General features: G+C 46.8%; 2 protein-coding genes and 1 long non-coding RNA gene across 3 annotated transcripts; 2 read left to right on the top strand and 1 right to left on the bottom strand.

The window, feature by feature from the left end:
• Positions 1 to 258: 258 nt before the first annotated feature.
• On the top strand, positions 259 to 1,176 carry LOC136488189 (putative aldehyde oxidase Art an 7). The gene is made up of 2 exons (XM_066485200.1): positions 259 to 555; positions 616 to 1,176. Exons 1-2 carry the CDS (start codon positions 259 to 261, stop codon positions 1,174 to 1,176), a joined length of 858 nt encoding a protein of 285 aa, XP_066341297.1.
• A 39,107-nt stretch (positions 1,177 to 40,283) lies between these two features.
• LOC136486352 (disease resistance protein RGA2-like) lies at positions 40,284 to 62,975 on the top strand. The gene is made up of 7 exons (XM_066483215.1): positions 40,284 to 40,545; positions 40,722 to 40,891; positions 41,053 to 41,139; positions 57,852 to 58,900; positions 60,587 to 62,513; positions 62,612 to 62,705; positions 62,798 to 62,975. The coding sequence occupies exons 4-7, from the start codon at positions 57,866 to 57,868 to the stop codon at positions 62,856 to 62,858; spliced, it is 3,117 nt and encodes a 1,038-aa protein (XP_066339312.1). The 5' UTR covers positions 40,284 to 40,545; positions 40,722 to 40,891; positions 41,053 to 41,139; positions 57,852 to 57,865; the 3' UTR covers positions 62,859 to 62,975.
• An 8,347-nt stretch (positions 62,976 to 71,322) lies between these two features.
• Positions 71,323 to 72,000, bottom strand: LOC136489686 (uncharacterized). The gene is made up of 2 exons (XR_010767427.1): positions 71,708 to 72,000; positions 71,323 to 71,592 (listed from the first exon to the last, which is right to left on the bottom strand). It is a non-coding gene; the product is annotated as an uncharacterized lncRNA (long non-coding RNA).
• Between the last annotated feature and the right edge of the window lie 89 nt (positions 72,001 to 72,089).

Here is a 72,089-nt window from a genome sequence, read left to right as displayed (position 1 = left end):
TTCTGACTCTTTGAATCGTGTAACCCTGTTCGAAGCATCAAATGCGTATTCCCCATTTCCCTCGTCCCTCCAACCTTCCCTGAACCAACCCTCCACCCAACACAATGCAATGCAACCTTCCCTGTACCATCACAATGCAACGCAACACACTCTGTACACAAGCTAGCTACAAACCTACACCTACACCTAGCTTATCAGCATCGCAAGGATGCATGAAAAGGCTTAAAGATCGCATGCATGGATGCATGCTCAACAGCCATGCCCAAGCCAAGATCCTTGCTTCTCCACCTCCTCCTAATCGCCAGCTGCATTGCCAATGCCGCCGGCGCCGATGATGCCCCGTCGCAGGAGCCCACCACACCGTCCTCGTCGTTCCAGGGAGAATGGCAGCTCCTCCATGCGAGCATCGGCGTCTCGGCGATGCACATGCAGCTGCTGCCGGGGGACTTCATCCTGATGTTCGACCGCACCGACACGGGGCCCTCCAACATCTCGCTGGCCGCGCTGGCGCCGTGCGCGGCCACCGCCGACGGCGCCGACCGCACGGCCCAGTCGGTGCTCCTGGACCTCCGCTCCAACGTGCTGCACCCGTACCCGCTGGCCACCAACCCGTAGTGCTCCTCGGGGGCGCTGCTCCCCAACGGCACGCTCCTCCAGACCGGCGGCTTCTCCAACGGCGACCGCATCGCGCGGCTCATCTCCCCGGCCACGGGATGGGTCGAGCTCCCGTCGTTCCTCGCCGCGCGGCGGTGGTACGCCACCGACATGATCCTCCCCGACGGCCACGTGCTCATCCTCGGCGGGCGGCGGCAGTCCAACCTCGAGTACTTCCCGCACGCCGATGACGTGGCGCCGGCGCAGGCGCTGACGTTCTTTCCGTTTATGGACGAGACGACGGAGCCCGACGCCGAGAACATCCTGTACCCTTTCGGCCGTTCCTCCACCTCCTACCTGACGGCACTGTCTGTCTTTGCCAATGACCGTGCCGTCGACTTCGACCCATATAACCGTGTGCTCCGCTCCGATGGCTCCCAGCCGTCCCATGCGGCGTGCCGAGGAACTACCCGTCATGTGGCTCATATCCGGCTTTGCCCAGACGCGCATATGAGTTTCCTAGTTTGGCCGTACGATTTCTTAGAACAAATGGACGAAAACCTAAAAAGTATTACCTTCTGAATCAAAGGCCTGAACAGAAACGGTGCTCCACGTTCACATGTGAGGCATCACGCATCAAAAGGTAGAGATGCACGCCTTCCAGTTCCTCCCAGCTGGCAAAACTGGCTCTAATTACCTTCTTAGTTTAGTTTGTGCAACGCCCTATCAACCTGAAGGGAATCGGATCCTTCAGATGGCAATAGGGCATCTCTAGTTAGTTGTACTCCTACAGCATTTAGCTCTGCATTGCGCGGGCATTGGAGTCTCTCGACCACTCTGAGACGAGATGAAAGTGATAAGCTGACGTGCCGATGGTGACAGGAGTGAGAACATCGCATGGCCCAGGCGGCTACGGATCGGAGTACTGCTTGACGGTGTGCATGTCAAGCCTCGCCTCCTTGTCCTCGGTGTCCCTACCGGGGGCCCAGGCTCGACCAGAATCCGGCGTCGGCTTCGGTTTCGGTTTCGGTTTCGGGGTCACCTTCGGAGTCGTCGCCTCGTCGGACGCCAAAGGTTTCCTCAAGCAGGGCCTTGTTTAGATGCCATCCAAATTCCAAGTTTTTTCACTCTCTCTCTATCACATCAGTTTTTAGTCGCTTGCATGGAGTATTAAATGTAGGTAAAAAAAATAACTAATTACACAGTTTAGTTGAAAATTACGAGATGAATCTTTTGAGCCTAGTTGGTTCACGATTGGACAATATTTACCAAATAAGACGAAAGTGGTACTATTCATCGGGTTCAAAAAATTTACAAAGTGAACAAGCCCCAGATTGAAACCGAGTGGGGCAATCATTCAAATACTCTAGTGTTTTTCTGTGACGACTGAGACGCTAGAAAGGACATTTGCAGCAATGGCGATGTGCGGTGGACGTGGACGCGGTGTGGCCCTTGTCGTTTTTGATGTGTGCTGGTATCAACGCGTCCCCGTGACGTGGCGCGGTCGGCACACAGTTCAAATTCATGCGGACTTTTATTTTCACCTGCTAAAGTTTCGTACGTTTACATACAGTATTAAATATAGACTAAAAATAATTAATTTTATAGATTGATACTAATTTACGAGATAAATTTATTAAACCTAATTAGTCTATGATTTGATAATGTTGTGTTATAATAAACATGTGCTAATGATGGACTAATTAGGCTTAATAAATTCATTCCAGGGGCTTTTTTTTGGCGAGGCACATTTTTAGGCGAGGCACATGCTTACTGAGGATTAATCTCCTACAACTTACAACTAAAAAGAACAAAAGTAAAACTATTTTTTCGTGCGATTTTTTTTTTGTCGCTCCTCGCTCCCGTCCACGCGATACCGCGTCACGCTCTCCACTCCATCCTCCCCGCCGCCAGCCCCGCACGCCCGTAGCCTCCCTCCACGCTCGTGACCCCCTCCGTGCCGATCCATCTCCCTTTCTGATCGGCATCGGATGGCGGCGAGGTGACACGGCGCTGCGGCCCCCCATGGGAGACGCCCACCCAGAACACGCTCACCACCCGTGGCTTTGTAAAAAGGAAGGGGGCATTCTCCACTCGCAATCCCATGGTGCGCCACCCTCGCTCCTCCGTCCCTCTCCATAGCCCATCGCACACGCCCTCGCCACCGTCGCTGCCGATGCCGCGCCACCCCCGCTCGACCCTCGTTGCGGACTCCGACGCCGCCCACCCCACGCCCAACCATCGCTGGATCTGAGGATGCCCCCACGCCCGATGTCGGCCGGATCCCAACGGGAACGTGACGACGCCTCCAAGACTGCGCAGCCATTCGGTGTCCACCGATTGGCGCCCTACGACTCCAATAAATTGCTCAACATGGCCACGATTTTTCAGCACCGGCAACCACGTCAATGCACCTCCGGCGCTAGTATGTCTCCCACTCGGTCTCTCATCTGCAGTGCGTAGCTCCAGGATCTGATCAGGTTTGTGTTTCTCGCGCCCAATTCCGCAGAATTTTGTAGCTTCAATACAAGTGTTCATGGTGCACCGCCACCGCCCCCTTCGGCTGCCGCTCTAATTCGCCCGGCACCTGCTCCCCCCCCCCCTTGGGTCGGCTGGCTAGGACCATGCGCCGCTCTCACCCAACAAGTTGCAGGACGTCGCGATCACGGCCTCGCCCGGTTGGCTGGTTCCTAGCTGATGGCGGCGGCGCTCTCTTGGCTCCTGCTCGGTTGCGTCTACGTGCTGGGGTACCCTGACCTAGACCTAGTACGGGGAGGGGGGTACCGGGGCAGTTGTCTGTGGCTTTCCTGCAGTTCGCTGACTATGTGGACGAGGACGAGGGCACTAGGAGGAGTACCTCACCGAAGCTGAGGATGCTGCCAAGTCCAAGCCATCCCTGCTCAACGGAGGTTCGATCCATTATTACTCACCTGAGTCACCCCTCTTGATGAATATTTAAAAAAATGTGATATCATACTCTTCTTGTTTGTTACTCAGTGCTAGCAGGATAGTAGTAGTTGTGGTCAGAGGCTGTCACCTGTTATTGATGTTAATTTCCGTATTGTTTGCTTTCCATTTCACTGCATGCTAGAACAGAGGAATTTCGCTGGAGGTTTTCGTTAGTTACTGAAAGAAATTCATTTATTAAAAACGTTTCACATTACAATTCATTTTGTAACAGATGGTAGTACTGTCATAGTTTCGGTTCACTCACTAATCTTCTTGAAAATTTTCTGTATTGCATTTGGTATTGTGTAGAGAACTTTCACAGCCATGCTATCTACTTCAGTGCTTCTTGTTTAATTCGGATAGCTATCATCCCTAATGCCCATATTGGTGGAAGCAGCATAAGTTTCCTCATACATTTTTCTTTTGCTACTCTGAGAAGTCCCAATTTTTTTCCATCTTTTCATTTTGCATGGAGTATATATTTCAACATGGCAAATAATGTGCACCCCAAACCTTACTTGTGGATAATGTTGTGTAGTATATTACCAACCAATGCCTGTGATTGGGCAAAAACCTTAAATTTTCAACAAATAATTGAAGAATACAGTAGCATCTATCCTCAGAGACTCTGTTACGGCTGACCATATGCATGCCTAACTATGGCGAGATGCTTTATCCATGATACTACTACATTTGCGCTCCATAGACCGTGTTTTAGACACAGCTTTTTTGAATTATGCTGTATAATTTGGCTGAAATTTGTTTGTTATATAATATATACCCCTTTTTTCCCTAGCGCCTTGAACATTGCCTCTTGACGTTGAGCGGTTGAGGTAGATCTTCCTAGCTAGCTCAGTTGTGCTGCTGCGTGATGTCATTAACATTGATATGGATAATCAGTTGGCTGGCAAATATAAGCATTTTCTATTCATCCGTGGCCATTTGTGCTTCCATCAGAAGCGTTGAATTTTCTGATTGCATACAAGGATTGATTTTTTGGTTTCAGAATGCACATATATATCCCTAATAGCCATCGTTCTTGTGTAGTTTGGTTTAGCAGTGTCTGATGCAATTAGATCATGGATGGATACAGTTTTGCACTGTCCATCTCTAATTGAATGGACTCTGCATGCGGTCGATTTTTGTCATTGCTCTATTAGAGTTGATTACCTCGCATCCAAGAAAATGAGCTACATTCTCATATTAGTAATTCATGGGAGTTACAACATATGCAATTTTATTTTCCTTGCTTTTGTTTGTTATCTCACAGGGATCAACCTAATATGATCAATACTTTTTGTTAATGCTCTAACCAATTATTTTATAAAGGAGATGTGTATTGCCCCAGTTCCATATATCTAAAAAAGAAATATGCAGTTTTTTTTTAACCGAGCTGAGGAATATTCATATGGTGATATGATTTGGCCCTCTGGTGGAGGCAATACACTTGTGTGGCCATTCCTGCCAAGTTCACTTTTGCATGCTGCGGCTATCAGTAAGAGGAGCAGATCAGCCCTTGTTTCCCCCTTCTTTTCTGCACTAACGCTCTCTTCATTTTATGTTTCTTAATATTTTTATTGTATTATACTGCAGGGCACATCATTTTCAGTAAGACAAACATATATTGAGCACAGGCAGATGTCAAAATCTTTAAGTTTGTAGAAAGATGAGTTAATATTTTAGGAAACTTTGTATTATGAGATATGTTGTATCATTAATTATCGACAACTGTTTGGATTGGTAAATGCTTTGGCATCCCATTGTGAAGTATCTTTCCTTTTGATCAATCCAGTATGCAAGAGAAGTGAAATCGGTGTGTTTTCAAGTGAATGTTATCAATTATCAATAACTGAGTGAGACTCGATGGAGGAGCAAAGTGGCTGAGGCTGGCGCTTGTTATATTTGGCGAGGCAAAGTAATGCATTAGTTTCAGTGGGACAATTGTTCTTTCTGGCAGGATGGACTTACTATATATTGATCAATGTTTGGTCCTATTCCTGGCGTGTTATTTATTTGATCAAAGCCGGTGGTGTTTTCAACCTCGACACAGATTGTCGGTAGGATTTCTTTGATCGCGCTAATCTGTTGAAACGGAAGTACGAAACCAATGTATGATGTTATTTTACATTAGCTTAACCCAGCCAAATATATAATTTCATAAATATTTTTGGTTCCCGTCGTATCACGGAAAGGTCTATATAGTAGAGTTTGTGAGCCTGCGATGCCGTGCTCTTAGTAACTGTTAATTTCATAAACTTTACTTTTTTGGATTAAATGTCAGTCACTACCGGAGACTGTGTAGTTACCGAGTGCCCCGACAATTACCGAGTGTCAGAAGTCGGGGCACTCGGAAAACAGTATTTACCGAGTGTCAACACTCGGAAAACAAAAACACCCGGTAGTAGACCGCTTTACCGAGTCCACACACTCGGTAACTTAAGACAATCGGTAAAACTACAAGTTTACCGAAGGGGCGCACTCGGTAAAAACAGACACTCGGTATTGAGGTGCCACGTCACCTAGGATAGCAACCGTGCGCCGAACGGCGTCACGGCATGACATGTTTACCGAGTGTTATGAGCGTACACTCGGCAAAAATCACGGTAACAGCTCCGCCCGTAAAGCGCCCATAGCAAATAAAAAAGACCGAAAATGTTTACCGAGTGTCACTGCACAACACTCGGTAAACACTATCTTTTACCGAGTGTATTGGCGCAACACTCGGTAAAATTCAACCAAATTTCTAGTTTTTCCCTTCATTCTTTTTCCTCTATCCACATATGATATTTAGTACTCCATTCCGAAATATGGTGTTTATTTCGATTTATTTACTATATTTCACAAAATTTTCATTCTTTATGAAAATTAGGTACATATCGTGTAAATTTAATTGTAATAATTAAAATCGAACTCGATAAATCACGAGATTGGAAGAATTAACATTGAAGCATACATCTATGTTATAGAAAAAATTTCATAACGTTTTGGAAGTATTTTTACATTCGTCGCTGCCGAACCGGTACATCTCCCAAAGAGACGCTAAACATTCACAATGACGAGTAGGATTTCTATTAAGAGTGAAATTCAACAATATGATTTGAACTTGGAATTTTTTAGATAGTAAATAGATGACATGAAATAGTTCATGTGAAAGTTTGGTGAATTTTAGGATTAAATTGGCATTTTTTCTTTTTTGTTTTGCATGAAATAATGGATACTTTTACCGAGTGTGACCTGAAACACTCGGTAAAGGTTAGCCACGGCCCACCTGTCTGCCACAGTGGGCTGCCATGCTTCTGTTTACCGAGTGCCGTAGATCTGGGCACTCGGTAAACATGTACCAGGCTTATATTTACCGAGTGCCGTAGATATGGGCACTCGGTAAACATGAGTTTACCGAGTGCCGTACATCTAGGCACTCGGTAAATAGAAGCATTCAACACAGCCGTTTCTCCCTCAAATCGTGCACAGACGCACACACACACACCGCACACGCCTCCCCACCGCCGCGGCCGCCTCCTCCCCTCCACCACCGCCGCCACCGGGCGGTCCCCCACAGCCGCCGCCACCGGAGAGACGGAGAGAGAGACAGCGGCACCGGCGCACCGGACGACGATCCCCTCCACCGACGCCGCCCCGTGCTCCCTCCTTCGCTCCCGTTCCCGCGAGGTGGGGTGGGGTGGGCCCCAGCAGCAACGGCGGCGGCGAGCACTCTCTCCCCTCCACCACCGCTGCCACCGGGCGGTCCCCCACAGCCGCCGCCACCGGGGGAGGGCGGTCACCCGCCGCCACCGCGGGACTGCCGCCGCCGCGGCCGCCTCCTCCCCTCCAAGCTCCGGACCTGCTCATCTGCTGACTGAAGCATTGCTCTCAAATGCTCGGTAATTTCCTTGCAATCGTACAATAGATCCCTTGCTTTTGATAAAACTTGGCCCATTGCTTTGATTCTATCCGAAGCACTGCAAATTAGAGAAGAGATAAATCAGTAGAGAAAGAGAAAATATTCAGTGGTTGATGGATGCTATTATCTTGTTCAGTGCTGTTGCCCAATTGAATAGTCGCTTCACAAAACAAACTTCATGTTCAGATCCTCTCAACTGTAGGATTTCTATTTCTTGAAGGTTAATCAATGAAAGTTTCTCGATTTTCCAGTTTGATTGTTGAGCACAAACACAACCCGGTGGGCATGAAGTTTTACCCTGACAAGCAACATATTAGCATCATAAGTTTAACATATAACACCGTATGGAATAAAAGGAGAGGAACCTTAAAATTACCAGAATCCCTAAATACTTAGGCCCCATTTGAACCATTTGGATTCTGAGAATCCACATAGAAAAATTCCCAAAATCCTAGTATCTCATCAAACAGTCTTGATTTTAGAGGGATTTTCACTCATAGATATTTAAAATACTCAAATCCAATAAAACTGTTGTGATTCTTTTTATCTGGATTCTCAGAATCCGATGGGATTCAAACAACACCTTAGAGATGTGTCATCAAGACATCAACATCTGTGAAAAAATTCTTCTACTGAACACTCATCTTTTCTTGACATACATGGAGTGTGATCATGTTGTCAATAAGTTAACCGAAAAGCCTTGCGACCAAATCTTGCTAGGCATTTTGCTCCCATTTCTGAATTGAGGATCTCCAGCATGGAGTAGAGTTGTTGGAGCATGTGCTACAGCTGTGCTGTGCAATGTGCATCTGCATCCGAGCCGAGACTGCTTTGCGCCTTTGACTCCAAAGTCCAATGTCCAATGTCCAAAGGGGGCCAACTGGCCATAGTAGTATTAGTATTTAGGAGTACTCCATTTATAGTATATATAGTAATATAAATTCGGCATGCATCAGCAAAAGGAATTGGAGCAGCAAAGAGCCTGCGTTTTTTTTTGACATCCATCACTATACACAGTAAGTACATGCATACGTACTCCTCCGACTGGCAGTAACCAAAAGGTTGACCACTGTTAGTCTGTTACAGTAACCATCCGTGTTTACCTTGTCCAACCGAAATCATGAGACAGATAGGCACTCACGGATTGAGAAATGAGATAGGCAAGCAGCAGCAGCTTCCGGGCGGTACTGTCGGAGATCCCCTCCCCTACCCGGATGTTGACGTGACGGGTCCAGGGTCCTGGGTCCGTCCGGTCAAATGCGTGTTGGTCCGTGAACATGGCTCCAAATGCAAGTGCAATTCAGATTTCAGGGACGTCCATAGTCAGCGAGGCTAAAGTTTACCTCAGGGCATAAGGTTATCAAATGAAAGTGAGGAAAGCTTTGACAGAAGACATACCAAAATCTTACCTTTTCCTAACTTTTATTGTGATATCATGATTGAGCCTGCCCTGCTAAAATTCAATGAACTTGCAGTACAATATACCATATATTTCAAACAGACCGACTAACTAAAAAAGACGCTTATTTCCAGCACAGGTGCTAGAAAAGAAGTGCTTTGATAATGAGATACATATACCATATGTTTACCACGGTTAAACTTTGAAACTAACAGTATGAAACCAGCACCTAGAGCAAATAACAACTCATCAGTCTATGGCATGGCAGGAAACGCAAGAGCATATTTCTTTACATTATTTATTTCCATGGCAGCTTCGTACTACCTGTAGTACCAAAAAAGTAGCATATCTTTACAGCTAAAAAGACGCAAAGGGGATTGTCAACCTGCTGATGCTCTACCTCAATCTTCGATAAATCTTGCTAGTGATGTTTGTGGCTACAAAAAAATTGGTTCCATGTATTCCTCCATCTACAAGTGACATAGCGGCCTTTCAACCTTAGGTAAAATCTCATCATCCAATCTAGCAAACATCTTCTATGTGAATCGACCAAGAACATGAATGTCTCTTTATCATCTCATATGGTTTTTCTCTAGCACTACTACTCTATTGCTCTAAACTGCAATATCGTCTATATGTTAGGATGGATGACCGTCAGTGGATGTACACGGGCTATCAGAAGAGGGGTCAATACACAAATGAATGGATTGAGAAGGCCAATGATTTCATGATGAAGGCATTTGCAAACGGACGGCGACATGCCTGGTGTCCCTGTAGGAAGTGTAAGAACAAGGCAATGAAAACATATGAGGAGATGACTAAAGATCTTGTCAACAATGGATTTGTAGAGAACTATACCCGGTGGACCATGCATGGTGAACGCCATCGTGCGAGAGAAGAGGTCGTGAGACAACGGATCGAGGAGTTTGATTCTGAAGCCGGGGTGGCAGAAATGTTAAATGACCATGACATGGCTTTCGATGAAGGAAGTGTAGAGCAGGAGCCAGAGCAAACTGCAAAGGCGTTTTACGCCATGTTGGATGCGGCACAACAACCCCTTCACGGGCGCACCAATGTTTCTAAACTGGATGCCATTGCACGTCTAATGGCTGTGAAGTCCCAGTTTAGCTGGAGTAGAGAATCCTTCGATCAACTGTTGACAGTAGTTGGCACCCTACTTCTGGATGATCACGTTCTGCCAAAGAACACGTATGAGTCAAATAAAATCCTTCGTGCACTCAAGATGTCGTACGAGCAGATACATGCTTGTCCGAACGGATGCATCTTATTCAGGGGAGAACATGCTGACGATAAGTACTGTCCGAAGTGTAAGGCATCTAGGTACATTGAGTTAGAATCTGGTGATGGTCGGAAGACACAAACAAAAGTCGGCGCAAAGATCCTGAGGTACCTTCCTTTCATACCGAGGATCCAACGGCTTTTCATGAGCGAGGAATCCGCAAAACAGATGACGTGGCACAAAACTGGACGCCGATACACTGACAAGATGATACATCCGTCCGATGGTGAATCATGGAAAAGCTTCGATCGGAAGCATACCGACAAAGCTGACGAGGCTCGTAATGTACGCATTGCACTGGCAACTGATGGGTTCAATCCTTATGGAATGGGTTCTTCACCATACACATGTTGGCCCGTATTCGTCATCCCTCTCAACCTCCCACCTGGCGTCGCCTTTCAACGGCAAAATATTTTCTTGTCACTTATAATTCCAGGACACCCGGGGGCTAATATGAGTGTGTACATGGAGCCTCTGATAGACGATTTGGTCCGTGCATGGGACGAAGGGGTAGTGACATACGACCGATTCACTGTTGAGATTGTCTTAGATGTAGATCTCGCAATGGAAGTAGACAATGATACGGTCATTGTTGACGGGGATGATGGAGAGGAGGTTCACAACACGAAGGACTTGTTATTACTTGAGCAACACCATTCAGGCAGTGTCGCTAGTGATGAGACTTTGAGAGACGATCATAATTACGTCGACAATAGCGATGATGAGATTTTTGGCCCACCTATCGATGATCTTGATGATTATTTCAAGTACATGTAAGATCTGTAGTACTTATGGCAATTTTATACATGTATGATACATTTACTTATTTTGCATCTCTTTTATACATGTATGATACATTTACTTTTGTATATGCGTACTGATAGTTTATTCCTTTTGTTGCAGGTGATTGATGGTGGGCGGTGGAATCAGGAAGATTAGGTCGGTTATGACCTTACTGGCTGGTGGCGAGGGGTCCAGCCAGGGTGGAGGAGGAGGGCGTGCACAGACTGAGGGTGGAGGGCGTGCCCTGGGAGGAGGAGGACGACGACGACGAGGGCGTGCCCAGGAAGGTGGAGCCCAGGGTGGAGGAGCCCAGGGTGGAGGAGGAGGACGGCGACGACGAGGGCGTTGAGAGCCGACACCTCCTCCACAGGACGACGACGACGAGTTCGTAGCAGCCACGGAGGAGGATGAGGAGGAGGAGACTAGGGAGGAGATAGCGGAGGCGGTGGAGGAGGCACGGAGGGAGGATGAGGCCGAGCGGGCTGAGCGCGAGGAGGATGCCGACTTGCTGGCAGAGGAAAATGGGGTGCCTACGGTTTGGCTGCGAGGGTCGTCGCGCCTCCCAGACTTACCCATACAGAGACGGCCAGTGATTCGACCCTCCGGAACTAAGTAAGTAATTTTTGCATGTTAACACTACTTCACAGGTTTTTAAGTTATAACAGAAACTAATATTCAATCTCAATAACTTTGTGCAGGGATTGGGAAATGGTGATACCAGGGAGTCACTCTCGCCGAGTAAACGGGATCCTGGGTCTTCTGTGCAGGGCAAACTACCCCGGGATGGTGAGGATCGATGGTGTTGTGCAGCCCACCATGAAGTGGTCCCACTGGCACGCCGCCAGCGATCAGACTGATCGAGCTGGCAGGTGTTATAACAGCAAGGCCGACCGGGTGATGAAAGAGCTGTGGGTACGTGTTCATCGCACTATGCTGATAATAACATCACATTAATTGTATATTACTGACTGTATTTGCTTGTAGGATTACTACACCTTGGCGGAGGGAGTACGTAGGGAGGACGCGGATGACGTGGTGAACAGAGTCTGTGTTCACCGAGTGCAGGACCTCTTCTACGAGACAAAGCTCATGTGCAGAAGAATTTACCATGCCCGCAGAGGACACAGAGTCACCAGAGCACAGGCAGTGCACCTGCCCCTGACTAAGGAGCAATACTTGACGGTAAACATGAGATTACATCGTCTACGATTAATTGCACTGAAATTGATTTATGATTTGTCATGTGCTCGTGTACGTGCAGGTGCCTCCTGCTTGGTGTGTGGGGATGGACAACTGCTGGGAGGCCATTGTGGACAAGTGGTTGAGTGAGGAGTACGAGCAATATCACGCCGTACGCTCACGTTGCCGTGCGATGATGCAGGGTTCCTCGCACAAACAAGGCCCCACTACCCTCAAGGAATATGCAGCCAGATATGTACGCGGATTTCATTTCGTTGTTGCTATGCTAACTCCTGAATGCATAATATCTTATTGTTGTGCTTCTTCCTGCAGACGCGGTTCCACCCCGGCCAGGAGTGCGCCTCGTTCAAGGCATATGCCTTGGCACACAAGGGCAAGGCAAAGGACCCCGACCTCGTCTACAACACGGAGGACCCGCCCGAGGCATACAGCAACCCGAGCGTGCACAGGCGCCTCGGCGAGTACACGGCGATGGCGAGAGAGATCCATGGGTCAGAATTTGATCCGAGCACCGCTGACCTCGAGGGTGACATCGTCATGAGGTTGGGACCAGGTAAGCCACACGGGCGGTACTATATGGGCAACAGCACCATAGACACGGCCAACACTCAGACACTCGCCCAGATTAGAGCCCGGAGCACGAGTTCGAGTCTGGCCATACGCCCACGCTCACAGCCCCAGGTGGTAGCACTCCAGGTTAGTTCTGTTGCATTCGTTGTCCATTCATTTTCTACTCGTTCTTTAGTTGCATTCTAACTATGTGATAAATAATTGTAGGCCTAGATTGAAGCCCTGCAGGAGTCACAGCAGGCCTCACAGAGCCAGCTTCAGACCCTCGAGCTGTCGCACCAGGCCGAGTTGGCACAGGAGAGGGCGCGAGTGCAGGCCCAGCTTGAGGCCTTCCAGCAGGCGCACAAGAACTGGTATGAGTACATGGCCCGTTTTTCTCAGAGCATGGGCCAGCCTCCACCGCCTCCGCCGCCGCCGATGATACCATTGGTGCCTCCACCGCCGCGCGACGGCACTCCTGTGAGTCACTTAGATGCACTTTCCACTTTCGTGTCATATAGAGCTACCTTCGACTTATACCTTAGTTTGACCTACCATAGCTTAGACCTTAGAATTTGCTTTGATCCAGATAACTCACATGTGCAATCTCATTCTAGGGACCTTCTACAGCTGGATCGAACAACGATATGCAGGGTGATCAAGACCTGGACTTGACTCCGTTTCTCCGTAGGCCTCCGACCATGTGACAGGCCATCCGACCTTGTTTGATGGGTTTGTATGTTGAACTGTGGACTTGGTTGAACTTTGGACACATGTTGATGGTGTTTGTGGACTTTGCATGGTGCTTATCGACATATGTTGGTTATTGTGAGTGGATGTGACATTTGTGGACATATATGTGATATATATTGGCTATCTGTCATGTTATTATAATTTCCTGTGATTTTGTTGCTTATTGTGACTGGATATGCACTGAAACAAACAAAAAAAAATTCTGTGGACATATTTTACCGAGTGTAGCACTCGGTAAAACAGAGATTCTGTCAGTTTTACCGAGTGTAGCACTCGGTAAAACAGAGAACAGAACCAAATTGGTTCTGATTCTGTGAATTTTGCCGAGTGTGCCATTTTTACCGAGTGCCGAAACCCCACTCGGAAATATTTGACTACTTTTTACCGAGTGGGAACACTCGGTAAACATTATTTCCCGAAGTTTATTTGCGGAATTGTTTTAATCACGAAAATGGTTATTATTTTACCGAGTGTTAGGAGGTACACTCGGTAAACATTATTCAAAAAATTTATTTGCGGAATTGTTTTAATCACGAAATGGTAATTTATTTACCGAGTGCTGGTGGTGACACTCGGTAAAAGTCGCCGTTAACGGTCAGTTTGGAGGCTGACGACCGTCAAGTCATAATTGTTTACCGAGTGTCATTGAGGCACTCGGTAAATCCATGCTCCGAGTGCGCCGATATTAGACACTCGGTAAAATAACTTCACCGAGTCGTTGTTTGCCGAGTCCACTTTACCGAGTGTGACACTTGGTAAAGAATTTGCCGAGTGTGTAGCACTATTTGACGAGTGTTACTCACACTCGGTAACTACACAGTATCCCGTAGTGAGTTTAATGTCTTACTGTATTGTTATCTTAACGTGCGATCCATGTGTTTTTAGTATAAAAGTTTAGTTGTCCCGTAACCACGCACGGACACGCTACCTAGTTAGGCTTAATAATTTCGTTCCAGTACCGTTTGGACACATCCTTACTGAGGATTAATTAGGCGAGGAACATTTTTAATCACCTCAACTTCTTTTGCGTTTGCCTTTTTTTGAATCGTTCAGAGGGAGTAGTAGACCAGGTAGGTTAATTATTTCTAGCACAACGATTAGTTCCAGTGCCCCCTTTTTTTTCATTTTTGATTCTATTATTGATTGGTAAATTCACCTGTTTGGTACGTCTCCTGCTACAGTTTTACTGACTCAGAGAGTCATAGGAGCTTCTGAAGTTACAAAAAAATTGCTTTCCAGGCTTCCAGATTATTTTAGCAAGAAAGAGTTAGATTTATAAAATGGAGACAGAGCCATCAAGAGCTGTGGGAAACAAAGCTTTAAATTGTTTGCAATATGGCATCACACTATAAAAAACGATTTATGACAATGTCTCCCTTTTTTTTTTAAGGACGGCTCTATATTAAGCCGTCTCTACAAATAATTGTCAAATGAGTCATCCTTACAAATAGATTTATAAAGACGGTGTGTGTCTGACCGCCCCTATGAATCGTTCAATGTTGAACCGCCCCTTATTAAAAATCGGAAAAGCTATATAGGTCGCTGGTGCCGGTACTGGCGCTGTGTGTCTGACCCGTGCAGCCGTGTAGGCGGCAGGTGCATGGTGCAGGTGCATGCACCCCTCTCACATCAGCTAGCCCTGTAGCGGCAGGTGCATGGTGCAGGTGCACTTTGGTTGTCACGCCCTCCTAAAATAATCAAGTACAAAGCAGACAGATCCATTAAAAATTAAGCACTAAAATTTAAATTTTATAAACGAGTTTGGATAGAGAAACAACCAAAATGAAACTTATAGATCTCGAAAAGTTATGAAACTTTGTAGTTGACTACTTTTTAATTTGAAATCATCTTGTAAAGAAAAACTATATTTGAATTTTTAAAAATTTGAAATTTTAATTTCTTAAACGATCTCAGATGGATAAACATTAAAAATAAAAGTTGTAGATCTTAGAAGACAATGAGAAGGAGTCGCATTTTCTTGTGAAAGTGAAGGCAATTACTTGGTACATTTCTTGGAATGACATTTTGGTGATATCGACTGGCAATGGCAGCTACGAGGTGGACACGGAACAACCCGGTGTCCGGTGTGTGGATGGAAAGCGTTTCGTCGTGTCGTCGCCATTTTGTCAATTGAGAAAGTTGCTTTCAGAAAGAGGGAACAAAAGACTCTGGCTGCATGCCGAACCAATGTCCATGTTCGTCGACAAAATCAAGCACTGGAAGTTGGAAAAGTCAGGCAAAGACAATGGAAGTTAGATGGAAAGCGAGTGAAGAAACTTGATGTGCGATGTACGTATTTATAATAATAACAAAAAAGTATGTAAAACTGAGCTTAAACCTAGGATCTAGAACTACTGGAACACATATCTGCAATAAGCATATGTCCTAGTATTTCTGAAACTTCAGTTTCATTTTGCTCGCCATAACTGCAATGGAAATATCTGTATTTGATTCCAAAGTTTCCATTTTTCCTTTGACTTCCCATAGGACATGGAAACAGTGGTTTGTTGTTGGGTATAATGTACCAGAAACTACATTTGTAGCATCATAGAAGGGTTTGAACACATTGCAAAGTAGGTATGCCATGTTCCAATCTGTATTAGAAGCCTTGTCCATGTAATTAGGATCTTGTGACTCCATAACATCAAAGACTGCCCTATACTCTATTGCAGACTTCAGGATTAAATAAGTTGAGTTCCACCGAGTTGGAACATCAAGAGACGGTCTCTTCTCACGGGATATACCTAATTGTACAATGATTTCCTCGAAACACTGTTTACGGGCTTGTGAGCTTCTAATGTACTTGACACTATCTCGAATGCGGTTAGTAGCACCATCTATCACCTTAAATCCCTCCTTGACAATAAGGTTCAACACATGCGCTACACAACGCATATGTAGCATATCACCATTTCCAAGCATAAGGTGTCTTTCTAAAAGATTTTTCCTTAAGGAACCAACCATGTTGTTGTTGTTCTTTGCATTATCTAATGTGATGCTAAATACCTTGTGCTCTAACTTCCATTCTTGCAAACACTTCAACAATGCATTAAACAAAGTAAAACCATCATGGGGCGAAGCTACAAGACCAAAACCTATTATTCTCTTCTGCAACATCCAGTCATTATCAATGAAGTGGCAAGTAATGCACAAGTAACCTAGGTTCTGATTTGAAGTCCACAGATCTGCAGTTAGACAGACCCTTGAATTTGAATTTTTGATAGTTTCCCGAAGGGCTAACCTTCGGTCCTCATATGAGCTCATAATATCCTCAGCAACTGTAGTTCTAGACACTATTGTAAACCAAGGATTTAAGGTATCAATAAATTTCTGAAACGGTGCATGGTCAACTAAACTAAAGGGCAGCTCCAACAATACGATAAAGTTGACCATGGCTTTACGTGAGACCTCTTGGTCAAACTTCCAATTCTTCAGAGCTAGTGAATCAGGGGATAGTCCTGTGTTCATGCTTTCAACCAACTGGTTCATTCTAGTCCTTTCTTTGCACACTTTCAAATGCCTACGACAAGCACTTCTACCATTATCTCGAGTAGCAGACAAGAGCTCCAAACAATGAATACATTTAGCTTGTACTACTATATTCCCCTCATAAGTAGGCTCAAATTCTTTCCACACATCAGATCTAAGTTTACGTCTCTTAATTGGTCTTGATGCATCTATACAATAAGTATGTAAGTATTGATTAGTACAAGCATTTACTAAAGTATACATAGTCAGTAACTAAAGGCATCTCATGCAGCAAGAAAAATCATCTAAAGGACCAGGACAGTAGAAACAGGACCCTAACCAAGACAGAACAAATCAACAAAGTCAAGACAGCAAGAAAAATTTGAGACATAAACTAGTTGCTTTAATGTACAAGAAGTTAAATCTAACATGGGCCAAGATCAGGAGAAATAACCATTCTTGTATCATCAGATGAAGACGAAGATGATGATCTTGCAGATAGTACCAGAGACTGGCTCATCCTTGGTGACTGTAGCATTCTATTAAGTACCGGAGATCTCACATAATGCACACGTGAAGCAGATGACTTCCTCTGCATTCCTTCTGAATGATTTGAAGCATTAACAACAGATGACTTCCGTTTGGACAGCAAGGACTTGATCCTATCCAAGCTCCTTGATGCTGCATCTTTGCCAAGATTAGGAGAAGCAGTCGTTCTTGTATCATCAGGTAAGGTTGAAGATGACAATCCTACACATGGTGACCTCTAGTGTTTGGCTTTGGAGTGGCGCATCCTTGGCGATGCTAGGATACTATTTAGTAGCGGGGACCTCACAAATTGCACGTTCGAAGCAGATGACTTCCTCCGCTTCTCTGTTGGAGGCTTTGGAGCATTAACAACAGATGACATCCGTTTCACTAGCAATGACTTCTTCACGTTCACACTCCTTGAAGTTGTATGCTTACTGCTTTGTTGATCTGCTTCGTGACCACTCAATTCTTCTGGCGCAAGCTCAGATGGCAGGGTTTCCATGTCCACACCAGCACATCTAGATAGAATACAATAACATGATAAGCTAGAGGACAACCAAATGGTGGCAACAAAATGTGGACTACAGTAAAATTAGATATTTGTTGCTCAACATTAGTTTGATATTACATGCTAATAGCTTACAAGTTATGATAATAGCTCAACATTAGTTTGATATTATCATGCTCGCAGAGAAAATAAGAAGTAATTGTCTTCGTCAGAGGATAAAAGATGAATGTAGCTTACAAGTTATGGTGCACAAAAACACACATGCACAAAGGAACATATCTGAACCTACAGTACAAAGTGAGACAGTAGGTATTGCATCTCCATCAATATTACAAAGAATCATGGTGTTGCCAGGAATGATGTTCAAATTTCATGTAGCAGTTTTGATCAGCAAAAGTCTAACAAATGTTTGCAAGGTGCCATTTGTACTTTGCATGCAAGAAAAATCTAATCCTGACAACCACCGCACAAATCAATAAAAAGTCTTTGATCATATTATCTTACTAACACTTAACACATGTAAAATTAGAAAATAGCTTTCAAAGTGAGGATCCCACATTTCACACACTTATAATGTTATTATCAAACCCATGTTTATGTAGTATCTCCAAGAAGGTTGCCTTAAAATTATTAAGGTAGAAACAATTGTACAGCCTTAGATGTCAACTCTCAACAGCGCACTTCAAGAAATATGAATATGCTTTCAACACCTGCTGGTATATACAAGGTATAAGATGCAATGTAGTGAAATGCATGGACAAGCTCTAATACTCCATTATTAAGAAAATGTTTTTTTATCTTTCCTAACACAAGAGGATGACAATCAATTCTTCCACCCATGACATATCTACTCCTCTTATCGCTCCCACCTTCAACTAATAGCACTCAATCCACCACATTCATGCAAACTCCAATTTGCAATAACTGGAATTTTTAGCAAACACCAGCTTAAAAACCTTAAAGAATGTCTCTTTGATATCAAAACCAAGTTTCTTATACAAAGCTTATAGTCTATTGGAAAATTGTAATGTGTCTGCTAACCTACTGCGAATTCTAGAATCTCTGTACAAACAACTAACATCCAAAAGACCACGGCCTAAGCCTTATACTCATTGGGATCAGTTGGAAACCTTCTACACTAGAGGTAAACAACCAAAACCAAAGGGAACCGAGCAAAATCCTTACCCATATTTATCTGTCTGTAAGAAATTGCAGGACGACGAAGCCACACCCGAGATCTGGCGCCACAATCCCGCAGAAGCCGACGCTAGGATCTTGGAGGCTTCATGGCCCCCCGTCCCCTCCTGCCTCCTCTTGCTCCACCATGGAGGAGCGCGAGTCGAGGGCTAGGTTTCCGCCGCCTGCCACGGCCGGAATCGACATTTCCATCTGCGCCAAGGGCCAGGACGAGCCGGAAGGGAGAGCCGAGGACAGCAGGCAAGCGCGGCCAGCGCGGTGGCTCGAATGAGTGCGGGCGAGCGTGGATAGCGGGCAAGCGCGGCCAGCCAGCGAGCACGACGGCGCGGCCAAGCGCAGCCAGCTCGGCCAGCAGGCGAGAAGGCCGCACGCCCGAGCGCAGCCTGCCGGTGGCACAGCCGGGGCGGAGGCACGGCGATGGCGCGGGCGCGCGACCTGCGCGAACGGGGAGCACAGCCTGCGGCGGTGCGGCCAGCGCGTACGGTGAGCGTGGCCGGCGCGGCTTGAACGGGAGGGCTGGTAGGGTTCAAGACGAGCCGGAAGGGAGAGCAGAGGAGGGTGTTGCGTGTCTTGCGGGTTGTTGTGAGGCTTCTCGCTCGCCCAAGGGGCTTGGAGGGTTGGAAGTCTTTGGGCCACGAAAAAATTACAGTCGGTCCACAACAGCCACGAAGCCCAGTTTTACAGAGCGAGCAGGCGGGTTACGTTAACAACCCGCCCCGCCTGCAACTTGATGTGCATGTCAAGCCTCGCCTCCTTGTCCTCGTCCTCGGTGTCCCTACGGGGGGGCCAGGCTCGGCCAGAATCCGGCTTCGGCTTGGTTTCGGTTTCGGGGTCACCTTCGGAGTCGTCGCCTCGTCGGACGCCAAAGTTTTCCTCAAGCAGATTGAAACCGAGTGGGCCCGTTATTGGTTGGCAGTAGCAATCATTTGGAGTCCGTCAACTACTCTACCGTTTTTCTGTGACGACTGAGACGCTGGAAAGGACATTTGCAGCAATGGCGATGTGCGGTGGACGTGGACGCGGTGCGGGCCTTGTCGTTTGTGATGTGTGCTGGTATCAACGCGTCCCCGTGACGTGGTGCGGTCGGCACACAGTTCAAATTCATGCAGACTTTTATTTTCACCGGCTAAAGTTCGGTACGTTTATGCATAGAGTATTAAATATAAACTAAAAGTAATTAATTTTATAGATGGAGATCAATTTACGAGAGAAATTTATTAAGCCTAATTAGTCCATGATTTGATAATGTTGTGCTATAGTAAACATGTGCTAAGGACGGATTAATTAGGCTTAATAAATTCGTCTCGTGGATTACCGAGGATTAATTAGGCGAGGCACATTTTTAATCACCTTTCTTTTTCATTTGCCTTTTTTTGAATCGTTCAGAGGGAGTAGTAGACCAGGTACGTTAATTATATCTAGCACAACGATTAGTTCCAGTGCCCCCTTTCTTTTTCATTTTTTGTTCTATTATTGATTGATAAATTCACCTGTTTGGTACGTCTCCTGCTACAGTTTTACTGACTCATAGAGTCATAGGAGCTTCTGAAGTTACAAAAAAATTGCTTTCCAGGCTTCCAGATTATTTTAGCAAGAAAGAGTTAATTTATAAAATGGAGACAGAGCCATCAAGAGCTGTGCGAAACAAAGCTTTAATTTGTTGATGGCAATATGGCATCAATTTCTTAGAAGACAATGAGAAGGAGTCGCATTTTCTTGTGAAAGTGAAGGCAATTACTTGGTACATTTCTTGGAATGACATTTTGATGATATCGACTGGCTGTGGCAGCTACGAGGTGGACACGGAACAACCCGGTGTCCGATGTGTGGATGGAAAGCGTTTCGTCGTGTCGTCGCCATTTTATTGTCAATTGAGAAAGTTGCTTTTCAGAAAGTTGGTACAAAAGACTCTGGCTGCATGCCGAACCAATGTCCATGTTCGTCGTCAAAATCAAGCACTGGAAGTTGGAAAATCAGGCAAAGACGATGGAAGTTAGATGGAAAGCGGAGTGAAGAAACTTGATGTGCGATGTACGTATTTATAATAATAACAAAAAAGTCAGAGTACCCGATGTTAGCCAAATGGAATTTCCGTTGCTTATTACGTACGCGGTCGGTCTGCTGGATTTTTTTAAGGTGTTTGTTCCCTCGCCGTATCGCCCTTTGCTGGCAGGAGGACCTGCGTGCGTTGTTCTGGTACCTCGTCGTGCGCTCCATCCAGACTTGCACCTGGAAAAGGAGGATGTAATAATGTTCTGGACGGAGGAATCGGTGGATCAATCCATCTCAGAATAATAATCTGCTCTGACGCCGGCGAATACGACGCGTTTCGCACTACTACTGAAGGAACGTTTTCCGTGGCCTTGCCGCAGTCAGCCACGCGGGTGGAGTGGACACGGAGGCATACGTACAGTAACGACCAAGATTGGTGTGACGCAAGCTGCTGTCGGCATACGGGCATTGGAGTCTCTCGACCACTCGATCTGAGACGAGGGCCGCGTTTAGTTCGGGCCAAAGTTGGCGCCGCCGGATTTCCAGCTGCGCTGCAGCGCACTGTAGTATTTCGTTTGTATTTAGTAATAATTATCTAAACATTGACTAATTAGCCTCAAAACGTTCATCTCGTAAAATACAATCAAACTGTGCAATTAATTTTTGATTTCGTCTACGTTTAATACTTCATGCATGTACCGCAAGTTTGATGTGACGGGGAATCTTCTTTTTGCATAGTGCCAAATTCAGGAAATTAAGGGAACTAAGGCCCTGTTTAGTTCCGAAATTTTTTGGCTTTTGGCTACTGTAGCACTTTCGTTTTTATTTGACAAAAATTGTCCAATTATGGACTATTTAGGCTTAAAAGATTCGTCTCACGATTTCTCGGCTAACTGTGTAATTAGTTTTTTTTTTCGTCTATATTTAGTACTCCATGCATGTGCCGCAAGATTTGATGTGATGGGGAATCTTGAAAATTTTTGGTTTTTGGCTTGGAACTAAACGGGGCCTAAACATGGCCGAGATGAAAGTGATAAGCTGACGTGCCGATGGTGACAGGAGTGAGAACATCGCATGGCCCAGGCGGCTATGTCATGCCTCGCCTCCTTACGCTATTTTGTTGGCTGGTTCGTATTGTTGCTGGTTCATTTATATGAGAGAGAAGTATTGCTGGCTGGTTCAGATGAACAGTACTCATGTGAGGGGGCTGGCCAGCCCAGCCAGCCCCAGTGATCAGGCTGCTTGTCCTCGGTGTCCTTACTTGGGGGCCAGGCTCGCTCGACCAGAATCAGGCTTCGGCTTCGGTTTCGGTTTCGGGGTCACCTTCGGAGTCGTCTCCTCGTCGGACGCCAAAGTTTTCCTCAAGCAGGGCCTAGTTGCACAAGTTTGCACCTTCAAAAAGCAAAAAGTGCAAGATTACCCATCACATCACATCACATCAAATCTTTGATATATGTATGGAGTATTAAATGTAGGTAAAAAAAATAACTAATTACACAGTTTGCTTTAACTTTACGAGATAAATCTTTTGAGCCTAATTAGTCAATGTTTGAACAATAATTCACAAATACAAACGAAATGCTACAGAAAACTTCTAACTTCCAAAACTCCCAACTTTGGGCAACTAAACAAGGCCAGATTGAAACCGAGTGGAGACGAAATTTTCCAACTCGCCAAGGTGGGTGCGCGTTCGGAGCTTGCTGCATGCGGCCATTTCCGTTGCCTTGGGTGCTCAGGCAAGAGGCGTGTGAAGGAAGACAGATGGGGGGACAATGAATGTGGCTAGGAAACTAATGTGACTTGCTCAACATTTAGAAAATTACACTACTACACAAACTTTACTGGAGGCGGGCGTTTTCGGTTTTCCGCGGCGGGCAAAGCCGTCCGCCGCGGCCTAGAGGCCACGGTAAATCGTGGCTTAACCGCGGCGGGCGGGGTTGCCCGCCGCGGTTAACCGATTTACCGCGGCGGGCGGTGTAACGTGCCCGCCGCGGTAAATATACTTTTACCATGGCGGGCACGTTAGGATGCCCGCTGTGGTTAATCATTTAAAAAAAACAAAAAAACCAGGAACCCGCCGGCGAGCCCGTTCTCGAGCCCACTGGCGAGCCCACCGGCGACGGATCCGGGCTTCCCACGGCTGCAGATCCGTGCCGCTCGGGGAGGGAGAAGAGGAGCAGCCGGCCGGGCCCCAGCGTCTCGGGACCGTGGTGGAGGTCCCGGCGTCGTGGCCGTGGTGGAGGGAGGCCGCCGCGCCGAACCGTCCTCGCCTGCTGGATCCGGCCACCGCGCGCCGCCACCGACTGGATCCGCCTTGGGACGCCGTCACCGCCGGATCCGGTCACCGCGTGCCGCCACCGGCCTGATCCGCCTCAGGACGGGCTTGTCGTTGCCGTCCCACGATCCGTGGAGGAGGAAGTCGCCGCCGCCGGATCTGGAGAGAGGAAGAGGGAGATGGAGAGGAAGAGGGAGATGAACTCACCTACCTCGGATCGACGTCCTCCGCGCCGCTGGTCCGCCGGATCCGAAACCCTAGCCCCGCGTCGTCGACCCGCATGCCATCGTCCGGCGCGCCCCGTCTCCCCGCGTGCCAGGATGATGCTGCTGCGACGATCCATCTTCCTTGTGAAACCCAGCAACGCCTCTGTTGTTCTTGCCCTGCACTCGCCGCTTGTGTGGTCAGACCAAATACTGTACTTGTGATGGATGGATTGTTATGTTGGACTAGTGATGGATTGGCTTCTGTGAGGGTTATGTTGGACTAGTGATGGATTTGTATGGATGTACTTGTGATGGATGGATGGATTTGTTACGGATGAACTTGTGGATGGATTTGTGTTGAATTGTATGAATGGAATGTGATATATATGTGTGTTGAATATATGTGATATTGCATGGATGGAATGTGAAAAAAACTAGAAAAAAAAATTTACCCAGATTTGCCGAGTGCAAACACTCGGCAAAGCTGGGGAAGTTTTTCCGAGCACAACAGCTTTGCCGAGTGCTAACAGGCACTCGGCAAAGTGACCATAAGTTTGCCGAGTGTCAGCACTCGGCAAAGATTGTTTCAAAAAAAATTACTTTGCCGAGTGTCTGTCAGACCGGCACTCGGCAAATATTATTTTTTTAAAAAAATTTAAAACTCTTTTCCGAGTGCCTGCCACGTCAGCACTCGGCAAAGAAACCGGCAGATGACGGTGGACGTTAACTTTGCCAAGTGCTGACATGGCACTCGGCAAAGGCTTTGCCGAGTGCCCGACAGGTGGCACTCGGCAAAGAATTCTTTGCCGAGTGCTCTTTGCCGAGTGCGGCACTCGGCAAAGCCTTTGCCGAGTGTAGAGCGGGCTTTGCCGAGTGCGGCCTGCACTCGGCAAAGAACCAGAATCCTGTAGTGGATCAGAATCAAATGGGCTAGGGTGGAGTTCTCTGCAAGCACATATATCCAAGGTTTTTATTTTCGGAAATTAAAATTTATCGGAGGTCACAGATAAAGAGGATAAACATGATATATCGGAAATATCGGACCAAATTTAAATAAAATTTAATTTGAATTTAAGTAAATTTAAATAAATTTAAACAAAATTTGTACGAAAAAGATAGATATTTCCTTATCGACACCTACGGATAAAGAGGATATATCGGAAATATCAGGAGATTTCGGCCGATATTGGAAACCATGCATATATCACTACGAACACTAATTTTAGTTGGGAAAATAAAGATCAACCCAGGTGATTCACTGTCATGTTTTCCATGTTTGCGGACCCTACATATAGAACAAGCAAATTTTGACGCATTGTCTAAATCTTTGGTCCAACTCAAACACTTGAGGTATTTGTGTCTAGATGGCCCTGACACATCTAGGCTGCCAGAAAAAATAGCCAAGATGAAATTCTTACAGTGCATTGACCTTTCTCATTGTACAAGTTTGGTGAAGCTTCCTTGTGGCATTGGAAAGTTACAGCAGCTGAGGTATCTAAGCCTTGGTGCCTCAGGTATAAAAAAAATACCCAGGAGTTTCGGCGGCCTAACTAATTTGAGGGCATTGGGGGGGTTTCCAGCCCACGTGGAGGGTGATTGGTGTAGTTTGGAAGAATTAGGATCCCTGAACCAGCTCATGCGTCTTCTTATACATGGCTAGAGAATGTATTTTCTTCCTCAGTTGCTATAAAAGCCAGGCTTGGTGAAAAGGTGTGCCTCAGCGATCTGTACTTACAGTGCACTAGTAGAAGTGGAGGTGCTCACCGGTTGGTGAAACAGGAAGAGCAGCAACAAATCGAGAAGGTGTTTGATGAGCTCTGCCCTCCACCTTGCTTAGAAACTCTAGCAATCGAAGGGAACTTTGGTCAACGACTTCCAAAGTGGATGATAACGACAACAATTTTGTCCCTTGGAAGCTTGAGGAATCTAGTGATGGATAACTTGCCTTATTGCACAGAGCTACCTGATGGCTTGTGGCAGCTCCCCAGCTTGGAGTTCCTAAAGATTAAAAGCGCCCCAGCCATCAAGCCTGTTGGGCCACAGTTCTTACTACCACACCATCATGAGCACCCAATGCTATGGAGAACTTTGGTTCTGGTTTGGAAATTATTGTGGGTCTATGTCCTGCCCTGGAGAGGATCAGCAATCTGCCAAATTTGCAGAACCTTGTGTTCTTTCTGTGCCCGGAGTTGAGGGTTTGCCTGCACTTCAGAGGCTCGAGCTGAGGGCGGACTCCGTCCTGGAAACACTCCCTGGATACTTGACGGACATAAACCCAAGGCTTTTGGATATATACTGTGACTTCCGGCTGCTGGCTTCCATAGCTAAACGGGAATCTGGCCCTGAGTGGGACAGGTTCAGCCATATCAAGCAAGTTAAGGCATATGCACATGATTACGGCAACAACATTAGAAGCATGTGGTATGTGAAGTACACGAGAGATCCTTTTAGCTTCAAGAGTCTCAAGACAAACATCAGCCCCTCTGCTAACGCTTCAGGTAAATTAACACAATACTGCTGCTATATATGTTGTATGCTGATTACCTTTCTTGCTCTTGGAATTTCTCGTTATTTGACTAGACATGCCGTTTCAGGGGATGAAACGGAGGAGGTGTTATTGGACAAAGTGGAGGAAGTTTCAAGGGAAGTCAGGGAACAACAGAGGGAGTAACAATCAAGTATGCATGCTACTCCAAGACTACTATTATTACTACATACGTCTAGCACTGTCGATTATAAAAATGCATAAAAGACCTTGCCTGCAGGTGGAGTGCCCATCTGTGACCTGCCGCATGGACCAAAAGGAACCTTAGAGGCTGCCCCATCGGCTCCGTTGCTGATTACTGCGCTGCGGGTCTTCTTGAGGCAGTCAGATGTTGGACACTGCAAATAAATACAACGAGACTAGAATATGCGATGTGATGTGAATTAGTTTCTTTTATTTGAATCTGATTTACTGTGGATACAGTTTATACCACCTGAGAATTGAGAGCCGTACATATATAATAAAGTTGTGAGTGGTTACAAAACAAATGTTATGATACAGCTTATTCTGGCTTGCGGATTCATTATTGTGAGCATGAAAATGCAGCTTGCCAACTAATGTATGTACATGTATGCTTGCCAACGAGCCTCCCTTGAATTTTCGGATAAGTAGGAATAATGCCCATTTATGGGTTTATGTTTGGTAGGTCTCGATGACTTGCCTAGTTAAGAGTTTTTGCCTAGAAAGTGAGTGTGGCCTATGTAAGATCAAAAGAAGTCTATATTTAGTTGGAAGCCTGTAGTTACAATGCTTATACGAGAGAGAGAGAGAGAGAGAGAGAGAGAGAGAGAGAGAGAGAGAGAGAGAGAGAGAGAGAGAGAGAGAGAGAGAGAGAGAGAGAGAGAGAGAGAATAGGAACTAGTGAATCAACTAATCACGGCACTTAGTCCAGGCAACACTCTCGCCAGAGCTAGACGCTCGATAATCGTCGGCCTGGGTCTGGGTGAGCAAGCGCGTATCTCGTGCATGTAGCATGCAGCTGTCGACGAATGCAACCAAACAGTCAAGGTACAGGCCGAGAGCGGTGCCTGCGCAACAAGGCCCAGCTCAGCGATGTAACAGCTCCTGGTCGTGTAGAAAGCAGGACAATAAACTGAGAGGCAACCCAGACCAGCAATGTTATAAGACTGTAAATGCGTGGGTTTCCACGACAATCCAGCAAAAGACCAAGGGCTCTGCTTGCACACAGCGGTCAATGCTGTATTCAAAAAGCGAGCGAGTTGGTGAGGCGGCAACAACTCCTCAACGTATATATAACACAGGGATCATAAATGGATGGAAAGACATGATATAGGATGGCTCAATAATCCGATCTATATATTTGTTCCAAACGACCCGCCAACCAGCCACGACCCAACGAACTAGCAAACATGCATGTTGATGCCAATCAAACAGCCATGCTTGCTTCACGCGCTCATGCGCACCTTCTTTTCTCTTAATCGTGATTTTCCCATCTTTAATATTTCATAATAAAGTTGAAACCTTTTCATTTGAAGTCATTTAGGGGCTAAAATATTAAATGCAAGATTACGAAATGTTGATGCACAAAAAAAAATAGCGTCCTATATATACTCACAAACTAGTGTGTAGTACTCTGGTAGAGAGGTCTTGAGTTTCAATCTTGAGAAAGACACCAATTTTTGGTTTTCTAAAAGCCATTTGAGACCCTACGAAAATCCTTTCTATAGTAGTGGTGAGCGATGGTCGCGACCCCGCTTCCTCTCCCTCCCGCGCGCTCTCACTCTCTCTCTGTCCCTCCCTCCCGTGGGTGGGCTCGGCCACCGGCGTGGAGGCAGTGGGCGCAGGTGGCCTTGGCCTTGGGAGCCGTGGCGGGAGGGGACGCCTTGGGGGTGGAGTTGGGTGGCGCCACGGTGGAAACCGTGTTGGCAGGCCAAGGCGCGCGCCATTGCTGCAATGGCGGTGGTGGTGGTGTGCGGCGTGTGCTCTGATGCCCCAGGTGTCTCTGTTTCGGTGGGTGGCGGGGTGCAGGGAGGAGGACCGCCAGGAGGAACAAGGGGGTTGCGCAATCCCCAATAGCGTGATAACCCCCTCTCCCACAGCAAATGTTCGCAAGGCCTTGATCTAGTGGCACTCATCAAAATCACACGTAAGTGGTTGACTATGCATCTAACACAACTGGATTCAGGCTCTTTGCCGAGTGCCTGAGGCACTCGTCAAAGGCCAAATTGCACTCGGCAAAGCCTTTGCCGAGTGCGGCACTCGGCAAAGAACACACGGCAAAAATTTGATCGGCAAAGCCCTCTTTGCCGAGTGCCCCGGGGACACTCGGCAAAGAAAAGCGACCGTCACGGCGCCGGTCCCGTTGACGGTCACTTTGCCGAGTGCCAACCCTGCAGGCACTCGGCAAAGAGTTTTTTTTTTTAAAAAAAAATTCTTTTCCGAGTGCCAACCCGTAAGGCACTCGGCAAAGATTTTTTATTTTTTTTTAAAAAATTTCTTTGCCGAGTGCCAACCCGGAAGGCACTCGGCAAAGTGCTTTTATTTTTTTTGAAAAATTTCTTTGCCGAGCGCCATCCCTGCAGGCACTCGGCAAAGTGTTTTTATTTTTTTTAAAAAATTTCTTTGCCAAGTGCCAGCCAAAGGGCACTCGGCAAATATTTTTTATTTTTTTTAAATTTCTTTGCCGAGTGTCACCCCGGAAGGCACTTGGCAAAGATTTTTTTATTTTTTTAAAAGAAATTTCTTTGCCGAGTGCCCTATGGATGGCACTCGGCAAAGTTTTGATTTTTTTTAAAAAAAAATTTCTTTGCCGAGTGCCCTATGGCCGGCACTCGGCAAAGTTTGAATTTTTTTTAATTTCTTTGCCGAGTGTTATGGTCACAGCACTCGGCAAAGCTGGAAAATCTATTTTCTGGTCGCCCATTTTCCCAGCTTTGTCGAGTGCTGTGACAATTGCACTCGGCAAAGGGGTCCTTTGCCGAGTGCAACACTCGGCAAAGTGACCCAAAACAACAAATTTTAATTTTTTTTACATTCCATCATGACAAATACATTCATACAAACATATATCACATATATATCTCATCCATCACATAAATATCTCATCCATCCACACATCCATCCGCCCATATCACATCCATCACAATATATATCACATATATAATAATAAGTGCTCAAGTCCATCCAAATAAATCCACAAGTCCATCAAAGTCCACAAGTGCATCACAAGTATATCACAAGTCCATCACCAAGTGAACAACAAATGTAAAAAATACAACATGTACTCATCTCGGCCATTGCGACTGTGGTGAAGGCCCAGATGCATCATTTGGAGGTGCATGAGGTGGATTATTCGAACCACCGTCAGACGGAGACTGCACAAAGGAGAAAAGATTGCATGTGAGACAAGATTATTTTGATAGCTAATCTAGGACGATAGAGGCCGTACAAGCAAAGCACAAGCGAAAGTAAAAAACTTTGATACTCACAGGAGTAGTTGCAGCTGCAGGACGCGGAGGCGGAGGTGGAACCAACAGCCCAAGTGGCAGAGACAAGCCCATACGTTGCCCAAGCCCTTGTAGGAACTCCGTAATGTCCATCAGCCTCTGTGCCTGGGCGTGCTGCTCGGCCCGCTCGGCCTCCAGCTGGGCCCCCAGCTCCTGACGTTCCTTCATTTCTTGTTCCAGCCGGGCCTGCAATATTTCATTCCAATGTTTCAGTAATACAAAGCTAATTAAGGTGTGTAAAGATCAATGTATGACGAGTAAAACATGAATAACCTCGAGTGCGTCGACCCGGTGCTGTGCAGTGGTCGGCCGTGTGCGAATGGCCGGGCTCTCGCTCGTGCTCCGTGCTCGGATCTGGGAGAGAGAGGGAGTAGAGGCCGTGTCAATGACGCCGTCGCCAAGCCAGAACCGCCCATGCTTCTTGCCTTGCCCCGCCCTCATGACGGCCTCTCCATCGAAGTCCTGGGTGCTCGGATCGTGGTCTGACCCATGGAGCGACCTCGCCACCTCAGTGTACTCACTGATGCGGGAGTGGACGCTCGGGTTCGTGTATGCCTTGGGTAGGTCCTCTAGGTTGAACGTTGCCTTGCCCTTGTGGGCCATACACCATGCCTGGAAGTCCGAGCAAGCCTGGGCACTATGTGATGCCGACTGCGGGAAAGATAGCACAATGATTAGAAATCAGGCAGAACTGAGTGTGACAATAGATAAATCAATTCGCGTACCCATGCTTGTTTGTATCCGGCGAGGTTGCGGCTGCCTTGATGGTGTGCCGGACCTTGCATCAGCAAACGAAGGTCCCGGGCATCCCTGTGCATCTTGAGGTACTCCTTCGTGAACCACCTCTCCACCATCATCGCCCAGCACTCGGGATACGCTTGGCACCACCAGGGAATCATCTACACATCATCAAGTATTGGACATATAAGAAGATCAAATTAAACCAACTTAATCTCAAAACAAATTAATATTGATGTTCTTCATTTACCTCAAGGTACTGCTCCCGGGTCAGCTGCATCTCTCTTGCGTCTTTCTTGGTTTTCCTCTCTCCAAGCTTCGACCCGTAGTAGGTTACGATGGCCTGGATGCGCACCTCGAGATGCATGTCAGTGACAAGTTTTTTACAGGCTTTGGTAGTCACCTGCTCCGCCCTAGCCTCAAATTCCTCCTCGCATCTGTAATAAGTCTGCATACAAAAGCGATGTATCCATTCATTATTTCAAGAAAAGTCCAATGAATGTGACGTATTGAGCAATGTTGTGCGAGGGAGACTTACCCAAAACTCTGCCTTCACCCGTGCCGCCTATTTGGGGTACTCCGCATCAGAGGCGATGACGTAGTGGTCAAACGAGTAGGCTGGCTCCGTCTTTGATGCATACGTGACAATACTAGGGAAGTGTTGCCTGCACAGAAGACCCAGGATGCCGTTGACTAGCCGTGCGCTACCACCCGACACAACCACCCAGTTCCTGCACAAGTGATTAAGAAAAATTATTAGTTTTTTTCATCATATCATATGAAGTAGTTGTGATAACATATACAGTTACTTACTTTTGTCCTTCGGGGCGAATCACTGGGTGTTGGTGAGGAAGCGGAACCTGAGGGAGGCTCGCGGGACCTCGCAAGTAGACACTCGAAGAGGAGTTGGAGGAAGTGAAACCCGTGCCTGCCGCCTCCCCCCCTCCTCCTCCTCCTCCTCCTCCTCCATCTGTCGAACCAGCTCCTCGTCTGACTCATCCACGGGCGCCACCTCCTCCTGCGGCTGGCGGTCCTCCTCACATGGTGTGGGAGGAGACGGCCCCCTCCTGCGACTAGCGGTCCTCCTCCTCCTCCTATCCGATCCCTCTGCCGCCCCCTCCTGCAACCGGCGTGGTCGTTGGTAAATCGAGTTCACGGACCTATGACGGTCGCCCGCCATCTTTGTTCAATCACCTGCAATAAAAAAGAAAAACAAGACATAATTAGAAATAGGTGCAAAAATGAAATAAACATAATTACAAAAAACATAGTAATACATGTATTAGAAATATATGCAAAAATGAACAAAACATAATTATAAAAAACATAGTATTACATGTATTAGAAATAATCTTCATGATTGAGATTAGCTGGATCATAGGTCCCGTCATCACTATCAACATTGTCCAACTCATCAACACTATCCGAAGGAGGAATGTTGTCTTCATTGTCATTGCCTAAATGTAATCGCTCAAGCATTTGTATGTCCTTCAGATTTCGCACCTCATCTCCAGCGTCCTCATCATCATCCCTTTCATTGTCTACTTCCATTCCTATCTCTTCGGTTAAGTCTATGTCAAACCTCCCTTGTAGCCCCTCTTCTTGATAGAACTCTCCATCATATGTGTTTGGGTTGAAGTTGTAATCTTCATCGTTTGAGACAGGTAGTTTACCGTGTGGCGATACCTTGTGCACAATAGACCAACCCTTAAGATGATCGGCGTCTTTGCACGCGTATGACGTATAATAAACCTGGACGGCCTGTTGAGCCACAATGTAGACATCTTTTCCTGGATAGACGGAATCCTATCGAATCTTGACTAGCCCAAGCTTAGGGGTCCGTCTTGTTACACCAAGATGAAACCAGTGGCATTTGAATATGACAGGAGTAAGAGGTTTGGAACCATAAAATGATAGTTTGTAGATTTCTTCAATTCTTCCATAATAGTCGAGTCCATCAGTGCCGGGCGTAACAACTCCGCTGTTTGTGGTTTGTCGATTGGGCCGACTCTGCTCGTAGCTTGCTGTGTGAAAACGATATCCATTCACGTCATAACCGGTAAATGACTTGACCCTAATGGCACAGCCGTTTGCAACCTGTCTCAACTCATCACTTATAGGCGCATTAGTAGGGAAAAATTTATCGGCCGAAATCTCCCGATATTTCCGATATATCCTTTTTATCCGTAGGTGCCGATAAGAAAATATTTATCTTTTTCATACAAATTTTACTTAAATTTATTTAAATTTACTTAAATTCAAATTAAATTTTATTTGAATTTGGTCCGATATTTCCAATATATCCTGTTTATCCTCTTTATCTGTGACCCCTGATAAATTTTAATTTCCGAAAATGAAAACCTTGCATTAGTTTGGGCTTTCTGTTTGAACCAACAAATGAAATCGGGGCTCCCTGGTCCCGCACCCGGTGAAACAAGGGTATTATTTTCTTGCGGGGTAGGTTGCCTTGATCCATGCTAGGATTGACGAAGAAGTTCCCTGTACCAATGAGAAACAAGGGGGTTAGACGAAGAAACAAGGACATACGACGAAATGAAACAAGTTCGTTCAGAACTTACCCAATGAACGGTTGCACCTTGACAAGGTTGGTCAACACATATAGCATGATACTGCGCCACTCTCATTTTTCAATTGCTTAGTGGTCGATGCACTTGCGCTTCCGAGTTGCCCTTGGAAAAGGCTGAGGTTCGATTCATTTTCGCCAGCATTGTAATGAGGGGGTGGATTATAAACGTTAGGAAGTTTCTTAGTGTAGTATTTCTCTATGAAGTTCGACACCTCCTCTAGAATGTATGCCTCTGCAATGGAAGCCTCAATTCTGGCTTTATTTCTACATTTTTGCGAAGAGTCTTCAAACATCTCTCGATTGGATAGCACCAACGATTCTGCACGGGCCCCCCATCCGTGCCTCACACGGGAGGTGCACAATCAAATGCTGCATCGACAAGAAGCAGGCAGGTGGAAAGATCTTCTCCAACTTACAGAGCAACACGGGTGCTGCTTTTTCCAAGTCATCAATGACGGTCCGAGAGAGCTCCTTGGCACAAAGTTGGCGGAATAAGTAGCCCAACTCTGCCAGCACTTGCCAGACATGCTCCGGGACATAGCCTCGAACCATCGCCGGAAGAAGCCGCTCAATCCATATGTGGTAGTCATGACTCTTCATCCCGTTGACTCGCAGAGTGCCTAAGTTAACTCCCCTCTTTAGATTCGCTGCATACCCATCAAGGAACATTAGCTTCTTGATCCATTCAAGTACTTCCCTCCTTTGGTCCTTTTTGAAGACGAAATCGGCCTTAGGCCTTCTCTAGGTCTTGCCACGACTAGGAGGTTGCATATCTTGATTTGGTCTATCGCACAACGTTGCCAGGTCCACTCTAGTCTTTGGGTTGTCCTTAGACTTTTCAGTGTCCATGAGTGTTGCCCAAAGTGCCTTGGCGACATTCTTTTCAGTGTGCATTACATCAATGTTATGTGGTAGAAGAAGGTCATCGAAATAGGGGAGCCTCATCATGCCCGAGATATGAGTCCACATATGCTGCTCACCATATCCCACAAAACCACCTTCTTCATTGGGCACGAGAGCACCTATCTGAGCATGAACCTCGGCACCAGTCATCATCCGCGGTGCAGGGTTTGCCACTTTGACACCTTTCGTAAAGTTCTTGATGTCTTGTCTGAATGGATGGTCAAGAGGTAGGAATTGACGATGTCTATCGAACAACGAATACTTGCCACCCTTCTGCAACCAAATAAACCTCACACCTTCCTTGCATATTGGGCATGGGAACTTCCCGTGAACACACCAGGCGCAGAATATCCCATACGCCAGGAAGTCATGCAGGGAGTAGTGGTACCAAACGTGCATTTTGAAGGTTGTCTTTGTAGCTCGATCGTATGTCCATACCCCTTCATCCCAAGCATGGACCAATTCATCAAACACGGGCTCCATGAACCCACCCATATTACTCCCTGGGTGTCCAGGAATTATCAACGACAAGAATACGTTATGTCGTTGAAAGGAGACACCGGGGGGAGATTAAGGGGGATAACGAAGATGGGCCAACATGTGTATGGGGCCGCCATCATTCCATAAGGATTGAACCCATCTGTTGCCAACGCAACACGTACATTACGAGCCTCATCTGCTTTGTCACGATGTTTGTCATTAAAGCAGATCCAAGCTTCACCATCGGATGGATGTACCATCTTGTCAGGATTGTACCATTTGCCATTTTTGTGCCATGTCATCTGTTTCGTGGATTCCTCGGTCATGTATAGCCGTTGGATCCTCAGTAGGAACGGAAGGTACCGTAGGATTTTCATGGGGATCGTAAGTTGCCTCTTCTAGCCATCATCAGAGTCTACCTCCAGGTACCTAGAGGATTTACACTTTGGACAGAACTTTGCATGCTCGTGTTCTTTCCTATTCAGGACGCACCCTTTCGGACAAGCATGTATCTGCTCATACGGCATCTTAAGTGCTCGAAGGAGTTTCTGTGACTCGTACATGCTCTTTGGCAGAATGTGGCCCTCCGGAAGCAGGGTGCCAATCACGGCCAACATCTTATCGAAGCTAGGTCGACTCAAGTTTAACTCGGACTTCAACCCCATTAAGCGTCCAATGGCATCCAGTTGAGACACCATTGATCGATCGTGAAGGGGTTTCTGTGCCAAGTCCATCATGTCGTAGAACGCCTGTGCGGCTACCTCCATCTCCTCCTTCTCATGTCCCTCATCGAACTGTCCTTGGTGAAAGTCATCTAATATGTCTGCTACCCCGGCATCAGCATCAAAAGCCTCCACTCGTGGTCTCACCACCTCCTCTCTCATACGATGGGCTTCACCATGGTGGACCCACCGAGTGTAGTCTGGCGTAAATCCATTCTTCACAAGATGTTTACCCATTTCCACCTTGTTTACCCTTCTCCTGTTTCCACATTTGCTGCAGGGATACAAAACTAGGCAATGTCCTTTAGCAGCGTTGCCAAATGCACTGTTCAAGAAAGCATCGGTCTTGTTCATCCATTCCGTGGTGTAATCACTCTGACTTCTCCAGCTCGTGTACATCCACTGACGGTCATCCATCCTCTAACATATGTTTCAGTGTGTAATGTAACTATCAATTGCATGTACATGGTGTTCCTACTGTCTAATAGGTGAGGATAGGTCCTAATCCCACCCGCGGATGCGTAGATGAAGTTAGTTTCCATGCTCTACTCCTATCTGAGACAGAATTTCGGCAGCACCTCCCCGCTGTTCTCCAGATACACGTCCTGCCAAAGAAGGGTGCGTATCCGGAGAACAACAGGGAGGTGATGCCGAAACTCTGTCTCGGACCAGAGCAGAACATGGGAACTAACCCATCTACGCATCCGCGGGCTGTCCAAAAAGCGTGGACAATCCGAAATAGATACGGTCATAGATATGCAAAGATCTGCATACCTCCAACCATATCTCTTTCAAACGGGAGATGCCTAACTGGGTTACGCGATCTACGACCTTGATACAAAAAGAGGGGTTATACCTAAGGTGGCGGCGGAGTCAGGCTAGCGGGGCCATGGAGGGTCGGTGCAGTGGCGAGATGACGCGGTGCAGGCAGACCGGCACGGTGGCGAGAACTCCGACTCAACTCCAACGGGGTCTTCTCTACAAAAATGGAACAAAATACTGTCATTTACAAAAAAATTCGGTAGAACCTCCCTTGCATGGTGAGGTTTCCAAAACCTGCAAAAAACAACGGCACGATGGCCGACAAGCACATATGTCTCAAGAGAAGCCATGTAGTTTGGATATCAATCCATGGAGAAGAATATATCCAAGTAGTACCACTACTTGTACTACTACTTCCACTATTGCTACTACTACTACCATTGGTTCTACTACTACTACTACCACTATTCCTACAACTACTACCATTAGTTGTACTACTACTACTACCACTACTTCTACTACTACTACCACTAATTCTACTACTAATAGTACCACTAGTTGTACTACTACTACCACTAGTACAACTAATACTACTACAACTACCACTACCTCGACAACAATAAGAGAGAAGGCATACCTGACGGGTGCCAGGCTAGGGGCGGGCGGCGTCGGGATCGGGCGGAGTCGGGGTCGCCGGAGTCGGGGACAGGGTCGGGCACGGACGGCGTCGGGGCGGGCGGTCCACAGGGCACGGCTGGGGGTAGGGCGCGGCCGGGAAAAGGGCGCGGCCGGGGTGTAGGGCCGGCCGGGGTCAGGGTGGCGCGGCCGGTGGCAGGGCCGGCCGGGGGCACGGCGTGGCCGGCGGTAGGGTGCGCGTGCAGCGCGGGCGACCGGGCGCGCGGGCAGTGGGCGGCGCGGCCGAGGGAAGGGTCGGCCGGGGGCAGGGCAGGGCCGACCGCGCGTTCATGCACGTTGTCACGTACGATGCTTACAAACCAGGACATCTCTACATGTGATATCAGATCTCACATGTAGAGATGTCCTGGTTTGTAAGCATCGTACGTGACAACGTGCATGAAATCTTCTGAAATTTTTATCATAGCCTCCACATATGATATCACAACATCTCAACAAGTTTCATGATTTTCGGACTTCGTTTGCTTTTTATAGAATTTAAAAACACTTCACACGCAATTTCGCGGACATGTTTCGTGAACAAGATGTCCGAAATTTCGGGTCCGTTCCTGGATACGGCCTCTCACAACACTCACTAACATGACTATCTATTTTTGAATCATTAAATTTCATTATTCGTACCACGTGCAGTTCAAATTTATATTTTTCGAAAAAATTCAAGTAAACGAACTAAAGTAACTAAATATATCAAAAAGCCACAAAAAATCCCCAAATTATAACTCGGAGTTCCTGGTGCTTTAAAAGGGCTGCACAAAAAAATTGGAGGCCAAAAACAAAAAAACAAAAAAAACTTTGCCGAGTGCCGGGGCATGGCACTCGGCAAAGGGTGTCTTTGCCGAGTGCCAGGCATAAGGCACTCGGCAAAGAGGGTTTTAAATTTTTTTTAAAAAATTTCCTCTTGCCGAGTGCGTCCACAGGAGCACTCGGCAAAGAAATTATAAAAAAAATTAAATCTTTGCCGAGTGCCGTGCCAGGGGCACTCGGCAAAGTATTTTTTTAAAAAAAAAAATTCTTTGCCGAGTGCCAGATCTGAGACACTCGGCAAAGAATTAAAAAAAATTAAAACTTTGCCGAGTGCCAGATCTGGGCACTCGGCAAAGAAATATTTTAAAAAAAATCAGCAGGCACTCGACAAAGAAGGCCGTGACCGAACACCGTTTCGCGGGCAGCCTATGCCGAGTGTAGAGATTTTGCCGAGAGTCTGGCACTCGGCAAAGAAGTCCTTTGCCGAGTGCCCTTGTTTGCCGAGTGCCCGGCACTCGGCAAAGAACTCTTTGCCGAGTGCAGCACTCGTCAAAGAAGGTCTTTGCCAAGTGCCCGATTTTTGACACTCGGCAAATAATTTTGCACTCGGCAAAGTCTCTGTTTCCGGTAGTGTAAGATGTCTTTTTTGTCCTCATCGAGAATAGTGTTGGAGCGAAGACTTGTTGCGGTTATGGTTATTCTTAGCGACACCTTTAGCCTATATAACTTGTTTTAACTGAAGGTAATGGAGGGTAAAATAGTACTACCTACAGTATAAATTATAAGTAATTTCGGCTTTTGTATGTATATATAGCTTTTGTTGTACACCTAGGTATATGGTATGTCTACTAGATACCATAAAAAAAAGTCCAAATAATTTATAATTTAGAAAAGAGGGAGGAGAACCATTATTTGTACTAATAGATGCACCTAGTTTGTTAAGTCTAGAAGTAATAGAGGGATCATAAATGAGTGGAAAGACATGATATAGCATAACTCAATAAGCCGATCTATATATTTGTTCCAAACGACCGCCTACCAGCAACGACCCAACGATCACTAGTAGTAAACATGCTGATGCAAATCAAAGAGCCATGCTTCACGCGCTTACTTAAAGTTTGCCAGTCGTTGATTCGTTGTAGATCGACTTCACTTTTTCTACTCCGCTAACCACAGAAAATTATCTAAAAGCTAATCTCCGACCATACTTTTGGTTATATAAGGAAGTGAATGTACTAAAAGTTAAAGCCAGCATGGGCGCGCGGCATCATTCTCTTTCACACCTAGGCACCTAGCCATGGACGCGCATGATCAAACTACCAGAATTATGAAGGAAAAGGGTAATCGACTAATCCCATCTGCATGTGGCGCTTTCTCTACAAAAGTAAAAGTTGCGTGCCTTCTTTCTCCCTCCAACAACCCCATCGGCATTGCATTCTCAGCGCATGGCACGCGAAAGGGGCATGACCAGAGCGAGAGTCTCCCGTGTGTGCGTGGGTCTCTCATCTGTTTTTTTAAGACAATGGAAAGAAGAGTTTTGAGGAGTAACAGACCAATTTATTTATTATTATTATGACCTCAAACATCTCTTGGTAAAAAAAATATTTATCAAAAACCAACTCAAGACCTAATTCTACTATTAAGTAATTAAAGGCACCACGTTAATTCTCACTTGACGTGCTAGTCAAAAAATAGATCCTAGAAACTCTCACAATAATAAGAAACATCTAACCATTAATTTGATAAACTTTAATCGTCATCGTTGATAATAGCCATTGGATATGTTATCATTTATAAAAATACCTACCTTTGCTATTATGAAAAATACATAAAGTAACCTTTGAATCTTGCACCTAAACTATCCACATATACCATTATGAAAGATAATTCAAAATAACCCCCTAAACTTGTATATAAATTACCCACCTCTGTTATTTTGAAAAATAATTCAAGCTAACCCCTAAATTTGCATCTAAATAATACCGCATTTGTCATTGTTAAAGATAATTCAAAATAACCCCCTAACGTTACATCTGAATTATCCACCTTTGTCATTATCAAGACAATTCGAAATAATTCTCTAACATTGTATCTAAATTACCTACACCTGCCATTATGAAAGATAATTTAAAATACTCCCTGATAATTTTATAAATTAACCACCTCTATCAATATGAAGGATAATGCAAAGTAACCTCTAAGTTTGCATTCAACATACCCATATACGCTATTATGAAATAGCATATAATGTAACACCTTTATATTTTTTCTACCATGGCTATTATAAAGAAACAAATAAAAATTCTCAAATCTACATTAAATACTAATATATGCTATTACAAAAAAATAATTTAACTTTCAACAACCATGAAGTTAAAATTAAGCATAATATTATCTTTCACATGTATACATAGGATAAATATTTATTTTAATAGATTATGAAACATGGAAAAATGTTCACCTACCAAATCAATAGCAATATCACCAATTATTAATTTTAATTTATATTAACACTCCATGATAATAGATTTCATAATTTGGTATTCTGAATAAGTTTATACATTTTGAATAAAAAATTATGTAATATCAATATTAGTAACTTATTTTTTACCATTCTACGTTATATAAAACAATACTACTACAAATATAATCCTGTGTTATAATAAATTCAACGTATTGAGCGTTGGCGTGCAAGCTGTGTTTCAACTTAATCAACATGTGGAAAGCAATACTACTAGGACCTAAACTCTTTTTTAGTAACATGAACAAATAAAAGAAGGCGTTCATACGAATGGTTAAAGAGAAAACTAGGATCTAGACATAACAATTAACAGAGGTGGCAAGCCCGTTTCTGAAAAGAAGTGTGGTCAAAAAAATAATTCATAATTTTTTTATATGAATTTGCATGAAGATAAATTTATATCAAAATTATTGACTCTGATACTATCTGTAAGACTATAACTTATTTGAAGTATTTGAAGATGTTCAGACTCTGCCTGCCACTACCAGCTCAGTTAACTGGGCGACCATGGCCAACTATAAAGTTGCCTTCGTTCCTCATCTCAAGCTGCCGAGAGAAGCAACCGCAGTTCTAGTCGTCGCTAACCACCTCACATCTCCTCTGTTCTTCGCTTAAGTCCATTTCAGCTTGTCCGCCCCCTCCGGCGCCAGCTAGCAGCAACCCTGGCCATCAGCCCATTCACCACCACCTCCGCCAGCGTCCGTCAAGCAGAGCAGTTGCCACAAACCACGCCGGGATTCGTTCCTGTTCCAGGCTTCCAGGCATCGCTCAACAGGTTCGTTTCCTTGACGTTGTATTTCTCTGCAATTATTATTTTTTATGCGTAGCTAGCTCTGCGTCCAAGATCTACTACAAACTTGTGTACTCGTTTATATATACTATTATATATATACATCAACCACAAATCTAACAATTCGGCATCTCTATGGTGATCGATGACTGTAAACCCAGCGCGGCCTGGCCAATCATCTTGCGTTACTCTACAACAGACCAAGGAAGTGAAGCACACAGATTATCCTCTCTCTACCGGCTGCAAACCACGCCTAGGCAGCAGGTGCCGTTCCACAAACCACGCCTGCACTTGGTCCAACGTACTTCCAGTTCCAGCCATCGCTCAACAGGTCCGTTTCCTCGACGCCTTATTTCTCTGCATTCAATTTTTCATGCGTAGCTAGCTCTGCGTCCAAGATCTACTTCAAACTTGTGTACTCGCTTATATACACTATTATACATCAACCACAAATCTAACAATTTGGCATCTCTGTGACAAATGTACCCCCAGCCTGGCCCGGCCAGTCCTCTTGCTCCACTCCACAACAGATCAAGGAACTGAAGGACACAACATTCTCTCTCGCCGCTGCAAATCAAGGTGCATATGCCTAGTCTCTCCCAGCTCTCTCTGTTTTTTCTTTCCATCCTCTTTCTTTCTTATTTTTATTGGAGATGTTATTCGTCTTCCACTCACAAATATACTCACACACGGGTGACGGGTTGAGATTGTCACCTTAATGCAAATCAAGGTGCCAGGTCTGGTAACAAAAGTACCCAGCCTGGCCCTTCAGTTATAGTTAAATGTGATTATTCTAGTACCTATATATCTATTTTTTTTGAGATCATGCCGTGGCATGTTTTTCATTAAGCAGAAGTAGAGTTTGTTACAAATCTAAGCTAGCCACGGTAATCCACTGATTACTGAGACCAGCGACCGAACACACGTGGTTGTGATTTACACAGTAGCATTTTGCGACAAATAAGCTGAGCACAAAGGCCTAAATATCCTCGGCATCAAACCCGACCATATCTAGGTTCATGGCCACCAGATCGAATCCGTCCCCAAACAGCACCTCCAATTCCTCCTGCTTGTTGGCTGACAAAGGGACCGCAAAGGTCGCCCGAAACTTTTCGACGATCCCATCGTCCACGTCGTTGTACTCGACGGCGATACTGAGCTTCTGCTTCAGAACATTCTGCGCCTGTAGCGTGGAGTTTGCCGCGCGTGGTTTCCTAGCGATGCGTTCGCTGCGCCTCATCGTGAACCCCGACTTCGGCGTCTTGTGCCTCCTGAGCTTGGGGCCGGCTCGGATGAGGGGGTCTGTAGAGGGATGCAGATCCGCAACTCGATTGCTTCTTCAATCGACCTCGACTGCGTCGGTCGGGGAGGGGTGGAAAGCACGTTCTGCACGCTGTTGTCCTCGTTGTCGAATGTCGACTGGACGTCGCCAGGAGGGTTGCCGACCAAGTCCGTGGCCATCATAGCAACATGGCCTGGTGTTGTAACATGGCTTTGGCGGGTGGCGAAGGCCCCCGGCAGCGGGGTGTCGCCGAGGCGTCTTCGACCGTCTTAGGGCGGAGACCCGGCGCTGACTAAAGGAAATTTCCCGGCTATGCTCGAGGGGTGCTGAATCTCCTTTTCATCACGGACTCCACCAAGGCCAAGCACGCATCCCGCCGACCGCTCAGGCGGGCGTCTCCGGTGTTACGGGCGGAGGCCGCCTTATCTCTAAACTAATCAAACAAACGATCTTGCCTAAGTGTGCGCAGGTACTCAAGCGCGGAGCGCGCCGGTATGGCCCCTGCACGGCCGGGCGGAGACCTACGGATGATGTCTCCGCCCGGACCGGCGGAGACTCTCCAAGGCGACGACGCGCCCCTGAAGGCGGAGGCCAGCGGCCGGGCGGAGACCTGCGGGTGATGCCTCCGCCCGGACCGGCGAAGATTCTCCAAGGCAACGGCGCGCCCCTGAACGCGGAGGCCAGCGGCGAGAACCATGGCCCCCGCGTGGCCGGGTGGAGACCCGTGGATAACGTTTCCGATCGTCTGGCGGAGACCCGTTGAGGCAGCAGCGCGCCCCGGGAGATGAAGGCTTGCGCCGGGGACCCAGGCCTTTGGGCCGAAGACCAAGCTACAGTGGGCCGGCTGCTCATGGAAGCCCATTACTTGGAGACGGTATGGCAGAATTGCCCCGCGAACAAGAGGCTAGCGGCAGAATATTCCAGGAATGTACTGTAGCAGTTGAGGGCATTGTAATAAATTCTGTTATGTGGTAGTTGAGTCCTATAAATAGGGGACACTTGTAACCGTGGAGGTTGGTTGGTGAACGATTTAATGAAACCATAGTTGTCCGTGTCATTCCCTTACTCGCCACTCTCTCCCTTATCGTTCGTATCCCGAGCCTCCGCCCGAGGCCGACCGTCCGATGGGCGGAGGCCTTGGTCTCCGCCACGTAGATTGAAACCGCTAGTTTCAACATTGGTGCCCACCGTGGTTGAGCCAAGGCAAACCAACGATGGCAGGGAAAAGAAAGACCACCACCAGAGCAGCAGTGACCACGGGTCAGCGAGGAAGGCCTAGGTGCAACATTCGTAGCGCCTACGCAACCTCGCCAGCGGAGGATGACACCAGAGCAGATGCCTAGGGTCAACCACCGAAACCCCAAGATCAAGAGATTCAAGATCCAGAGGCCCAACCAAACTCAGCCACAGCACTCGAGCAAGAACTGCAACAGCTGCAAGCACAGTTGCAAAGAGCGCAACAAGAGAGGGACAGAATGGCAGCAGCATTCGCAGCTAATCAGCAAGCTTTTCAAGCGTCAGCACAAGCAGCAGAAATAAGGCAGCAGTTGGCAGTCCTACATGCTGAGATGCTAAGTATGCAGCATGCAGTACCAGCGACAACCTTCGCAATCCCAGCCTCTACAGCAACACCAACTGCAACCATGCTTCAGGGTTCTACGCTAGTGATCAGCCAGCCGACGATGCCATCTTAGGTGATGCAGAGGCCTATCGATCCCAAGTCCCCACTATCTGAAGGCATACAACAGTTGCCATGGCCAACAGCGTACAAGCCAATAACACTACCCAAGTTCAACGGAAGACTGACCCCCATCAGTTCATTATGAGTTACGAGGCAGCAGTAGCCTCCGCCAGTGGAGACGATGCCGTCTTGGCAAAGTCATTTGTCATTGCAGCCGAAGGCGACGCGCTGGCTTGGTATTCTATGCTCAAACCAAGCACAGTCTATTCTTGGGAGAACCTCCGGGACAAGATATTGGCAAACTTCAAAGGGCTAATAGCACAGTCGCTGACTTCCATAGACCTGTTTCAGTGCAAGCAAATGCAGGGGGAGACACTACGTGACTACTTCCGGAAATTCGTGCAACTAAAGGCGAAGGCACCAGATGTCCCAGACGAGATCGCCATTGAAGCAGCGATCAAAGGCCTCCGAATGGGGCCGTTCGCAGCACACTTAGCAAGAGAGAAACCAACCTCCATTCAGCAGTTGTATGACGAGTTTGAGAAGTACTGCAGATCAGACAATGACCTACGCAAGAGGCTAGAGGAGCAAGGTCAAAACAAACAACAAAACAGCAGGAAAAATTCCCAAAAAACCTATACGAACCAGAATGTATCAAATCAGAAGCCAGGCCAGGGGCGAGTGCTCAGTATCGAGGGTCAACCCCACTCAGACCAAGGGCAACAGGCAGCGCCAACACGGCCGGAGACCCAGACAAGGAACCAAGGTCGGCAAGGTTACCAAGGAAAAAACTGGAACAGAAACCAAAGCCAGAAACAACGCAGGCCATATTGCGTCTTTCACGGCAAAAACAAAGGGCACAGCACCAAAGATTGTCCGGAGACAAAAGAAACGCAAGAAAGGATGAAGAACAAGTAGACTGCCCAACCTCCGACATAGCAGAGCGCAAGAGAGGTCAACACCACATACACAACTGGCCACCAGCAGTACTGCCAAATGTACCCAGTGCTAAACGAAACACAAATACATCCCTCCACACTGGCCTCTGCCTATTACCCAAACTTTCTACCAGCATGGTGGTCATCACCTTCGCAGCAGCCTCTGGCGGGCAACTACAGGTCGGAGGCAAGCCTGACCTACATAAACCCAAAATCTCCCCATATAACCTACCTCGAAACAAACCCACCGGAGCAAAACCGAATAAGGTTCGAGCCTCCGCAGCCACAGCACCACATGTAGCAACTGCCTCCGCCACCACCACACAACCAACCCCCAACACCAAAAAACGAGCCAAACCCAGAAAACCAAGTCAACCCTCATGGAGCACTGCCAACAATAGGCATGATATTGCCAATTGCCGGAGGATCATCAATGGAGTTTCAAACGAAAAAGCAGAAAAAAGATCACCTCCACCTGGTAAACAATGTAGCAGTCCAAGGCCCGGCAAAACGCACAGATTGGTCCAGAGTCCCAATCACCTTCACAGAAGAAGATCTCCAGCTAGAGAGCTACCCTCACGCAGATGCAATGGTGATCAAGACAAACATAGCAGCATGGGAGATAAGCAGAATACTAGTCGACACGGGTAGTTCAGTAGATATCATCTTCGCAAATACATTCGACCAAATGAAGCTCAGCAGAAATCAACTACAACCCTCCGAATCCCCTTTAATAGGATTCGGAGGCAAGCAGATACAAGCATTAGGAAAAATCTCACTCCTAGTGTCGTTCAGAACCCAAGCGAATGCCAGAACCGAGTACATAACCTTCGACGTCGTTGATCTGTATTACCCATACAATGCCATCTTGGGCAGAGGATTTACAACCAAATTCAATGCAGCCCTGCATATGGCCTACCTGTGCATGAAAATACCAGCACTCCATGGTATTATCACAGTCTGAGGTAGCTAGAAAGAAGCAAGAAACATAGAGAAAGCTATCTACAGAGCACAAAGAAACATCAATGCAGTCAAGTCGGTGAACAAAGAACTAGAGCCTCTGGACATGCCCAAAGGAGAAACAGATGTGGCAGGTCAAGAAGAGACAAAGCTGATCCCTCTAGAAAAAGAGTTACCGGACAGAAAAGTAACAATCAGCTCAAAATTGTGCAAGGCAGAAGAGGAAGAGCTCATGGCAACCCTAGTAAAAAACAAGGACATCTTCGCCTGGTTAGCCTCTGACCTCCAGGGAGTCAGCAGGGACATCATACAGCACGAACTGGATATCAACGAAAACATGAGACCAAGAAAGCAGAAACAGAGAAAAATGTCGAAAGACAGAATCCTGGCGGCAAAGGCGGAGGTGCAAAGACTGCTAGATGCAAAAGTGATCAGGGAAGTCAAGTATTCAGAATGGCTTGCAAACGTAGTCTTGGTACCAAAGAAAAATGGCAAAATGAGAATGTGCATAGATTTCACAGATCTGAATAAAGCTTGCAAGAAAGACCCTTTCCCATTGCCAAGAATAGATGCCTCCATCGACAAGGCAGCTAGATGCCAGAGGTTCTCTCTCCTCGACTGTTTCTCTGGGTATCACCAAATCTGGATGAAAAAAGAAGACGAAGACAAGACAAGTTTCACCACCCCATTTGGGACATACTGCTACACCAGAATGCCGGAGCAACCTTTGCCAGAATGACAAAGGAGGTTTTGGGATCACAGCTAGATAGAAACATCATAGCCTATGTCGACGACATAGTGGTCATGAGCAAGAACAAGGATGATCATGTCTTCGACTTACAGGAGACCTTCGCCAACCTCAGGACAGTTGGCCTCCGCCTCAACCTAGAGAAATGTATATTCAGAGTCACAAAAGGGAAGATGCTCCGTTATATCATAAGCAGCGAAGGCATCAAAGCGAACCCGGACAAAACCAGAGCAATAATGGCAATGGCAGAGCCCAAAAACAAGAAGGAAGTACAAAAGCTAACGGGAAGAATAGCAGCGCTCAATAGATTCATCTCAAAATCAGTAGAACGCAGCCTACCCTTCTTCCAAGCCCTGAGGGGTGGAGACAACTTCGAATGGGGGTCCAAGCAGTCGAAAGCATTTCGTAACTTGAAAGAGTATCTGGCAAACTCACTGATGGTCTCCGTCCCAGAATCGGACAGCCACCTATTGCTGTATGTGGCGGCCTCCGACCATACAGTCAGCGCAGTCTTAGTCCACGAGCTGGAAAAAGAATCAGGCAAAACTCAAAAACCAGTTTATTTCATCTCAGAAGCACTGTCCGGAGCCAAACTAAACTATACAGAGGTAGAAAAAGTTGCCTACGCAGTGCTGATGGCATCAAGAAAACTAAAGCATTACTTCCAAGCCCACGAAATCTTAGTTCCGACATCTCTGCCACTACAAGACTTGCTCAGAAACAAAGAAGCCTCCGGCAGAATAGGCAAATGGGCTACAGAGCTATCACAGTTTGGAATCTCATATGTCCCCAGAACAGCAATCAAATCACAAGCATTAGCTGATTTTGTAGCAGATTGGACACCTCCGACAGAGCCCAAGATACAACCAACAACTCAAGGCTGGATAGCATTCACGGATGGAGCCTAGGGCCAAGCCGGAGCAGGAGCCTCCGCCGTCCTAACGGCACCCTCCGGCGTCAGACTGAAATACGCAGCAAGGCTAGAGTTCAAATCAACAAACAACATAGCAGAATATGAAGGCCTGATCTTAGCGCTGAGCAAAGCAAAGGCCCTAGGGGCAAAAACATTGACAGTCAAAACAGATTCTCAAGTGGTCACTGGCCAAGTAGAGAAAGAATACACAGGAAGAGAGCCAGAACTCATCAAATACCTATCCATTGTCAGAAATTTGGAGCAGAGATTCGAGGGTTTCACCCTGAAGCACATCCCAAGATCAGAAAATGCAGAGGCAGATGAATTGGCAAAGGCTGCGGCAAACAACCTGCCACTGCCTCCAAACACTTTTTACCAGATCTTGAAGTCTCCGGCAACTACGGAGACATCCAAGGCACTAAAACCCATACTACACCTACAAAATGAAGATTGGAGAAAGGTGATAACATAATTCCTAGAAGGCAAAACCACCGAAGAAGATGAAGCAAAAGCAGCAAGAATACAGGCCAGGGCAAGAAATTACACAATCGTAAATGGCATACTGTACAAGAAAGGAGTAGTCCAGCCTCTCCTCAAATGCATATCGCAGAGCGAAGGCATAGAGTTGCTTCAAGAAATACACTTAGGAATTTACGGGTCGCACATTGGCTCCAGAGCTTTATCAGCAAAGGCAATAAGGCAAGGCTTTTATTGGCCAACACACATACAAGACGCAGAGCAGACAGTCAGAACATGCAAAGCATGCCAAACATTCTCTCCAGGACAGTCAAAACCATCATTGGAGACCCAGCTTATACCTCCGATATGGCCGCTGCAAAGATGGGGGATGGACCTGGTCGGCCCATTACCTCCATCCCAAGGAGGAAATAGATTCGCAGTAGTGGCAGTGGAATATTTCACAAGATGGATAGAGGCAAAGCCGCTGGCGAAGATAACCTCAGAAACTATCAGAAAGTTCTTCTGGCAGAACATCGTTTGCAGATTCGGTGTACCAAGGATCTTGACAGTAGACAATGGAAAATAATTCGATTAAGAGAACTTCAAAGAATTTTGCAGAAGCATAGGGACAAAATTAGCCTTCGCCTCGGTATACCACCCAGAGTCCAATGGAGCAGTGGGAAGAGCAAACAGAATAGTCTTTTCAGCAATATCAAAAACACTGCTGGGCCTACACAAAGGAAAATGGATAGATGAATTACCTAGAGTTATTTGGTCACACAATACATCCGTATCAAGAACAACAGGATTCACACCATTCAAACTGCTTTATGGAGAAGAGGCCATGGTGCCAGAAGAAATAAAGCACGAAAGCCTCCGCACGACAAGTTAGCTGATGTTGCAAGATGAAGAATATGCAAAAGAAACAATAGAAGCCACCAGACTGGAAGCAGTCGACAACATTGCAAAATATCAGTCCCAAACCAAGAAGTGGAGAGACTCTCAGGTGGTAAGGAAAGACATAGAACACGGAGACCTCATACTCAGGAGAAAACCCAACGCACAACTTGTCGGTAAGTTGCAACCGAAATGGGAAGGCCCGTACACAGCAACGGCAGCAGGCCGACCTGGTTCTTTCCACTTGACCGACAGCGAAGGTGTCACGACAACCCATACATGGAATTTTGACAGCCTTCGCAGATACTACATCTAGGCAATGTACCAAAGGGCAACCTCCGCAAAATATAAGCGGAGGCCCCTACATGCATTTACCTTAGTTTTTTTTACTTCATTCAAAACAAAATGTAAAAGAGCCTGCACTCTTTTCCTCATAGGGGAACTCCAAGCGGAGGTGAGGTTTTTAACGAGGCAGGCTCAATGTAAAAATCCTCTACAAGTATAAAGAGGTAATTCCCCAAAAGAATGCCACAAAGAACCCAAAACCGAAAGCGGCCAGCTCTAGCGCCGCAATATTCGGTAAACAAAAACCACAGGTCCTTTCAAAGCGCCAGCCATAGGCAAGGGCAATTTGAAACGACCTCTATAGCCAAATAGGCCTTCGCCCTCGACAAAGACCTGACCAAAGTCAGGCATCAAGGCAAAAATCTTTAGCCAAACAGGCCTTCGCCCTTGACAAAGACCTGACCAAAGTCAGGCATCAAGGCAAAAATCTTTGGCCAAAAAGGCCTCCGACCCTTGACAAAGATTTGACCAAAGTCAGGCATCAAGGCAACAACCTCGGTGGAACAGGCCTCCGACCTTAGCAAAAAAAAAGAACCTAGCGTCAGGGAAACAAATTTGTGGCGCCAGAACTAGGAAAAAGGTCTCCGCTATCCGAAACAAGAAAAACAGAAAGTGCCTGACAAAACACTGCCACCACTGCGGTGCCAGGCCTCTTTACTTCAAAGATCTCAAGAAGAACGAATAATTCAGGCAACATACCGGCCATTAAAGACAAGATACGTTCCACCTAACAACGTACAAAAATGTTAACACCCGAAAGCCACAACCCCACTATAAAAACAGACTCCCCCCGTGCCCTTAACAAACTCAGTCAGCATAAGGCGCAAGGGCGCAAGGGGGGAGCAAGTCATAGTGCAGGCAAAAGCCATAGCGATAGCCATGGAGGCAGGGGTCTCCTTAGATATCCAAATCGGCCGTAGATATTGTACGAAAACTCGTAAAATCGGAGGCAACGGTAGACAGTCGGAGACAGTGGGAAAAGAGAGAGGGCCTACGGCACGGTGATGAACAGCAAAGGCCTACGGGAGTAGGGGGATATTGCACGAAAACTCGTAACATCCCCCTGACGCCGGAGACCTAACCTGCCATCTCCAAAGATCAACCATGTCCCACGGGTGTGCAGCGTCGGAGACCCACGCCTCCAGACAGCTAAAACACCCAGCTAAAGAAATATCTAGAGTCTCCACCGTCTGCACAAGCTGCGCCAAACCCCCAGCTGGATCAAACGACGAATCGGCAAACCTCGCCAGGCGGACTTCAAGTACGCCTCTGCCGGTCGAGAAGCTGCAGAGACTTCTACCCCGGCCATCAAGCAAACACAGAGAATGAGAAAAAATGGGGCGAAGGTCCTAGCCACCACCTCTGTATCGCGCTCAATTGCCCAGGCAAAGCACAACGGTGCGCGAGCTCGGAACTAGACGAGATATGTAAACTACCACGACGGGCTCAAGCCACTGCACAAACAATCAAGAAAGTGAAACTGTCTTGTATTCCATAAAGCGTCGAGAAACATTCTTATAGGACACCAACTTGAAATAAAATCCTAACTACTGTGGCGGAGGTCCGTGCCAAGCAAGCGCGCGAGTAAACCCAGCACTCTCGTCATCTATGTCAAACCTAACCGACTCAAATACGTCGTGCGCAATGCTGCGGGGGAAGGCCGAACGCCAATACTCCCAAAGCTCTCCGCTCACATAAATACTGTCATTGTAGAGAGTCAAAGGAGCAACGTCTTGCGCAGGCTCCCGATTCGGAACCTGCGCAAGGTTAAAATTTTCCACAAAACCATTCAGAACAAAATAAACTTTATTCACAAAAGCCCGGTTGGACTGCGAGGTACACGCTAGAACAACTAAATGCTACAAAGAGCCTAGACCTCCGGCGCGTCAGCCGCAGCGGAAGTCCCTGGGGCGGAGCTCGCATCAGCTGTGGGCGGACACGGCGCCTGCAGCCTCCGACCACCGCCTTCGCCGATCGTAGATCCCCCCGGAGCGCCACCAGCGGCGGAGGCACCAACCGCAGTCGCCGAGCGCAGGACCGACGGAGGCCTGCCCGCAAGACCCTTCTGCGCATCCTGCAACATAGGCTAGAATGTCAGGGGCAAAAGCAACGAAAGCCTCCGCAGCATCAAAAAAAAAAAGAAAAAGGGTGACTGCGAAAACTATAAGTACCTTCGCCCTCTTGTCCTCCGCTAGTTTCCGGGCAGCAGATCTCCCAAATGGAGCCCAAAAGTGCCCAATGAAATTTCTCAAGGTTTTTCGCAAACCAAGAGAGGTCTCACTGAGCTCCTCCGGACCAGGCAGCGCCCCCTCCAGAATACTTTCAGTGTGTGTACACCCGCCGCGTGCCAAAAGTTTGGCATAGTTCGCCACTCCCGCTAGCGCCCCGTAGTCCGCCCAACCGTTGATCAGACCAGGGAGCTTCGCAAGATGACGCTTTAGCCAGGAGGCGAGGGCGTACACGCTGTCTTCTTCTGGAGGAGCGGAGGTCTCGCCTCCAAGCTCGGCGACGGTGGCCCGGTAGTGACCAACGGTCGCAGCAAGAACTCCTTTGACCGAGTCCAAACGCCTCGTCATCAGAGAAAGTTGCTCCCTCACCGCTGTTGCGGACTCCTTCTCGGAGGCAAGCTCTCCCCGGAGACCCTCGGCCAGCTCATTCGCCCTACGGGCCTGCTCGGCGGACAAAACCTCCGCCTCCCGGGCCTTGGCGAGATGGACCCTCAAGCCATCCTTTTCTCGCTCCTTCTCCGTCAGAGACAGGCGGAGAGCCATGAGAGAGTCCGTCAGACTCCCATTTTCACCTTCCAGGCGCTCGATTTCCACCTTGAGCGCTTCGATCACGGCGTCACGGTCGGAGACCTCGCAGGTACAGCGCTCTTCCATGACAACACCCATGTGATACCCCTGCAACAAAAAAAACCCAAAGCGATCTGCAACGGAATCAAGAACAAGTCTAGAAACGAGCATACACAAAAAATAATAAAACAAGGAAAGGGGCAAAACCACCAGAGACGCACCAGGCTCTGCTGTTCCAGGTGAACGCGAAGAAGCTGGAAGAAATCCATATCCCTCAGACGCTGTTTGAAGCGATCTGTTCAAAGAGGAACAAACAAACAAGAAATGATGAGGTGAGAAAAGCAAATCTCATGTTAAACGCACCAACAGCCAAAGACCACCTCCGACGTCTCTAAGAACGGCAAGATAACACTCCTCCCAACCTGAGATAGAAGTGTCGGAGGAGCCTACATAAAAAAACAACAACAACAACAGCTTAGGTCAGAGGGCAGATCACAAATAGGCCAGATGATGATCAAAATGAAAACATTTTTACTTACTCGAACCCAGCGCCGTCAGCCTCGGTTGCCCAGGACCAAACCTAGCACCAGCGGCGGCTGCACGCTCCTCTGGGGTCAGAAGTCCAGCCATGACATCACCTGCAAAGCAGCAGATGTATAGTACTGGCACTTAGCACAACACGCAAAGGAATGAACTAGGCGAAGACAATAAACATAAGGATGTGCACCAAACAAACTTACTCATAAAGAGCCCAGGCAGGGCAGCTTGCCGTGCCTTCTGAGCAGAAGTCTCCACCGTGTCGTGTGGCGAAGGCCCAAAGGGGCGGACTTCCTCAGCCAGCGGCCCGGCGGGCGGAGGGCTTGAAGAAGGCCGAACCGCCGGAGCCTCTCAGCAAGAGCGGCCTCCAGTCGCCCGACGTTGACCGCAGGTACGGGCGAAGGCATGATAGTGGTAGAGGACGAAGGAACATGCCGCAGGATGGCCTCCATGTCCTCTTCAGAGCTTGAGCACAGCCCGCCAAGAACGTCGGGCATAGGCTCGGCGGCGCTATCCTCCGGCCGTTCGCCGACGCTCGTAGCACCATGCGAGGAGCGCGCCAGGACAACGCCGGTCTCCGGATGCTCGGCACCGCTCACAGCCCCGCTCGTCGGGCACACCGGAGCAACGGGAGAGCCACGATCCCCTCCGCTCGCAACTCGAGCGTCCGCTAACAGGGTGGAGGAGCTCTCAACGTCTTCGCTGCTGGCGGAGGCAGCGCCGGCACTGCCAGCAGAAGACAAGGCCGGCGCGATCAACGGGGCTCCGCTTTTCTTCTTCTTTTTCATAGGCGCCCGAGAGCCGACGGCGCCATTCCTCTTTTTAGACTCGGCCTCCGCTGTAACATTCTTTGCGTAGGCCTTCTTCTTCTTCTTCTCAATCGAGGCCAGGACCTCAGCAAGAACCTCGCACTCCTAGTAGATGATCCCGACCTCCTCAAAAACCCGATTGAGCCGCGGCATGGTGCCTGCCACAACCATCCGAGACGTGTACTCACGCTCAAAAATCTTGCCAACCAAACCTATGGCGGCCTCCTCGACTTCGGAGATGAAACCGTCCTCCGTCACCCCCTCCCCCAAAGACCGACCGAAGCGGGGGAACAGAATCCCGGCCTCCGGGCCGAAAATGGGGACCTTGACCTGTTCCAGCTGAAAAGCTGGGTTGTTCTTGCCCAAGGGCCAGTAGTTGGAGGCCATGATCTCCTCCACCAGAGTAGCGGCACGCTGCCGCAAAAGCCTGATCACAGGCCTCCCGCGTCGGAGACACCTCCTCCGGTGGATCCACGCACGTGTGTGGTGCCATCTCCTCCATCCGAGAAGTCAAGGGATACTCTGAGAGCTCCTCGCCATCCTCAGTTGTGTTGTGGACCCTGTAAGTCTTCACATAGAACCATTGCTCGAGCCAGCCGCGGTCCCACTTGCCCTTCTGGCAAAAAGAGATCTCCAGGCGGTCCACACCTTGGTTCCTCTTAGACATGAAAGTGCAACTACCGTACTGATAGATCACTTCCACCTCCTTGCCATCTCGCACCTCCTTCTTCTTCTTCGACTGCTTCTGCAGTTCATAGTACGTGCAAAAGGTGTCCACATCCGGCTCGGCACCGTAAGAGACGCACGCCCAGCAGAATTTGCTAAGTGTCAGGAAAGCAGTGGGAGTCAGATGATGGAGCTGAACATTGAAGGTCTCCAACACCCGGCGAAGGAAGGGAATGTAAGGAAACTGAAGGCCACAGGTGAAGAAGTCCCGAAAGACCACCGCGTATCCTTCCTCCGACTTCGGAACAGTCTGACCCGGTGGAGGGATTTTCACCCTAGAAGATGGAAAACACGACTCCTTCAGCATCTCCGCGATTGCCTCCTCAGTAATAGAGGACGGGCCGAAGTCCCAAGACTTTATCGCCATGTCTCCGGAGTCCGCGGCGATCAGGTCTCCGATAGATGCAGAGACACTCCCCAAATCCTCCTCCACTAGCTTTTCCAACTCCAACGCGGAGGCAGAGGCAAGCATGCACTCCTCAAAGCGTGCACCCCAGCCAACGGCCCTAACGCCGAGAAGGTGGCGATAGGGTCCGGAGAAGGCAGGCCAGTGAGTTTGGGCAGAGGCGGAAAGGAAAGCCACCGCGACAGCAACCTAAGCGCGAGACGCGAATAGAAAGATGGAACACGCAAGGGCAGCAAGATGCGAAAGCGAAGAGGGCAGAGAGCGATTTCTCGAATGCAATGAAAGCGAGTGAGCGGCGTGTGGGGGGACCCCGCCGCCAAAAGCACCCTTATATAGGCAGCGGGCGGGCGGTCCGACTCCCGCCACACAACGGTCATCTCCGGAAGATTCGCCCGCTGCACAACGGTCACCTCCGAAAAAGTCGTAGGGAATGCAACGGACACTGACACAGCGGAAACGACCGCAACGTAGGGCAATGGCTAGATTTGCCGCCCAACAGCTACTCTCAACGAGACTAATGGCTACGCCAGAGCGGGCCAGGGGGGAACTAGCGGGGCCTCGCTCGAAGACACCAAAGGCGGCCTCCGCCCCCGCGGACGCCTTCGGCTAAGGCGTTTTGAGCTCACGGCACGCTCCGGCGAACCATGGTCTCAAAAGGGGGGAACTGTTGTAACATGGCTTTGGCGGGTGGCGAAGGCCCCCGGCAGCGGGGTGTCGCCGAGGCGTCTTCGACCGTCTTAGGGCGGAGACCCGGTGCTGACTAAAGGAAATTTCCCGGCTATGCTCGAGGGGTGCTGAATCTCCTTTTCATCACGGACTCCGCCAAGGCCAGGCACGCATCCCGCCGACCGCTTAGGCGGGCGTCTCCGGTGTTACGGGCGGAGGCCACCTTATCTCTAAACTAATCAAACAAACGATCTTGCCTAAGTGTGCGTAGGTACTCAAGCGTGGAGCACGTCGGTATGGCCCCTACACGGCCGGGCGGAGACCTACGGATGATGTCTCCGCCCGGACCGGCGGAGACTCTCCAAGGCGACGACGCGCCCCTGAAGGCGGAGGCCAACAGCCGGGCGGAGACCTACGGGTGATGCCTCCGCTCGGACCGGCAAAGATTCTCCAAAGCAACGGTGCGCCCCTGAACGCGGAGGCCAGCGGCGAGAACCATGGCCCCCGCACGGCCGGGCGGAGGCCCGCGGATAACGTCTCCGACCGTCTGGCGGAGACCCACCGAGGCAGCAGCACGCCCCGAGAGATGAAGGCCTGCGCCGGGGACCCAGTCCTTTGGGCCGAAGACCAAGCTACAGTGGGCCAGCTGCTCATGGAAGCCCATTACTTGGAGACAGTATGGCAGAATTGCCCCGCGAACAAGAGGCTAGCGGCAGAATATTCCAGGAATATACTGTAGCAGTTGAGGGGCATTGTAATAAATTCTGTTATATGGTAGTTGAGTCCTATATATAGGGGACACTTGTAACCATGGAGGTTGGTTGGTGAATGATTTAATGAAACCATAGTTTTCCGTGTCATTCCCTTACTCGCCACTCTCTCCCTTATCGTTCGTATCCCGAGCCTCCGCCCGAGGCTGACCGTCCGATGAGCGGAGACCTCGGTCTCCGCCACGCAGATTGAAACCGCTAGTTTCAACACCTGGTTCCGAAGCAGAGCGACGGTTGGGGGGCAGACCTTGGATTGCCGCTTAAACCAGCATTGGATCCAACATTGTGTCTACTGCCGTTGGCAGCTACCTCGGCCGACTCCAAAACATCAAGTCCGCCCCGTCCTCAAGTCTAGCTCTCTCGCATGACGAGCTAGAGTGGTCGTCCTGTAGACACTCGCATGCAGAAGGTCTCCCGAGCCAAGCACGGGCCTGAGCCGCCCCCCCGGACACATGGAACTTCGAGGAAAGGTGCGCCAGGAACTCTGTGGGCGTGACGGCTGGCTGATTTCCACCGGCTAGTGCAACAAGAACAAGGGAGAGGTCCACACCAGACGCGGTGAGCTCCACGTTCCTTGGGACGACGAAGACCTAGACCTTGGGATGGCTATCAGTGTCACCCAGGGGTGGTGATAGCGGCAACCTACTATTGTGGAGCTGTTGCGGCGACGATGGCGGTGACTGCTGCACACAACCGTGCGATGACGGTGTCGGCACCAGGTTTGGCGCGGCGCGACATCCCAGCGACAAGCTGGGTCACCTAGGATCAGCAGAGCGACATGCCTTTCCTCGACCGATTCCAGCCTCCGAGGGCGAAGGCTTGCGAGCCGGCAAAGGGCCTTGCTTGCACGCTAGCCAACGACCATGCTCCCACGCCCTGGCTCGATGGCCGGTACACCGACAGTGGAGGCAGCGGGACGGGGAGCGACACTGAGCGGCGATGTGGTCGTGCGCGAGGCAGTTGAAGCAGAGACCTACAAGCTCCGGCGGGACGTGACGGTGGCGGCGTTTGGGTGCCGTTCTCCCCGGACGTCGCCGGTGACAATGACTCTTGACAATCTGGAATCCATCGGCGTCGATGTTGAGCCCTCGATGGGGCTGCCGGGATGTGGCAGGCACTGACGCCCTACGTCGCGGTCCGAGGCGCTGGTGCACCGACACTCTTGCCGCCGGCAGCGGACCCAGGCGACGCTGCGTGGGTACCCGCGCGGCGTGCAATGGTGAAGTCCCACGGCGGAGTCCGTCGAGCGCATTAGTCCTGCGCCGATGATGTCGCTTCCCCCTTGCAAGCGCCGGACGGGTTTCCTCCATGGCGGCCGTGCTATGTGCTGCGTCCGAAGCCCCAGCCGGCGGTGGAGGCGTGGCCCGAAGAGCCTTGCGAGCGTCATCTAGGTATGACAAGCACGTGGCAGAAGAAGCAAGTTCATCGTTGGAGCTGTCCACGCCGAGGTCTTCCTCCCAACGCCAAAACTTATTCCTGCCAGCCGACCGGCGATTGGGGAAAAAGGGGGTGGCATGCGCGGAGAGGGAGGACGACGATGACCTGCCCGAGCATGCGGCATCCTCCTCCTCGTACTCGATTCCCAGGACGTCCTCGACGATGACCAATGACTCGTCCTCCATCCTTGCGTCCGTGGCCGACACCGGCAGGTCGGCGATGGATTTGGGCCCTATGGGGGTGTGCACAGTGGCGTCCGCCATCGGCGTTGTCGCAGGCATTGAGGGAGGTCGTAGCAGCACCCCCGTGCTGGATCCAGCAGTGGCGAACTCGGTGGCAGCCACGGCGGTGGCACCCGGCGTAGGTGGCGGCGCGGGTGCTGATTGAGCTCGCGGCGGCGCCCCAACTCCAGATCCGGCGTGAGTGGTGTCGGAGGCGGCTGTGACTGCAGCTCCCGGCGTCGGTGACGGTGCCCCAGCACCGGATCTGGTAGGAGCAGGCTCAGCCACGGCGCACGGCCGGGCGAGCTCCAGCGGTGGCTCCCTAGTGGAGGCACATCCCACGACGCCGAAGGCTGCGGGAGGGGCTGGATGTGTGGGATGGGAGGCTGTAGGGAGGGGAGGGGAGCGGGGAGGAGGAGGGGGTGAAGGTCGGGGCCACCGGTGCCGGGGCGATCGGCGGCGGCGGGTTGAGGGCGGCTGCCAAGTGCGCCGCTAGGGTTTCATCCGCCCGCCGGGCGCCCCTGTAATCTTTTTCTATAGCTGTGTTTCTCATTGTAGATCTACCTATATATCTATTGTTGCAGGGGCCTACTTTACAATAATTAGTGTTATGGTTACATGGACCTCGGTTCCTTTACCAGAAATATTACCTTTGCTTGAAACAAATCACGTGATATTTTTATCTAATTTTGACTTTGTAGACACTGAAGCAGCAATGGCGGTGGTATTGGACGCTTTAGCATCCTACCTACAACACATGCTATCGGAGATGGCTAAAGAAGAGGTGCATCTGCTCTTAGGTGTTCCTGATGAGATAAAAAAGATGGGCATCAAGCTCGGGGACCTTAAGAGGTTCATCGCCGATGCTGACAAGAGGAACATCAGCGATGAGAGTGTGGAATCATGGGTGAGAGAGCTTAGGAATGCCATGTATGATGCAACCAACATTCTTGACTTGTGCCAGCTCAAGGCCATGGAACAGGGTCCATCCAAGGATATGGGCTGCTTCAATCCCTTGCTCTTTTGTTTGAGAAATCCTCTCCATGCTCATGACATTGGTAATCGCATAAAGAATCTCAATGAGAGGCTAGATGACATTGAGAAGCGTAGCAAAACCTTCAACTTCATCAACCTTGCTTCTTATGAGGACGACAAGAAAAAGGTAGAATCCTCCCTTCGCGCTAGGCGTGAGACGACGGGGGAGGATGAGTTAGGTGTGGTTGGTGACAAGATTGAGGAGGACACAAGAAATCTAGTGAATTTACTCACAAAGAAAAACATACATGAACACAAAAAAGTTATGGTTTATGCTATTGTGGGAGTTGGAGGGATTGGCAAAACCACCCTTGCCAAGAAGATCTTCAACCATGACTTCATCAAATTAGAGTTCAAAAAGAGACTATGGTTGAGCGTCAATCAAGAATTTAGTGAGAGTGATCTACTGGAGAGAGCTATCACTGAAGCACGAGGAGATCATCAAGCAGCTAGAAACACAAAGGCTGCACTAGAGCGAACCCTTAAGGAAGCCCTGGAGGGGTGCAAGACCTTATTGGTGATGGATGATGTTTGGGACCACCATGCATGGGAGAAGGTGCTCAAGCCTCCATTGATAAAATCACTTGCTCGAGGAAGCCGTGTTCTCGTTACAACGAGACAAGATGCAGTTGCTCGAGGCATGATGGCAGAGGTTCCCTACCACCATGTCGACAAACTAGAGCAAGAAGATGCCTGGTCTTTGCTCAAGAAGCAGGTTCGTATAAGTTAATTTAAGGATTTAATATGTTATGTATTCATGTGTGCACATTTGCTTCACAATCTATCTAGATAGTTGGTAGTCTTGTACATTTGCTTCATAGTCTATCTAGCTAGTCAGTCTGTACATGCCATGCCCCTAAGCTTCACCTTCTATTGTGGTAGCTTTTCTTCAGAAACAAATTTGTTTAGCTCGACACTACTGCCCGATGCACATTTGGGCTAGTAAGTTATCTACAAAACCTTTAAGATTTGTTGTAACTTCCATTTAATTGTAAACGTTAGTTGAGGGTAGTTTATTTATGGAAACAAATATATGCATGCAAGGAATTCTTTGGCCATCCAGAATGTTCTAACAATTATAATCGTTATCATCACCATTTGTTATTACTGACTGAGCTTAAATTGGCTCAAGAACAAAGTGCCCCTATGTAATATTTATAATTTATAACATCTATGCATTTTCAGTAGTTTTTATTAGGTTTCTTATGCACACGGATATGCAAATTAACCTAGATGGTTATTTATTTTAGCACTAATATTATGAATCTAGGCTACAAACTACTTTGAAGACACTACCGCAGAAACATTATCCCCGCCAGTTTAGAAACCGCCATCACCGTCAGTTTTGCGATTTCGCTGTGAAACTGGACGGTGATGCTCACCTTGGTCTTTGAAATCATTGAAAGAAATATAATAAAAACATTTTAAAATAGATACATGTGACGTTTGCACATATTGTCATCTGTGTCCCCCCCCCGGTGATGCAACATAGGCAGGTGGAGGTTAGTAAGGCAAGCATGTGTGGTGTGACGGTGTTATAGGGTGAATGGACCATAATAATGGTATAATAATACAATTTTAGGCACCTTGAGTGTGGAATTTGCAAGTACCAAGACCGAGACGAGAATTCAGAACAAGTTTAGAGAGCTAAATGTGCAATTTGCATATACTAGGACCGGGATTAGAACTCATGACAAATTTAGTGAGTTGAGTGTGCAATTTAAAAGTACTAGAACCTGGATGAGAACTTAGGACAAGTTCGAGGACCACTAGTGAAATTTACTCTTTATTTAATAATTAATCAAGAGCTAAAAATCTTCCTTAACAAACCACAAATAAATAATGATACTAACAATTTTTTGTTAATTACATTTATCTCTGCACTGGGTACGCCCTTTAATTTAAATAAGTTTATAAATTTTGACAAAAAATATTATGTCATATCAATGCTAGTAATTTAATTTTAATTATTCTATATTTATACAAAATAATATTACTGCAAAATTTTTTGATATAGAAAATTCAATATCTTTAGTGCCACAGTGCAGGGCTTAGAGGACAGTTCATTCCATTTTAGTAAAATAAAATTATAATTATTAAAAGCTACAATAAATACTGGAGTGACTATGGTACATAATACAGTGACTATAAAATACAAGAGCTGGTAATTATAGAGTGACTGCTGAGAGAACCACTTTTGTGCACAGACGTCACACAGTTGCACCGTAGTGCTATAGGTGCACGGAAGTGGTACATCGGTCATATGCTTAGAACGTCGTACGTGATTTTGCCTCTGCACACAGAATCATTTACGAGCACTCGATTTTGCCTCCGATTAGGACGAAATGTATATATATCTCCATATTCCACATAATTAACTGGCTTAATTAGCTGCTTGCAGGTGGTCGGAAATGAAAATAATGATGAACAAAAGGTTGATACACTGAAGGACATTGGAATGTCGATTATAGCAGAATGTGATGGTTTGCCTCTCGCAGTCAAAGTAATAGGAGGCCTCCTCCGCCAGAAAAGGACAAGGCGAAGCGATTGGACAAAGGTCCTTAATGATTCTACATGGTCAGTATCTCAAATGCCTGAAGAGCTAAACTATGCAGTATACCTGAGCTATCAAGATCTGAACCCAGAGTTGAAGTCTTGCTTTCTGCACTACGCCCTCCTCCCAAAGAACACGCTGTTCCGGTATGAACGTATTGTTGCCATGTGGATTGGGGAAGGATTTGTTCATGGAAACTCATGTGATTTAGAAGTATTAGGAAAAGAGTTCTATGACCAGCTAATAGCTAGGAACCTTCTAGAGCCGGATCAAAAGTACATAGACCAGCAAGTTTGCAATATGCATGATGTTGTTCGCTCATTTGCTCAGTATTTGACTAGAGATGAAGCATTGATAGCTCACAAAACTGAGCCTGGCCATACCAATAACATTAACCCACAAAATGTTATTCGGTTATCACTAAAATCCAAAGAATCAGAGTCAAATGAGCTAGAGTGGAGTTCTCTACAAGCACATATATCACTACGAACACTGATTTTAGTTGGGGAAATAAAGATCAACCCAGGTGATTCACTGTCATCTTTTCAATGTTTGCGGACCTTACATATAGAAGATGGAAATTTTGATGCATTGTCTAAATCATTGGTCCAACTCAAACACTTGAGGTATTTGTCCCTAGATGGCACTGACACATCTAGGCTGCCAGAAAAAATAGACATGATGCAATTCTTGCAGTGCATTGACCTTTCTAATTGTGGAAGTCTGACGAAGCTTCCTGTGGGCATTGGAAAGTTACGTCAGCTGAGGTATCTCAGCCTTCTTGGCTCAGGTATAAACAATATACCCAGGGGTTTCAGTGGCCTAACTAATTTAAGGGTATTGAAGGGGTTTCCTGCCCACGTGGAGGGTGATTGGTGTAGTTTGGAAGAATTAGGACCTCTTAACCAGCTCATGCATCTTCGTATACATGGCCTGGAGAATGTATCTTCTTCCTCATTTGCTATAAAAGCCAGGCTTGGTGAAAAGGTGTGCCTCAGCTATCTGTACTTACAGTGCACTAGTAGTAGTGGAGGTGCTCACCGGTTGGTGAAACTGGAAGAGCAGCAACACATGGAGAAGGTGTTTGATGAGCTCTGCCCTCCGCCTTGCTTAGAAAATCTTACAATCAAAGGGTACTTTAGTCAACGACTTCCACGGTGGATGACATTGACAGCAATTGTGTGCCTTGGAAGCTTGAGGATTCTATTCATGGAAGACTTGCCTTATTGCACAGAGCTACCTGATGGCTTGTGGCAGCTCCCCAGCTTGGAGTTCCTACAGATTCAAAACGCCCCAGGCATCAAGCGTGTTGGGCCAGAGTTCTTACTACCACACCATCATGAGCACCCAAGCGCTGTGGAGAACTTTGGTTCTGGTTTGGAAATTGTGGTGAGTGGATGTCATGGACTAGAGAGGATCAGCAATCTGCCAAATTTGCAGAACCTCATTATCATAAGATGCCCAGAGTTGAAGGTATTGGAGGGTTTGCCTGCACTTCATAGACTCACACTGGAGGACTACGACATGAAAACACTCCCTGGATACTTGCAGGACGTAAACCCAAGGGATTTGCGTCTAGACTGTGACATCTCCCTGCTCGCTTCCATAGCTGAAGGGAAATCTGGCCCTGAGTGGGACAAGTTCAGCCATATCAAGCAGGTCAATGCATATGCAGATGATGATGACAACAACATTGAAAGGAAGTGGTACGTGAAGTACACAGGCGATCCATTCAGCTTCAAGACAAACATCAACGTCTCTGCTGACGCTTCAGGTAAATTAACACAACTGCTGCTTTATACGTTGCATACTGAGTATGTACCTTTTTTGCTGTTGGAATATCTCGTCACTTGACTGCATGTGACGTTTCAGGGGATGAAAGTGTTGTTGGACGAAGTGGAGAAAATTTCAAGGGACAAAATCGAAGAAGAATGTGTCAATGTGGAACAACTGAGGGAGTAATCAAGTATGCAACATACAATTCTTGTTACTAGTTGTTTGTAAGGGGCGTATAACACTGCAGATTATATAATCCATATGACCCTTGCATGCAAGTAGAGTGCCCGTCTGTGACCTACATGGACAGAAGGAACCTTGGAACCGTCATCGCTTTGACTGAAGAAGCAACAATGCAGAATTTGTGATGTGAATTTATTCCTTTTTTTAGCCTGCGGGTTGTTCTGAGGCAGTCAGATATTTGACATGCAAATAAAATGAGACAAGAATGTTATGTGAATTTGTTCATTTTTCTTCAGTGATTTGTGTACACGTTACAGTTGAATTTCCATGCAGTTTGCCACTCGAGAATTGAGAGGCATGTGTATATATAAGTTTGAGTCGTTACGGAACAAACTTTATGATACAGCTTCTTTCAGCTTGGATGGTTTATGGTGTGTCTGGAAATGCAGCTTGCCAAGTGGATGTACATAGCAAGCCTCACTTCAGTTTCTGGTTTGTTAATACTGGAAATGGTGTGGGCTGCTTCTATCTATCTCAAGGCAGGTCATGGAAAATCGACAATGTAAAGACCAGATCCTTTGCGCAAATTTACTCTTGAATCAATCAATATTGCCAATATTTTTTTTTCTTCGTGAATTGTAGCTTGCACGAGACCATGTTAGGAGAACATGGAACTTCTTGAGAGTTATTTTCAGATAACAATGTATACTCGGTGCTTGCCACAACGTTACAATTATTCAGGCCTGGTATTGTGGTACATTTCAATGTGCTCCATTACAGAGAATAAAAAAAAACATGAGTTGACTTCTATGATATGAATTCTTACAATCTAACACCTACAACTGTCATACACTGATAATAGCAACATTGATGTACTATAAAACGCCAACAACTGTCATACACTGATGAAACTGGAACACCCAGAGAAGAAGATTATGATCACATATCATTGTTCGGCAGGCTGGGTGATCTGTGCTTCTCATCATTAGCTATGTCCATGACTGAATACCTGAAGCACATGCTGAAAATATTCATAGAAAAGCTACATGTACGGGCGTTCCACAGTAACAGTATAGCAAAAATCAATTAATCACATTATTGATTCCAACGCTTCTACACATCAAACCACAACCAGCACATAGGACGCACTGGTCACTGAATTATATGCTAAAGGTTACATAATGGCAAGTAAATTCACAATACCGAGCTGAAGACCATCTAAACCATAGACATACCATGTTATGGTAGACCAAACACACAGACATACAATGGCATGTCTATATTCATTGCAAGGTCTATTTGACTTAATAAACATATTTGGCTGAAATGAACTCCTTACTACCATCATGGTAGAGCAAACACATTGACATACCATGTTCACATGTACTGCATATCATGTGCTGGTCAAAAACATCAGCACATCTATATCCTAATGTTCAAATTATCAAGGAGCAATATAAATCAGATCATGGATTCATGCACAGTCAGTGCCAACCAAGCAGAATGCTTATATTACACCAAATTAAAATCGACGCTTAGGTAGGATCATACTACAGAAAATTCATCGCCATACCAATTTAACCTTTTAGCTTCTATATCTGCTGCAGTCTAGAAAAAAAATACACCAACACACAGGACCTGTCAAAATTTGGTGATAACCAACTCTACAATGGCATAGAAGAACAGAGGGCAGCATGTTTAGATCAGCAGATGAAGCCTACATCTACATTATGGGTCAAAACCTGTATTTAGATCAGCAACCATGTAATTCGCAAACCAAAAATATTGGCATAGCTTGATGTTTTTTGCACCTAAATCTTGTTTGGCCTATTTTATCTAGATTCAATACACAACTAGAAGTCCCTTTACAGAGTTGGGCAAAACAACATTACACAGGCGGCCTGCTCAACCACCTCTGTGGGAGCACCAGTGTAAATGGAAAACATGTCCATCTCTGAAATTCATGTTTATAGAAGCAGGTATCTTACGATGCACGCCTCTGCAAATCAATAAAAGAACAGTTCCGCCTGCATCACCGGGGTGACACAGGCCATCCTCAACGAGAACCTTCTTGAGCCCAGTGCACCCTTTCCTTCTGCTACTGCAGCTTCTCCCGATCGTTCTTCTTGTTGTATTCCCCACAGTGCACCCAGTCATCCAACTACAGGAGAACCACAACGTAACAATAGCAGCAGCAGCAGCATACCGGTTAACAAGAACAAATAAAATCCTCCATGTACACAAACTAGAACTGGAATGCAGCACGTATCATGGATAAATATTGAAGAAATCATCAATCTACTGAGAAGAAACATGCATGCATGAGGATCGGAGAATATGTGTATGCTTGTCTGTCAAGATCACCTGTTGGACAATATGTGAAGCAATCTCTAACAGACACAATATGTATGGATGCTATCTGTTGTTCTGGTTAGTCAAGTAAACTTTAGACTTACTGATTTATTTGGCCATCTCAAAAGAATACGTGCTGCCCCAGCTTTAAACAATCTGAGGTGGATCCAGGCCTAGATCGACAGAAGCTGCAACAGCAGACCCAAATTAATTCTGAGGCGTTCAGAGCAGAAGTTTGTTCTGATTAATAAAAATGTGGAGAGATACATTTGGCCTCAGTTTAGCATTTTGGCACATTAATCATGGCCGCCGATAACTCGGGCAAAAGATTGCCCGAAGGGCAAAATAGTTAGCGAGGGTCATGCCATAAGCTTCTCATCACCGGCAATGCACGACTCAAATCTAAGAAGTCCTCTGTGTAAGAAATCGCCTCTGTAATCCGCGTGACACACTGCCTCTGTAATTGGATTTTCAAAGACGGCCTCATAAGAAGGCCATCTCTGAAAATGACCTTATTTTCAGTTATGGTCTTTTTAACGCCTCTGAAAATCTATTTATAGAGGCAGGGAGAGATTTTTAGAGGCAATGGAAGAAAATGTCTGCCTCTGTAAATAAAACCCACTGTCTCCTGAGATCATTTTTGTGGTAGTGTTGTTGTACATGGTCTATACCAAATAAGATTAATTTAGAAAGCAAGAACAGAAAAGATCATCTGATCCTGAAATTAAAAAAAATAGAGAAGTGACTGTTACTTATGCAAGACGATTTAGTAATATCTCTTTCCCATATAACATTATTTAACAAACGGAGAACCAAATGTGGGTAATATATGATTAGAAGAGCCACCATGGTGATGTCTGAAAACCTCTGGATTAAGTGAGGATATGGTACATTGCATCAGATGCTATATATCCCAGTGCCATCCATTTCATATAATAGTATTTTAGAAATAGACAAATATTTTGATCAAACATCATATTCTGTGCATTAAATGCATCAGCAAAGCATTGTAAGTTCACACTGTACCCAAAAACCATTACATAGGGCACTTTATGCTTGCCACCGATAAACTAGCTCATGAAAATTCTCTAGAATGAATGACCTCAATAGTAGTTCTATTATTTGCATAAGTAAGTAAGACATACGTGTACAGAACACAGGCAGCTTTCGATTTATGCACGATAAATAACCATTGTTAAATAATTATAAGCACATAGTGGTGGAACGAATACATGACCAAACAACAACTACAGCAAAAAAAAGAATCTACTACAGCATTTATTTCAACGCCTTCTCCTCACCAAACAATTATACCCTAATAATGAAATATTTTGATTCGTGAACTATATGTAACAAGGAACATGAATCGTGTTAGGTGTTATTGTGTTGATGACATATAACATGAAGTCTCAAACACGTTCATACTCATTCCACGGTCTACTGAACTTTCTACCAATATCTTCAGTGTTACACACTCACCAGAAATTAACTCATTACCTCATTTGGGCACGAGCGTGGCGATGCGGAGATCGGTATGAGCGGAGGAGACGCAGTCGTTGGTGACTCCGCCCGACCGGAGCGCATCGGGGAGCGCCGCACAGGACGCGTGTGAGGGAAGGAGCGCTCGCGCAGGGCGGTCGGAGACTTGGAGTCGGCCAGTGTCGCTGCATGTGACACGATGTAGGAGAGCCGAAGATGCGGTACTGCAACTGAGAGAAAGACTCCACCAGGACGGGGCGGGGCAGAGGCCGAGGTGGTGGTGGAGCTGTACGGCGAGGTGGCGCCCGCGCCGCCGGAGGATCGGGAGGAAGGCCATGTGAGATCTGTGCGAGGCTCTGAGCCGTGTGATTTGGTAGTCTCCAGAGACAAGTAAAGCACGGAGAAGGCAGGTGAGTGGGCCGCTGATAACATTCTCGATCCATTTTCATAGTGGGCCAACTGGGCTGACATAAAGTAAGGATGCAAGTGGCAGCCGTTTTGGTATTTTATAGGTCGAAGTAGTTTAGTTTGTTTCTTCCCCTAGACTAGATTAGTTGAAGGTGGCAGTAAAGACACGTGCGCAGCGCCTGATACTTTTTCCCTCTACCTAGGGTTTATCTCTCTTGGTTTGGCCGTGGGTTCTGACCATGGCAACAGATCGATCGGGGGCTTCGGCTAGTGGTGGCGATGGAGGACTTAAGGCTATATGATGAAGCAACTTGGGCTGAGGGAGGAGGACATGGATGACGTGGTCTTTGAATCTGAGGAGGCGCCGTCGGAAGAGGCGACGAGATGGCTGATCATAGCGAAGGTATATACGGAGAATGAGTACTCTACTTACTGGTTCTATAAGAACATGCGCTCTGCATGGGATCTGGCGCGAGAAGTGAAGACCAAAACCCTAGAACCCAACCTCCACATCTTCCAATTTTCGTGTTTGGGTGATTGGGAAAAGGTCACTGAAGGAGGACCACGGATGTTTAGGGGGAATCCGGTGCTGATGGCCCCCTATGACGGATTCACCATACCTTCGTCCATAGAGCTTGCCAATATCGATATATGGATACAGATTCACGACCTCCCTGTCGAAAGTTGGGAAGTTCAAAACCTCGGAGAGTGCTTCTTTTGGGTATGAAGGCAACTTCTACCATGTTAAAATTAGTTTGGATGTCAGGAAGACGCTGAAAAGCGCGGTCTCCTTGGTGAGGAATAACAGAAGGGAGCTGTTCTTGGTGAAATATGAAAAATTACCAAACTGGTGTCAAGTTTGTGGCCACCTTGGCCATGAGTTTAAGGAGCATGGCGATGGGCTTCATCCTCCATCAGTCTTAGTGTCCCAGACTGATCACAATCTAGCCGATCTGCACAAGCCATTTCCATTTGTAGCGTCGTCTTTACAAGTGAGTATTCCAAAAAAAAATAGCTATATAGTACATAGTTGTAGTTCCGGCATAGTAGACAGTGGAAGTGGTAGCCATGGTGTTTTTTCGCCAATTCATAGTGGTCTCATCATAGTCTATGTAGTCTCTTTTTTCTCTTTGCTTTTCCCATTCGGATATGGTACGATGCTCTGATGCACGTGTGTAATAAACAAACAAACAGGCTTTGTGTAACGGACGTGTGTAATAAACAAATGTGAGTAAATTGCACAGTTGATCCTTAAAGTATTACTCGATTCTAGTTTGGATCTGCAAGCTATGAAATCGTCTTTTTAGCTCCCTAATATATTTAAGTGACATCCGAGTCCAAAATAGACACTGGAACACCTAGGAGCCGACGTGGCAACCCATGGGGCCATGATTTCAGCAGAAAACCCCCTGTCCAAGTCAAATTTTCATTTCAGCATCCTCGGCCGCTACCTCAGTCGTTGACTTATGTGCTCGGTACGGCAAAACCCAGGATTCCGGCTATGGGCTTCACGTGGACGGGCAAGGCCGGTATACGGCATCACACACCGCCAACGTGGCACTGCTTATTCCAGCAAAGGAAAGGGTCGACCTCTCCACATTTGCGTTGCATGAATCCATTGCCAAAAAGGTCACACTGTCGGATGAGAAACGCCGCATGGCGTCACCACCGGACAAGCGAGCAGGCACAACTGCAGACGCCCTCTTTGCCGAGTGCTGGGGGCACTCGGCAAAGCCAGCCAAGCACTCGGCAAAGGCTTTGCCGAGTGCCGCACTCGGCATAGGTCTCTCGGCAAAGATTTTATCGGCAAAAATTTCTTTGCCGAGTGCCAAAAATCGACACTCGGCAAAGCCTTTGCCGAGTGCCCGACACTCGGCAAAGTTGGAACCGAAAAAAACCCGAAAAAATGGGAATTTTTACCCAAAAAAAATGGAAAATTTGTTTTAATTGGTGGAGGTCCCCACCGGTCCGGCTTTTTTCACGTCAATTTCACGGCTACGCGGACGACGGGATTTGAACCCGAGACCTCCCGCTGCGCACAAACCTCCTCTACCACTACACCACACTGTCACTTGTGTCTGGATTCTGTTTTAGTTCCTAATATATTATACTAAACCGAGTGTAAATTGTTTGTTTGAGGCCCTAAACGAATTCAAATAAAAAAGTTGTGAACTACAAAGTTTCATAACTTTTCGAGATCTACACTTTTAGTTTAGGAAGTTTTTCCATTCGAGGTCGTTTACAAAATTTGAATTTTAAAATTTGGAAATTCAAACGCAGTTTTGCATGACAAGATGTTTTCAAATCAAAAAGTTGCCAACTACAATGTTTCATAACTTTTGGAGATCTACAATTTTTATTTAGGAAGTTTTTCCATCCGAGGTCTTTTGAAAAATTCAAATTTTAAAATTTTCAAATTCAAACGTCGTTTTTGCATGACAAAATGATTTCAAATCAAAATGTTGCCAACTACAAAATTTCATAACTTCTCAAGATCTACAAAGTTTATTTTGGTCATTTGTTCATCCGACATAGTGGTAGTAACATTGTTCACAAATCATATATATATCTCTCTTCTACTTTCATGAAACTAATATGAGACATATATATTTTATGAACAACGTTATTGTCGCTTTGTCAAATGAAGAAATGACCAAAATAAACTTTGTAGATCTTAAGAAGTTATACAACTTTGTAGTTGAAAAGTTTTTCATTTGAATTCATTTAGGGCCTCAAAAATTGATTCGAAAAACTAATTTGCCGAGGGCCAAAAAAATGCACACGGCAAAATGCCTCTTTGCCGAGTGCCAAAACATAGGCACTCGGCAAAATACGGCTTTGCCGAGTGCCAGAAAAAAGGCACTCGGCAAACTTAGAGTAAATTGCTTGTTTGAGGCCCTAAATGAATTCAAATCAAAAAGTGGTCAACTACAAAGTTTCATAACTTTTTGAGATCTACAATTTTCATTTAGTAAGTTTTTCCATCCAAGGTCGTTTGAAAATTTTGAATTTTAAATTTGAGAGATTCAAACGTAGTTTTGCATGATAAGATGATTTCAAATCAAAAAGTTGTCAACTACATAGTTTCATAACTTTTGGAGATCTACAATTTTCATTTAGGAAGTTTTTCCATCCGAGGTCGTTTGAAAAATTCAAATTTTAAAAATTTCAAATTCAAACGTCGTTTTTGCATGACAAGATGATTTCAAATCAAAATGTTGCCAACTACAAAATTTCATAACTTATCAAGATCTACAAAGTTTATTTTGGTCATTTGTTCATCCGACATAGTGGTAGTAACATTGTTCACAAATCTTATATATCTGTCTTCTACTTTCATGAAACTAATATGAGAGATGTAGATTTTATGAACAACGTTATTGTCGCTTTGTCAAATGAAGAAATGACCAAAATAAACTTTGTAGATCTTGAGAAGTTATACAACTTTGTAGTTGAAAAGTTTTTCATTTGAATTCATTTAGGGCCTCAAAAATTGCTTCGAAAAACTGATTTGCCGAGGGCCAAAAAAATGCACACGGCAAAAAGCCTGTTTGCCGAGTGCCAAAACAAAGGCACTCGGCAAAATACATCTTTGCCGAGTGCCAGAAAAAAACACTCGGCAAAGACGTATTTTGCCGTGTGCCCAAAAATAGCACTCGGCAAAATACATCTTTGCCGAGTGCCAGAAAAAAAACACTCGGCAAAGACGTATTTTGCTGTGTGTTTTTGTTTGCCGAGTGTATTTTATTTGGCACTCGGCAAACACGGTCTTTGCCGAGTGCCCGATAAAATACACTCGGCAAAGACTCCGGCACTCGGCAAATCGCCGGTTTCCCGTAGTGAGGTGGGCCAGAGCGCCAGGCCAGCCATGTTGCCGCTAGCCTGGTGTGCTGTGTGCTCACGCAGGGCAGGATGCCGTGCCGCCATGCCACACAAATAAGCAAGCCATATAGTGTGAAGAGGGACAACGGCTACACTAAGATTTTCCTCAAAAAAAAAACGGCTACACTAAGATGAGAGTGATAGGAAAGAGAAGGGAGAGGTCGTAGCCACAGCATCGTCCTCCGTGGCCATCTTCTCCGGCGTGTGACTCATTTGGTGTAGGTGAACAAGGTAATAGCAGCAGATCTAGCCATATGTGCAACCACTGGATTGATGAGGTAACAGCATCGAATTGTATGGTGGATCAATACTGGATCCGGTTTCATTTGGACCGTAGAACATCTACTGCCGTTTGTTCTTTGTCTCTATATTTTAAAATTTGGTGGTAGCAGATATCCTAATGCATGATAATTCTCAATATGAGAATTTTTGTTCCTTGCGAAAAAAAGTCTTTTCCACCAAGACAGAACGAGTAATATATAAACGACTAAAAAACAGGAATATAGACAAACAGTGACGCCACCGTTGATGGTGACATTATTTTTTACTATATATCCGAAGGCACAGACACACCTCGAAGACGAACAAACTTTGGAAAATACGAAAAATAGATCAGAAGACAAATGAACGGAGAAGGCATGCTGCAGAACTTGGATATATGACAAGTTGATAACAATAACCAGACACTCAATTCATCACTTTGGCATGAAATCTCCAACCCCATCGCGTACGTGCACTTTCTTATGCAATATCCATGGTAACTGATGCATCACCTGCAGATTAATTGAAAGCCATTGTTTCATATCAACGGAGTTCCATATATAATGTCACATAGTGATACTATAATAGTAACAAAATGAAAAGAGTGAAGCGAGAGGTTCTTCTTACGAGAAGGCACCGGCCATTCGCCCCCGCACACATCCATCACTACGCAACCTGTACCAGTTCCACAATATTCGACACTACCGATACCCAAGTCAACGCACCGGTTAAAATGGTATTTTTGGTGGGCGTTTGCGCAGCACCAGATGGCTTTAGCTTCCACCGGAGACTGCTCAAGGACGAGACCCAGGACAAGAAGAATGGTGATGAAACACTTGAGCTGTCCTTTGCCTTCCATCGAGGAATTTTCAAGGAGCAAAGAGGGCCAACTCGTGTATATGTTCAGATGATGTGTGGGTGAAGAAGCGTGAGGAGCTCAATCTAGCTTGGCACCTATTTATAGGGGTGAGGATGCTGGTACTCAAAATAAACTTGTTGATATAAATCA

The sequence above is a fragment of the Miscanthus floridulus genome, chromosome 10 (genome assembly GCF_019320115.1).
Source record: "Miscanthus floridulus cultivar M001 chromosome 10, ASM1932011v1, whole genome shotgun sequence".
Taxonomy (NCBI): Eukaryota; Viridiplantae; Streptophyta; class Magnoliopsida; order Poales; family Poaceae; genus Miscanthus; species Miscanthus floridulus.
This window is presented reverse-complemented; position numbering and strand designations above follow the sequence as displayed.

Coding starts and splice junctions, on each gene's coding strand:
- LOC136488189 (XM_066485200.1), top strand. CDS start 259: ATGCCCAAGCCAAGATCCTTGCTTCTCCACCTCCTCCTAATCGCCAGC. Junction 556..615: donor CCGACCGCACGGCCCAGTCG/GTGCTCCTGGAC, acceptor ACCAACCCGTAG/TGCTCCTCGGGGGCGCTGCT.
- LOC136486352 (XM_066483215.1), top strand. CDS start 57,866: ATGGCGGTGGTATTGGACGCTTTAGCATCCTACCTACAACACATGCTA. Junction 58,901..60,586: donor GGTCTTTGCTCAAGAAGCAG/GTTCGTATAAGT, acceptor AGCTGCTTGCAG/GTGGTCGGAAATGAAAATAA. Junction 62,706..62,797: donor ACAACTGAGGGAGTAATCAA/GTATGCAACATA, acceptor GCATGCAAGTAG/AGTGCCCGTCTGTGACCTAC.